This window comes from Leptidea sinapis, chromosome 5 (genome assembly GCF_905404315.1).
Source record: "Leptidea sinapis chromosome 5, ilLepSina1.1, whole genome shotgun sequence".
Lineage (NCBI taxonomy): Eukaryota > Metazoa > Arthropoda > Insecta > Lepidoptera > Pieridae > Leptidea > Leptidea sinapis.
In genome coordinates, this window is record NC_066269.1 from 11366506 (window position 1) to 11438594 (window position 72089).

The following is a 72089-nucleotide window of genomic DNA, read 5'->3' on the forward strand; positions in this document are numbered from 1 at the left end:
GACCGCCACACATCCAGATGGTGGGGATGATATCCTAACTTGTGGCGTGTCGTGCGAAGGTGGAATTCGGCGGCAGGAATCAGGTAAAACAGCTCTTCGGAACACTCCCCGTGATAAATGCGATAACAATATACCTTAGCAGTAGTATATTTTACTGCTTGACCATAAAAGCGGCGCCTCTGTGCTTCCCATCTAGCCGTCATCCTACGCAATGCCTCCCACCTGTAGAATCCCAGGAGTCTTCCAGCCAGAGAGAAGAGTCATTTACTGAAAGCACCTACTCAACATTTCCTCAGTTCTGCATAGGCTCGCTGGATCATTGCATATTGTCTTCTACCGCATTTACGACCAAACTATAATGAACTTAGGAAAAATTATTGAAGTAGGCGTTACTTTGCGGAAATCCATAATTATACAAATGATTTAAGTTTTCTTTAGTGTTAGTTGTCTCTGGCGATTTTGGCGTGACAACACGTCCTGGGGTTGCCTCGTGTAGAGGCGAAACACGTGTCGAATTGTTTAAAAACAAATATTGGCGGAAATAACACTAAAGAAAACTTAAATCATTTGTATAATGAACTTATTCGGGGGTTTTTCCAGGTTAACATGATATTCGTCGACAAAAGCACTTGGAGATATATTTTTATGATCTTCTTTGACAAACATTCTTTGAAGCCCCATTTTTTGTTCGGTGCCAATAAAAAAAATTGTGTAATCCGAACTATACAAATGCAAACAATTTTTCTCAACACAACTGGAAACTGTTATATCTATATTTTGAGATATTGAATGCATTACATACATTCGTGTCGAGATATTTGGCCCGTGCAGCCAGTTATATAAACTGGACACTCGAGAGATATTTTGGATGAATCACCCTAGTTATCCAAAGCTCTACTTTTAGATATTCACCCAAACAGACTAGGTTTTAGTCTGACCATTAATTCTTATACGAATAAGAAAATATTTATTTCATGAAACTTAATCATAATAATTTTTTGAAATCTCTGTATTTTATTGAAAAATGACCATTGTGTTTCACATCTTCGACAGAGTATGTATCTGTTTATGGCAAGAGTCGGCAACAGGTAGGTCGAACCTCGGAGTGCCAAATATTGTAATGTATAAACAAGTACAAATTAATGCGTAGTAAGGTATACTATACCCATATTTATTGAAATAATAATTTAAAGCTAAATATGATAAAGAAAAATATGAAATTTACAAAAAACTATCTATTAATTTAGCCACTATGTTTGGCCCACATACGTATGTGAAACAGTTTGCTGTTCTTCTCGAGAACCAAACTAAAAAACTGACTCAAGACCGTCGGTTTAGTTACGCACATTATTCTATTCGCCCTGTGTTTTATAATTCAGAATTTTATTTGAAACCATACCATAAAAAGGTAGCACTTAATCACGGACGAGTAAAAAAAGGACTCCGCGCTGTGATATTGCAAGCGAAGCACCGTTATGCTAGTGTGTGTGCGGTTACGGGGGATCACAAATTTATATTGTATCGTTTTTACACTTTTTCACAACGCACGACGGCCTTTTTTTTATTTTTTTTTGGGACGCAAACTGATCTGTCACAGACGATGACAATTCTCATAGTGTGTGCGTGGGGCTATGTATTTACACGTTAATCGGCTTGTTTTGGTGCCACACTGTTATGTAAGGTGACACGGAGTCCTTATTTTTTTACTAGTTCGTGCACTTAATTATAATAAGTTGATTTTATCTGGACTTCGTTAAAATTTTCCCACAGTGTCCGGACCCCACCTAAGACTGCTTGCCTACCCTTGGTATATCGATAGTACGATATACGAACATACCTACGCCTGACATTTTTATTATAACGGTGTTATAACAAATAATTAATTTAAACGTGGCTTAGACGCGTGTTTTCTTAAACAGTGACCTAACTATATCAACGTCAGTAACCTAATAATTTATTAATTATTAAAGCCTATTACAATATTAAAACTATAACTGATCCATTTACAATATTTTATATATCACCCCACTGCTGGGCAAAGTACTTAGTCTAAATTGAACGTAGTGTTTAAATTCTCTTTGGTCTAAATCTTCCATGTGAATATTATCTATCCGTTACATTAGACAAGCTTCGACTCGTGTTTCAAAATAAACAATGTCTAAAGATTGTTGAACGCTAAACAACAGAAAGACACAGATTTGTAATGGTACCTACTTTCTTGTGAAGTGTTCAACACATGTTTAACTTTTTTGTAATAACCCAGTAAAACTTTACACCTTGTATTAAATCTCTGCGCTTTTATTATATACTCATATTTTGTATTAATAAAAGCGTATTATGGATATATTACAGTTTAACTAAGATAAATAAGAAGTAAGGATTAAGTAAAAAACGTTTACAAATAAGTATTTATTGACAAATTAACATTATTAATATATGTATATCTAGCAATAAAGGCAAGTTAAAGGCCCCAATGATTTTTGATTGGTCTTTTAAACTTAAAGTATAAAATATATTAAGCAATAGTTGAAATTAGACCGCTCTAGCAAACTTACATACAAATATATATCTGAAAAGGCTTAAACCGTGATTAATTGATGTAGGTACAACTTGTTGCAGCGCGAGTGTTATAAGTTCGCGGTCGCGGCCATTTTTGCACTGCGTGCTTGAACTCGCAACGCCCCGCTTGAGAACAGGTTCGCGGGGTGTGATAATACTTGGTTTTTTGTTTATTTTATTAAAATTAAATATTTCTTTTGCAGTGAGATCAAAAAGGGTAGACTCAAGACCCCGAAACTAAAGAAAGCTGTATCTCCGCGGTCTGTAATTCCTCGTCAAATCAAGATCTCAATAACAATAATAAAACATAATTATAAATAAAAATGATATATGTTTGTGTGTAATTAATGGTAATTAGTAATTTACAATAGACTTTCTTTATTACAATATCCACTTTACTATAAAATATGTCATCACTAAACAGGTCTCAACTCCTACTATATGGACGCGTTCAAAAGTACAGGTTTCCAAGTAGGCAGGTGTGAGTTAAGCCGTTTTCAAATATATTGTCGATAACATGTCATGGAATTTTTAATAGTTTAACTAACATACTTATTATATCTAATTGTATATATTAAAAATTTATTGTAATAGTACTTATACCACCTGGTATCTCTTTCCGTATAGTACAGATTTAAGAAGTGCGATAAATCATTAAGAAGCAAGTTATGTAAATACCTTTTATCTACATCCATGCTTTAAATCCTCTATTAAAGATTCTGAAACAGTTAGCTTATTACCAACATTAAAACACCCAATGTCGTAATAACCAATAATTACATCATCCAAACGAGTGTTGTAATGTTGTACTGAATTTCATAACAACACTCCTTGGTTTATTTTTCGATTCCTTCATGCACAAAGAGTTTCAACAAACAGCCACATTTTTATTGCTCGATGCGTGGTATCTGTATGAATTTCAAAAAAAGAATATTTTCGTTTACGCGCGTTCCACATTACTAGAACATGGCGCGCCGTAAAAAAAAGTAGGTTATTCGAAACCCCGCCATTTTTCTTGAAACAATGAGCGATTCAAGTTTTGACAGAACACCGCCGGATTTTTTAAACACTGCAAAATAACATAATATTCAAGTGAATTTTAATAATTGCACTATACAAAATGTATATTACTGAGATTAATTTATTTAGATTAAGGTCTAACAAAAGTTACAGTAACAACAGTTACAGTTACAATAAAACTTATAAAAAACAAAAGTGTACATAACTATTACTAATTGTATAACTATTTATAGGTAAACACCACATGCATTGAAACTACGGTATTAACCGTCCCTAGCTAAAAGTTATAGTACTTACACATTATTAAATTTTTGTACAACGCGTCGCCTAAACACAAAAAATACATGTATATAATATATTTAAAATTACTTACACAAATAAATACACCCTAGATAATAAGTGATCAAAAAACAACAATTATATAGTTAAGGATAAAAAAAAAGTATATTGAAATAATTACAAAAAGAAAATATTAAAGTTATCTTGCTTTGTTTGCCACAAAACCTGGAATTTAATTTATACTATTTATTTTAAGCAATCTCTAATGTTTTTCCTAAATCTGGACAAGGAATCATGATTAATAACAGACTTTAATGTGTTAACAGTATAAATAATTTATAATAATATTTATTGCTTTCTAATAAAGTTACTAATTATACTAAACCAACATTATAATAATATATGATATTAATTTATTTACAGATAACAAAGATCCATATTTTTCATACTGTGTGTCCCAAAATAAGTGGGACAAAGGCAAAATATGGGAATGACTTTGGTCTATGAGCTTCAGAAGAACAAAACAAAATATGCAAATGGAAAATTAAAGAATAAAGTACTATAAATTCTATAAAACATGTATTACAAAAGAATGAGTTATCAGACACCAGAGTGTTTTTTTTATGTTATTATTAACATAACATAAATGGATGTAGTTAAGCAGAATGACTTAAACCACACTAGTCAAGTATGCCATCGTACTCCTCAAGATCGAATCTGTCATGTAGAGAAAACCCTATTTTAAAATGGAAACTGTTTGTTTTTTGATATTTATATAGGATACTTATATGGAAGATTATTAAGAGCTGAAACTTAAATACCTATAACTCAAAAATGCCTTTGTGTGGTTTGAGTCCTTTCTGCTTAACTACATACAAATAAGGGACGAGACGATCAGGACGTTCATCTGATGGTAATTAATATGCCATTACAATTTATTCCCATTACAATTCAGTGCCGCTCAGGATTCTTGTAAAACCCAAATTTTCTGAGCGGCACTACAACTGCGGTCGTCACCTTGAGACATAAGATGTTAAGTCTCATTTGCCCATTAATTTCACTAGATACGCGTCCTTCAGACCGAAACACAGTAATGCTTACACATTACTTACTTACACATTTGACCGATTTTAGAGTAATAAATAGCAACCATGTATGGTTACCAGTGATACCGCGGGTCCGCTACAGCGGACTTTTTCCATATTTCAAATAAGCTCAATAATTCAAAAACCGTCAAACTTTTACCTAAATTTTTGTGCTTATCTGAAAGCTCATAGACCAAAGTCATTCCCAGATGCCCTGGTTTTCAGCCATCCCCAACTCCCTAAAGTTATAGGTTAGGTGTTATTAAAGGACTGCAGACAAGCACCATAAAATCTAGCAAAATAACTTCTTTATTAGATCTACAGACATTCATGGTATAATATTTTCAAGAGGGTTCTCCTTCAGCTGTGAGCAATTATGAGCTTAATTTACTAATTTATTCAATAATAATATATATTTACTAATTTGTACTAACGTAATAGAAGAGGATGACTAGCGAGCGTACGGGTCACCTGGTGTTAAGTGATCACCGCCGCTCACATTCTCTTGCAACACCAGAGGAATCACAAGAGCGAGGCTCTTAGAAAGGTGTACGCGCTATTAATTTTTACATTCTGGAAACACCACTAAAAGAAGCTCTTTCCACAGCATGATTTGTACGTGGAAGAAATTTCCTTGAAAACTGATCTGTGGACTCCACACATCCATATGGTGGGGATGATATCCTACTTTGTAGCGTATCGTGAGAAGGTGGAATTCGGTAGCAGGAATCAGGTGAAACAGCTCTTCGGAACACTTTCCGTGAGATATTTACGCTTTGTTTCACGTCCGTCATTCTGATCAGTACTAAACCACTATTACCCGATGGTGGTCTATGAGTCACCTGTGAGGCGACATGTTTAACGCGGCTATGTCACTTCTAGTAGATACTTTCTTCAATTACCCTCTCTTCCTTACTATATAAAGATACGAATGTTTATTTTTAATGCTAGATGGTTACATCAGCAAAGTCAGGATCGGTATAAATTACAGATAATAGCAAAGCCTGTGTCGGCGCTATAAACACTGCGGGCAGTCTGTACAAGCCCACCACTGGGCAAGTGGACATTATCCAACCTGTAATCAGAAAATCAATACTTATTTACTTTTAAATTGTATGTTTGACTTCAGAACATTGTTTTAATTGTAGACAGACAAACTTAGTAAAAGTCTTGACCCCTCTTATTCAAACCCCTGAAAGTGGGAGCCACAATTCCGTACACAATTGGATGTAGTTCCTGAAAAACGTTCCAAGCCAAGAACATCACATTTTAAGGAATTCGTGTTTAAAGTTTAATCAATATTAGTGTATTTCATGCATGTGGGTTGGGCTACTAAGTCATGATGTCATTTAAAGAGTGACAGTAGGGCTGCCAATTCTTGTCAGTCCGTTAATATGAATCACGTGACCAGTTTTGTGTTCTTAACTCAATTCCGACATGATTGTGGTTTGGAAAGTTTTTCTGGAAGTACGTCCAATTAATATATTTTGTCATCTAAACTATCGAGAGTGTCGAGATGCTGAGAATAGAAATTGATACATCACTAATAAGATTTACAGGGTGTAATAAAACCAGTGATGTGACGACGAGGAAAAAAATACTCGTTGTCAAACTCAAAAACACAACCTCAATAATAAAAGGCATAAAAGGCATTTATTTTCTCAAAATTGATTCCTTTAGAATTCTTTTTGATGTCATTTCTAATATACTCGACACTACTACCGCTTCGGAAACAAATGGCGCTCTGAGAGAGAAGAAGCGGCGCAATAAACTCTCCCAGCATAATTTTTTTGCGCTCTTTTTAATGAAATATATAATATTGTAATGTCATTGCTATTGCTATAAAATAATCGTAATCTAGTCCCAGGCTGTCAGATAACTTAGATATTCAGCTGTGGAGTAGTAGGATTTACTACAGAGCCATTTCTTAATAAAACATTTAAATTTATTTGTAGATAATGCCTGAACAGCGGCTGGAACTTTATTATAAAAGTGTATACATTTACCTTTAAAGCTAATATGTATCTTATGAAGCCTACTAGAATTAGTTACAAGCAATCCCTTATTTTTAGTGTTATAATAATGAAAATCACTATTAAGAGCAAAAAGGTGACGATTTTTTTGAACGGATATAAATTTTTTATATCATTAATAATTATTATTTTATGAAAGAGGAGAAGAAACGAGTATGACCCGTATGGGCCATACTTTATGGTATATGTATTTGATGGTATACCACCTTATGGTATACCATCACCGCGGCCCATTTTCTCCCAAAGGAATCACAAGAACTTTGCCAACCCTATAAAGCGAAGAAGAAATGTACACATAAAATTCGAAATTCAAACACATTGGTGCGTGGCGGGCGAGGATTGAATTGAAGGAACCGTGTTGAGAGTCATCGAGACGCTTTAAATATTATCAAGCCATTTTTAAACCCGATTTCCCTATTTAGGTTTCACTCACCGACTTGTGTGGACTTCGGAGTTGACACCAGGAGTAGTACCTTCGCTTCTTTGTTACTCAACACTCCGCAGCGTACGTATAAGTAGCTGGATACTGCTACCGTGATGAGCCATATTGATACTGAAAGTTAAGCAAAACAGCTTAGGCCCGATTTCACCACTCACACTTTAAACTGAGTTTTAGCGATTTCACCAATATATTACATTTTGGATTTTGATAGGGTTTTGCTTTGCATATGTTTTTACTTTTTGTTATGGAGTAGGAGGACAAACGAGCGTACGGGTCACCTGTTGTTAAGTGATCACCGCCGCCCACAATCTCTTGCAACACCAGAGGAATCACAGAAGCGTTGCCGGCCTTTAAGGAAGGTGTACGCGCTTTTTTTGAAGGTACCCATGTCGTATCGTCCCGGAAACACCGCACAAGGAAGCATTCCACGGCTTTGTAGTACGTGGAAGAAAGCTCCTTTAAAACCGCACTGTGGAGGACCGCCACACATCCAGATGGTGAGGATGATATCCTAATTTGTGGCGTGTCGTGCGGAGGTGGAATTCGGCGGTAGGAATCAGGTTAAACAGCTCCTCCGAACACTCCTCGTGATAAATGCGGTAGAATACACACAATGAAGCGACCTCTCTACGCAACGCCAAGTGATCCAGCCGTTTACTAGCTACTGCCCGCCACGTCGTCTGCGTGAACAATACTATACCTTCATTTCGTGTAATAATATAATATATTATGCGAATTACATCAGTAGTTTAGCGTTTTGCCTGGATGTACATACAGAAAATATTTTGTTCTATAAACTGCTTCTTTGTCTTTGGTATTATTTGTAAAACACTCACCAAGTATTCATTTAAAAATGAAAAATGCAATAAAGTTTTTACTTAATTATGTACCTATGCTTTTATTATACATATAACTGAAATAACACTATTACATTGTTGTCAACGTGAATTACACATTGAGGAATTTTCTAGAAACTGTGTCATTCATAATGTTAACACGAGGAACAAACAAACTTGTTATGCCTACTACTCGGTTGGGTCGAGTTAGTAAGTCTTTTGTTGGGCGATGTATATGCTTCTACAATATGATCCCAGAAAATGTACAAAACAAATGTGTTACGAAATTTAAAAGAATTGTTAAAAAACGTTTGTGTGGGAAAGGTTACTAGAGCATAAGCGATTTTCTTAATGACACGCGAACACCCTCAGGCTCTTTAATTATAAATGTTTATTGTACGATATCACATTGTAATCCATATTTTATATTAAAAAAAAGCCCGCTGAGTTTCTTGCACCCATTCTTCTCAGGTCTGAGGCAGTCTCTTTTGAATGGGAGGTAGTTTTTTAACAATAAGTGATTTTAAATCCTATTTGGAATAAAAATTTAATTCCTAACTACAGTGGAATTGGCAGGCACAAGGCAAAACCGAGGGTCTTTCTTATTAGAAACTTAATTTGATTTGTTATAAAGACTATAATAAATTAATATCTATTTTTAAATTATTTTTTTTCTTGATTTGTTTATTTTTATGGAAGAGAGGATAAACGAGCATACGCGTCACCTGATCTTAAGTGATTGCCGCCGCCCACATTCGCGCGTTTTTTTTGAAGGTACCCAATTCGTATCGTCCCGGAAACACCGCAGAAGGAACCTCATTTCATAGCTTTGTAGTACGTGGAAAAAAGTTCTTTGAAAACCACAATGTGGAAGACCGCCACACATCCAGATTGTGGGGATGATATCCTTTTTTTGTGGCGTGTCACGCGAAGTTGGAATTCGGCGGCAGGTATCAGGTCAAACAGCTCTTCGGAACACTCCCCGTGATATGCGGTAGGAGACACACAATCAAGCGACGTCTCTACGCAACATCAAGTGATCCAGCCGTTCACAGAGCACTGGGTCCCCGAGAATTCATGCAGCTCAGCGTTGTACGCGGCCAAATGAATCGAGCTGATAGTGGGGTGCGCCAAACCAGAGATGACAGCAATACTCCATATGTGGCCGGTACAACTCGCTCGCTATGATCGCCAATCATCAGATCCTCGAGTATTGTAAATGGCTAGTATCGTTTTCCTTCATAATACAAAATAAAATACAAATAAGAAATAGATCTAGGGCAATGTAACGAAAACCCTCACCTAGAACGAGAGTGGAACACACATCAGCAACGTACAAGATGCCCTCAGCTTCTGTAAACAGCGTGCAGCATTCGTTGTAAAGCAGCACTAAAGATGATACCTTGCTTGACAGCGGCACTGAAATTATATTGATGAAATTGTGGTATGATATACTTATATAATGATAATATATCAGCCAGCTTAGTGAAGTCAGTTAAAAAGGATGTAAATATTACGAAATAAGAGGCGAGACTGCCTAAGTAAAATTTAAAATTCAGTTTACTACGAAACGTGCAGTGATTCGACATAAGTTTTAAGGCGACACTAAATGCCAGCGACCTCGAGCGATATGAGTTCACGGCTGCCGGCCCGCCATCTATGTAACAAAGCCAATATTATCAAAATTCTTGGGTCGAAAACAGTTTATATGCTTACAATCCTCGTTATTCACTACTAATCTGAATAAATGAACCTGCACAAAAAAGTACAAGCTTTAAGAATAACTTTTCTGAGAGAAGTACCAAAAAAATGAGTCACGCCAAGCCAAAAAATTTGTTTAACTTCAAAGAAAAGTGGTAGTTCAAAAAGGCTCGGCAGTGTTAACTATAACCAACAGCAAGCATTAGCAACCTACAAATAAGACTTAAGGATATGTGTAACAGGATTAAGTAGTGTTCATAGCTCAAAATGCTATACTTTCACCACAAAACTTGTCTAAAAACACCATGTTTGCGTGTTTTCTGCTTACTCTTCGCCTTAAATAGTAGTAATTACAGTATGGCGATTGGCGACGAAGTATAATCCGGCTATGTTTGAAAGCTAACAATTGCTTAAAACTTAGTGGATTTCGGTTATCTCCGCTTTCTAGCCGTCATCTGTCAATCCATCAATGACTGCACATTTCATACAATCGAGTGAATCGTTTTTTTTAGAGTGTTTCGCTAGGCTGAAGTCAGTAAAATGACGGACGACTGCCACCTGACGCCACGCAAATGTTAGATAATATAACAAAGTTTCACGTTCTAACGCGTGAGGTGATCACTTACCATCGGATCATCAAACTTATACCCATAGACGCCTGACAAAGAGCAAACCTTTCAGATTCCACATTATTTAAATCCACGATAACCAGAAGCGATTGCTTCCGATATATTATGATTATAATCTGACCTGAGCTTATTGCATTTTTTGAACTGAGAATATGTACGTATTATGTGTCTCGACTCTAGCTGTGTTATTAATTAACTAGTGTTTATTATTAATAATAATAATATTAATAAACGCGAAGTAAAGTTATTACCAGTTTAAAACTTTTTGTCTTTATCTTACCTTTGCCACTACAGAATTACATGACAGGAAGTAATTTTAAACTTGAATTAACTTTTCACTGCGTTTATTTATAAGACAATAGAGGGTTATAAAGTCGATGCATCAGTTGAAACATGCGCTCGTGTGGTGTGTACTTAATGCCCCATACCTGTTTCTTCTTTACATGACAGACTCCCCATCAGGTACGGAAGAAAGGCGGTCATAGCAACAGCTTTCAACTCCTCGTAGTTAGGCAGTGGAATCTTACCACACTGTTTCAAACAAATGTTAATATTATTGCTTTGCAGTACCTCAAAATAATCTTTAATTTTATGTGTGTATTTTATTTATGTTAATAATTAAATTATTAATTAGCCTGGATATAGCGAAGGCCTTTGATCGTGTATGGCACAAGGCACTTCTCCCAAAATTCCATATTTTGGGCTTCCCGAGAGGGCAGGCAGGCCTTTCTCGAAGGCCGGCAACGCTCCTATGATTCCTCAGGTGTTGCAAAAGGATGTGAGCGGCGGTGATCACTTGACACCAGGTGACCCATACGCCAGTTTGTCCTTCTTTTTCATTAAAAAAATATCGTATTAACAAATAACAAAAGTTATCTCACAATAGATTATTATTAAAACTATTGGTTTTTAAAATAAAATATACAGCGATTCTTATTCGCTATGAGCATATGCTCGCGTCCCTACTCTCACCAATCAACAACAAAATGCGAGATGCGATGCGAGAGTAAGGTGGATTTCTCGCCTCGCCACCTCGCGTCCTTTGACTCGCGCCCGAAATGCCGACACAAAGCGGAGCGACAGCGAGGTGAGGCGAGTGAAGACGAAGGTCATGAGTGTACCGACCACACTCTCGCACTCACGTTCCCTCACGTAGCCTCGTCGAGAGTATGGAGTGTACGGTACTTGCTGATTTTATTAGAAATCATGAGGGTAGTTGTATGTGCTCCGCTATCCGATGACACAAGTCGCGCTTGGGTTGACAAGCGGACAGAGACAATTGAGCTTTGCTCGGCGTGGTCGCTAGTACTACTTCTGTAAAGCGTGTTTACCCTGAGTGATAACCTGTGGTCATCAAGTCTACCACAAGCTTCGTGACTCTCCACCAGTGTTGACGGTCAATGCTGGTGTCTACATATAAACTTTGCAAGCTTGCGATCGCCAGTGACGTTCTCCTGGAATACCAGAATCAGGACCGTTGGAGCTGCAGCCCCGCCGCCACCTGAGTGACGTGGGAGTGTTCGAAGGTTAGTGGAATGCATTTTACTTCTTTCCTCACGATTCTTGGTTGACTGCAAGTGCCTACATGAATTCATTTATTAAACGAGCCAGAACCATCGACTATAGGAAACTTTAATACAGTCCCAGATATTATTCCTGAGCCCGAACATGGAGCGAGTGTCAGAAATTACCGAGGCTTGTGAAACGACAACTTCAGCTAGTTAGTTACGTCAGTTGGTGCTCGGGCTGCTGCTTCGACTGCTGAAGTCGGACTCAGTGAGTCATACATCTTTGTGACGTTTGGTGTCGAGACACTTGGCCCGTGGGGCCCAGGGGCGCGGAGAATGTTCAAAATACTATCTTCGCGCCTCAATAAGTCTACTGGAAGCCCAAGCGCTGGCAGCTATTTCGGTCAACGGATCAGCCTTGCTATCGCGGTAATGCTGCCAGTATTCTTGGTACGCTTCCACGTAATGATACTTTTAATTTTATGTAGTCATAGTATTGTAAATATTGTTATAAGATTTGTTTTGTAAAAATTAACTTACTTCAGCTTCATAATATTAATTACTTACCAGTAGTAGATGCGTTACTGGCACGAACAGCAGCGAAACCAAGTAGTTAGTAGCAGACACGGTAGCCAATAAACTACTGGACTGTAAAGTATACGGTAGCCAGAAACAAGGGCTACTTACACTCGTCAGAATCGCCCTGAAAAATTCCAATATTTTTAACAAACTATACTTTCTTTTAGGTTAATATTCTAGAGTCATGACGTCATTTGATGAAGAATTATTTACTACCATCTCTTAAAAGGGTCGTATTCCAATTGACTCGCCGAATTCTGGCACGAGGCTCGTGATAACTAACATTTGGATAATTATGAATTTCCACAGTATAACGCTTGATTCAATAAATTTTGTTGGGTCGTATTCCACCGGCCGCCCACGTGTTCATATAAAAACTAAAAACGTTTTTCTATCCCTAAATGATACCTACTTTAGATTTTTTTAGAAACCAACGCTTTTACTAGTGCCAAATTTCATAATATGAAATTACAATTTACGCGTTAAAACAGCTTGGATCGCATTTTTGTTTTTCTACAGAAATTTCGCAGAAAAAAACAAAATGTATAAAATCATATTCTTATCAAGAGGTTGACATCAAGATTAAACTGTTTAATATGATTAGGTGGGTGAAAAGAGTTTCCTTCTAAACTGCAAATTCACCGGAACTGTACTGAAATCGCTAAAGGGGTCATTTCTCCTGTTCGCACGTTTCGGGAACGCCTAGACAACTCTAGCTCTCAGCTTCCTTAAAGGCCAGGCAACGCTCCTGTGATTTCTCTTGTGTTGCAAGAGAATGTGGCCCGCGATGATCACTTAAAAAACTACCACTAAATACCTATAACGCGACAAATTGTTCGATATATACTCTCAGATAAAAGAGAAGGATACATTTCGTGTCTCTTTTTTTTTCTGAGTTCTCCTAGTCACCGCTGCTTCCGTTCACTTCGTTACCATATCCTACATCAGGAGTATGCTGTATTACATCTTAAGCCCGAAGAGTCAATTAAACGACGAATTAAAGTATTCAAACTAGCGTGATTACTTTGTAAACTGAAAAGGTCATGCAGTCAAAAAATCCTTCCTAATTCCAAATAGCAGAAGAGTCATGACTTCAGTAAGAACCCACACATTCTTTATGAGAGTATCCTAATGAAGGTAAGTAGTGGTGGTGACCTCTGATGCTCTCTCACATCACCGTAGGCTTGAGAACAAGCACGGAAGCATTGGGGCATTTTAGGCTGTATGTTATCGTCCTGAAAATGCCACACAAGAACCCTTATTTCACAGTTTAAAACCTTTCTTCTCCCAGTAGCTGTTTATGATATTAAAGTTCGTGGCACGTTATGCGATGAGGGAATACGATGACAAAGATGAGGTCAAACTCTTCGGAATACTCCCCGTGATAAATGCTGTAGAAATCTCAATAAAGCGATGTCGCCACGTCAAGCGGCTAAGTCGTTCAGAATACTAGATCGTCATGGTCAAATTGTGGTGGATGTATTAGTAGTATTTGACATCAAAGGTCACTATGCAAAACATGGGGGAGATTACCCGCTACTTCATACCAGTTTTCCGTAGGAGAGTGTTACAGTTAGGGGAGGTAAGTTCATTCGTGAGAAATCCTTTAAAATATTATCTTTAGAATGGGACCGTTCCCTTAACCACTCACCCTTCCATAACACGTCTGTCAATCGCGCTAGACATAGCGTTGACTGCAACAGCACACAGCACCACGCTGGCGATGTTGCTGTGAAATGACGTCATAAGATGTAATCTCGGCCGCCCTAGCTTGACTTCTGTACGCCCAGCGTTGTAGTAGATGCAGCTCAGCGGTATGTATGATAGATACTCCATATGCAGATGACCTGGGAAACAATTTAAAGTTAAGTTAGCTCTTTACGGGTACTTGATTTCTTTACATTTCAACATACTAAGTTCGCAGAGTTCTGAAGGGTGCGCGATATGCCTAGCCAAATTTTATGTGGAAAAACTGCGTGCAAAAGAAGTAGGTTTCATGAAATAAATAATAATGATCATTTTAATGAGCTGCGTTCGCAAAATTCCGAAAAATCTCGAACCAAATACCACAGTGTCTGAGATCGAAGGTTTTCAACCAGTGTGTGTTGCCAGTTGATAACTTATGGCACGCAGACGTGATCGTAATGGGCCCGATGAGAAAGCTCATGGTCGCTCAGATAGCAATGGAGAGAGCTATGCTCGGAGTTTCCCTGCGAGATCGTATCAGAAATGAGGAGATCTGTGGCAGTGGGCAGGGCACATAGTTCAACGGACAGATGGACGAAGGGGCAGTAAAGTCCTCGAATGGCCACCATGTACCGGAAGGATGCAGTGTTGGTAGACCCCCCCTCAAGATAGTGAAAAAGGTTCAATAAGGGCAGCACAGGACCGATCGTCGTGGAGATCTTTGGGAGAGGCCTTCCAGCAGTAGACGTCGTCTTCCGGCTGATATGATGATCATTTTAATGAGATTTTATCTTAAGAAAAGACCCTGCTGGGTATCTTGAGCCTGTTATTCTCAGGCTTGAAAATATCTTTACCGTTGGGGTTGCAGATTCAACCTACAACCATAGGTACTATTTAAAGGACCGCATTACCTCAAAAGTACCTACATAATATAACGTCTATTACATATAAATTAATTTATATAAAAACTTTTGCTAATGTCTTGATACTAAGCTTACATCTAAAATAATGATTTTGAAAATTACATGGCTAATGTGCAATGCTAGAGCCTAGAACTAATTGATCATGCAGTATTGCCTCCGTTTGCACCGAACTTTGGCGCCAAAACCGCCATTGCTGTTGAAAAAAGCACCCCAAGTGTCATCCAACGTTTTTTAAATTCACACCACATATCCACATGATAGACACTTTTAAGCTTATTTTTTTGTTTATAAACAGTTAATGTCGACGTCGCAATTCGCATTTTTACCTAATATTCAATGTAATGGAATATTTTGGTGCAGTAAGAAACTTTCACAAGCAAGTAATCAATGTTTGTGTTTGTATAATGCCGCGCTGCGCATCTGCATTGCTACATATGATTACATTACGTAATGTCGCCAACTTGACATTTGACGCAACTGTCAGACATCAAATAAGTAGTTCATTCGGTTGTCAAAATATTATGTCAAGATCACTGACAAAGTGACAGAGCTTTATGGTGTAACTAAGTATTATCCATTTCCATGCGACATTGGCGAAATAATTTGCGCCCGTCTGGTGCAGCCACACGCCATATCACAAAAATTGAATTGAAGTATTATCCATGAAATTTAAATATAATAAAAAACTTAAAAGAGGTATAATTAGGTATTAGTTATTACGTAGGAGGCAACTTTCTTTTACCCCTTTGAAAGCTCTTAGGCTCTAGATTTACACCAGAACGAGAAACAAATCCAAAATAGGTTCTTTTTAAACACTCATTACTATATCACATTCTTACATTAAATGCACAGACCACAGAGCCTACCATGAAATTTTAATAAGCGATGCGATTCCGATGCAGTTTAGTGAATGGCTAAAATTCGTACCATGAAGTGCCTTTTACTTTTTTAATGGTGTTTGGATCGCTTATGAAGAATGAACTAAATAAATTTGTCTGTGGTTCGCAGTTTAGAAAGATATGACGCTCTACAGTCTTTGCATAAGTTTGTCTCTCTTACTCGAACCATATGGTTTCGGAACCCTTAAATGATGTGATTTTAGCGGTTTATTTGCGTAGAAAATACTAAAAATACATTTTAAAATTGCGCTTTATAGCGTCAAATTATAAACCATTAAGCCCATGTTGGGCTTATTAAATAATAGTAATATAAATAAATATAGTTCTTTGAATTACAAATTAAATATTTGCTTAGGTGTTTTCGTAAAAATAACGAGTTATGAACGCACCTCTATTGATGTTTGATTTGACAGGAGCACAGAGTAATTTTTTTTAATTTGTTCTTGCGAACAGGCTATAAGCCTGGACCCCCTTACTACCTCGTCTTTAGTGTTTACGCCCAGTATATCTAGTGAACAAATTTTTGGTGTTTATTTTCAGTATTTTGTTTAACAAAAAAGTCTAATAAAGTATTCTCGTCGCATCTTTCATCAATAAAAGTTTCCTTTTTTGTGTGTTTTCACTATTTTTAAAAGTTATTAACAACACGATTCTCTTTCCTCTAAGAAAGTGGCAACTTTTTTCGAATCGCTCACTTTGACACATAAGCTATGCAGTTTGGGTTGAAATATTACCTCATGGTACGAATGAATGAACGAACTAAATCAGTTTGCGATTCAATTGACATCATTGCGATTTAATCAGTTGATTTGACGTCAACCTAAATTAGATAGCTCTAATCACGTCGTGGTACGAAATAGCAAAGCAGTTCATTTTAGGTTGTCAATTGAACCGCAATAACAGTTCATGGTAGGCCCGCAGATCCTTCTGTGTTCTGTGATTGAATCACTGTCCACAAACAATAATCATAATCTTTGATTCAGTACGGGCCTAAAATAGAACCTCCGACGCCTGTAAGGATAGGAAATGATCGGGATAAATTATTTTTTATATATACTTTTCAGATAGGAATGTTTGAATCTTTTTTGTTAGTGAAAGTGGTAGTCCGAAAGAAAGGAGTAGAGAATATCTTTATATCAGACTGTGTCAAATGCCTTCTCAATATCTAAGAGAAACATGCCCGTGGATTGTTTTAGATTGAAATTTTTTGACACTGTTTCTGCAACTCGTGCAAGCTGCTGTACGGTGTAGTGGGCTTGTTCTAAACCCAAATTACTCGTATCATCTTGACCTCTGGCATTCTTGTCCTGCACAGCCATTGTGTGGAACCAATTATCGGTATTCTCAATCCGATACGAATACTTTGAAGTTGTAAGCACCATCATACCAGCCGGAAGACGTTCGATGCTGGACAAAGGGCTCCCTCAAAGATCGGTTCTGCGCTTCCCTCATCCAATCTATTCCGGACCTTGACCAGATCACGGTCCATCTTGTGGGGTTCTGCCAACACTGCGTGTTCCAATACGTGGTCGCCATATGAGGACTTTGCTGCCCCAACGGCCATCTGTCCTTCGACCTATGTGCCTTGCCCACTACCACTTCAGTTTTGCAATCCGGGCTATGTCTGTGACTTTGGTTCTCCTACGGATCACCTCATTTCTGATTCAATCTCGCATTAAAGCTGAAAGCATACTCCTACTTTAAATTTCAGCAACACATCTCTCGCTCTTTGATATTGCAAATCATGGAAAAACTTGCCTATTTCTGCAATTAGAACGGTGATACAAATACGACAAGGATAATGAAGTAAAGACAAGAAAAAACAATAATTTCAACAAAATATTTATTATAACAGACTATTTAAACAATACTCAAATAATTTACATTCTCTCTTTAACTATTACTCCCTTAATCTTTTACTAAGTGGGTAACATTTATTGTTACCAGTCAACAGAAAACCTCCAAATTTTCAGACAACTTTGTACACAAGGATAAACGAATGTTGATCCAATTTTTTTTTCATTTATGAAGTGGATTAGTCAACACGTCTTTTTTTTTGATGTGGTTGTGGAGCTAAGGAAGGTATCGCGTGGATGTTATGGTGTTATGTCAGGATTTTTCTTGCGTTCACCTTGTACCTGAAATAAAATATAAAGATTTAAGTAATAATCTTACTTTGTCGATAAATTATAGTTGGTGGTTATAAGGCCCCATTTAATCTCCTATCGGCTTGACGGGTTTTGTAACATCCTGTATACCTACCCCCTTATTCATAATAGTCTGCTAACTTAAAGCATTGCTAATTCACACTCTGTCTTCATCTATTGACCTAAGTCAGAATGAGAAAAAACACTCGTTAGCGGCTGTTTTAAGTTAGCGGACCATTATTAACAAGGGGGTTATTGTTTACTGAAATTTTAAAAACTTTAAAATTTTTCATTTCTTTGACTTTTTCAAACTAAACAATTTTATTCACTTCTGGGATTAATTAAACAAATTAAATTTGAAACCAAAACATCCATAAATTTTCATTACATATTTAATTTGTACATGAAATAACCACTGCCATTTCAATATAAGCTTGTACAATCTAAAATAATCTATTCCAAAATGTGTTTAGAACTCTATTCAGTCCTATCAATAAAGCTCCATACCAGTGGGAGGCTCCTTTGCACAGGATGCCAGCTAGCTCATGGGTACTACAACGGCGCCTATTTCTGCCGTGTAGCAGTAATGTGTAAACATTACTGTGTTTCGGTCTAAAGGGCGCCGTAGCTAGTGAAATTACTGGGCAAATAAGACTTAACATCTTATGTCTCAAGGTGACGAGCGCAATTGTAGTGTCATTAAAAAAGCTGTTTATTTCATGAACTTACTACAAGAAGTGCGCTCCGACTCCGAACTGCAGGCCGGGCGCTACCTCGTCCCCTGACTTGGTCCTCACGGGCACGCAGTAGTTCACTTCAACCCGCGCCACACGCCCGAGCCGCAGCGCGATGCCGCCGCCTGCCGACACACGCACGGCTGACAGCGCGTCCAAAACCGCTTCGCCGCTCTCTTCTACACCGACAAACAAAGAACATGGCTGCAATTCACATGTGCTAGAAGTGAAACCTTCAAAAATTTGGACTTCAAGATTATTTTTATTATTTGAGATATTTTATTATTTGGAGAGGGTGGCTTTATGCCTAGTCCTGATTGGGTCCTAGTAACACCGCGTCCAGAATTGAACTATTGTGTTGTGCAAACAGCATCTGGGTGTAGGATATAATCGCTAAGGATGGTGTTACGCTTATGCATTAGTGGGCCGCAATTGCAGAGGAGATGAAGAGGGCTTCAATATGGTCAGCACTTCTAGTGCATGCACCTCTAAACTGCCTATGAAGTCCTGGTACATGTTGCTAGGATGACACATGATTTCTACCGCTTTGAAAGACGTTACTATCACCGCTGCGATATTTATGTTCTCCTGGTGTCTATGTAGTAAAACGTCGTGCACATGACGACAAAATATTTGAAATTGGACCATGATTTCTATATATTCATCATATTGGCAATGAAAATTTGAAAATTAAAAATATGTTATACTGACATACTGACCATCTTATTTTTTTTTCTATAATAGTGCAATACATACCGTTTTTTTAATTACTATCCAATTATCATTTAAATAGTCCCTAAAACTATAAAAAAAAACAAAAAGCAGAAATATATTTCGCCTCTAGGCTGACAGCGTTAAACACATTGCACAAATGAACAATGATTGACCCTCATTACGTAGGTACTGTACACTGCATTATAATGCTGGCTAAAAAAGTCAACAAAATGCTTTAGAAAAATCTGTAACTACAGAACTCTTATGCTAAAATGCTAATGGCCATAGTTCAGTTATAGGGAGATGTAAACAACATTTATGCATTCCGAGGTTGTCTATACTCTCTATGTAAACATCCATTATTCGAAAAAACATTCATAAACATCATACAAACATTTGCAACTACAGGAATTCGAAACCCAGGACCTCAACTTAGAGGTAAGGGTTACAAACCGCTCGTCTATAACTTGTTTAACTGTTTATCGCACCATACCTGGATGAGCAAGACAGCCGGCGTTCACGAAGAGATGCGAGCGGAACAGCTCCCCTAATCCCCCCTTGCCAGGGTGGAACGGGAGGGGGGTGTACAAATGTAGGCCCGACGCCCAGTATATCTATTGAACAATTTTATTAATTATTTCCCCTAATAAAATTTTATTAGGTTACATTATCTATGGAGCTGACGTCAATCGCACACATCGTCGCTTTGTTACGGTCTGCAAAACAAGCATCGCTAGGATATTATTATTAATAAACTACGATTTATTTATTCAGTTTTATAGATTGATGTAAAGGTGTTGTGTTGTGATGCTGATTATTATTATAATGATGAGAAATCAATGAAAGAACCTGGGTTAAGTAAAAAAAGGATTCAAAAATAATTTCTGGCAGTACTATTATAGCAAGCCAATAATTCTGTTCGGCGCCACAATAATTGCTCTCGTCTCCTTGAGACATAAGATGTTAAGTCTCGTTCACTCACTACTGCTTCACGGCAGAAATAGGCACCGTTGTGGTACCCATAATCTAGCCGGCATCTTGTGCAAATGAGCCTCTCACTGTTTGTTTTTCTATACACGAATAAATAAATAAAATAAGGAACTTTGATATAGATTTTGCAAACCGTAGTGACGCAACAGGACCGAGCGAGGGGGTGAAAGGGGTACGGGAGGGGAACTCCCGTTTCAGCGAGGTCCAGATAGATAATGTGGCTGTGTAATATGGCATAAAAGGCATTTATTTTCTCAAATTGATTCCTTTAGAATTCTTTTTGATGTCATTTCTAATAACTTCTAGATACTACTACAGCTTCGGAAACAAATGGCGCTCTGAGAGAGACGAAGCGGCGCGAAGAAACTCTATGTGCGTACCGTTCCGCCGGTGGCCAGCCGGTCAACGTGGGGCCCCACGCCTCGCTGGGTGAAGCCCCGAACGGTGGAGGCGCCGCCCAGGTACAGCCGCGACGACACGTCACTACCGAACACGTCGTGCAACACTCCGCCACTACCGCTTGCTTGCAGAACCTGTAACATAGAGTCACTATACAGGGTGTAATCGAATACCAAATGCATTTTTTTTAATATCAACCAGCACACAACGAACGACAACAACAACGGGTCGGCACTTCAGGAAGGAAGGACTCCGCGACGTGATATTAGCAAGTGGAGAACCGTTATGCTAGTGTGTGTGCGGTTACGGGAGATACTAGTTACACAATTTTTACTCCCTTAAATAATCATATATGGCCACAAATACTTATATAGTATCGTTTTTACACTTTTTAACAACGCACGACGTCATTTTTAAAATATTTTATTGAGACGCAAACTGATGTCACAGACGATGACAATTCTCGAAAGCTGTGTGGAATGATACTGGTTACGGTGACTTGAATAATTAGACAAATCTTGCTAAAAACACAATCAATCTGACAGAACGGCAGAAGAATGTTGGTAAGTGAACTTATATTTATCCTTATAACAGGAACTAAATTTTTAAATATTAAACGCAAATACGACTAGTAAGACTTCCAGTGCCACCCGCTTGAATACCAATGCACGTCCCTGGTGCGTGGGGCTATGTATTTACACGTTAATCGGCTTGTTTTGGTGCTACACTGTTATGTAAGGTGACACGTAGTCCTTATTTTTTTATTAGTCCGTGCAGCACTTGTATAATAATTTTAAGATGAGCATTGTCCTTTAACCTCTAAACTGCATATGAAGTCCTGGTACATGTTAGAAGGATACAAGGTTTCAACCGCTATGAAAGACATTACTATCACCGCTACCACATTTATATTCTCCTGGTGTCTATGTAGTAAATACGTCGTGCGCATGTTGTCAGAATATATTAGGTATACTCGCATCATACACAAGACAATCGCTTCTTCAACACTGCATAATGCTTCGTATCTCATTTTCTCACACGTAAAATCTTATGAATTTATTGTGTTTGTCTCTTTTTACTGGCGCTTTTTCGTTTCACATTACAACGATGCTAAATAAGTTTTCACTTCAAAAACGCATAAAAATCTGTTGCGTAGTTTTAAAGATCTAAGCATAGATAGGGACAGACAGCGGGAAGCGACTGTGTTTTCGAATAATATGTAGTGAAGCATAACTCACGACTCCAGGCAGTATCTCCTTGTTGGCTTCAGCCTGCAGCTCCGTCTTGATGTTCGCGACTCCTCCCCCCAGCCCAGACAGTTCCGACGTAAACTGGACCCACGTGCCCTGGCTCGGGAATATCGTGTCGTCCCGGTGGTCGACCGTCACTATGTGGCGGATTATCGACTTGAGAATGGGACCTGGAGAAAATTCACGTTTTTACAATAGAACATTCACCATAGCTGCGCTTAACAATATGCCCGCATTTATAATAAGATACCAATTTGCCTGCAAGAATTACCCTTTAATAGATTTAAATCGGTATTCAAGAACATTTTAATTAAAAATACTTATTACACTGTGTGAGTGTTCCGAAGAGCTGTTTAACCTGATTACTGCCGCCGAATTCCATCTTCGCACGACACGCAACAAATTAGGATATCATCCCCACCATCTATCATGTGCGCTGTGGAGGAACGCCACACATCCGAAGTTAGTTTTCAAGGAGCTTTCTTTCTCGTACTACAAAGCTGTGAATGAGCTTCCTTGTGCGGTGTTTTCGGGACGATACGACATGGGTACCTTCAAAAAAAGCGCGTACATCTGCCTTAAAGGCCGGCAACGCTCTTGTGATTCCTCTGGTGTTGCAACAGAATGTGGGCGGCGGTGATCATTTAACACCAGGTGACCCGTACGCTCGTTTGTCCTCCTATTCCATAAAAAAAAAGAAGTTCTCAAAGTAGGCGATAATGCCCCCTTCTAGGGATTAGAGACCTAGAGGGGGGCGTTAAAGGGCCCTGAAAAAAATGGGGGGCATTGGCAAAGTTTAGGGGAGCGATCGTTGATATGTAACGTCATTTAGATACTTTATTATAATTAAAATTTCGAATAAGGGTGCTTGTGCACTCATTCGTGACTTTACGGATTCATGAAAAAAATACGATTTGAATGTACGTTTTTGTATGACGGCCACTTTGAAAAATCACGAAAACGAATTTAAAACGTATGAGTGTACAGACGCTCTAATTATTATATTTCTGTCATGTATGATGGTATAAAACTAGGAATACTTGTACTAGGAGAGTATAAAAAATTGGGGGCGCTGAAAAATATTTGATTTTCAAAGGGGGCGGCAAAAGAAATAAGTTTGATAATATCTGCTGTAAATGGTTACCTGAATGAAAAAAGCACGTGGTTGCTTAGCGAAACACAAAGAGAAATACAATACTGTCACAATAACATAACGTCGCTTCATTGTGTGTCTTCTACCGCATTTATCACGGGGAGTGTTCCGAAGAGCTGTTTAACCTGATTCCTGCCGCCGAATTTCACCTTCGCACGACACGCCACAAATTAGGATATCATCCCCACCATCTGGATGTGTGGCGGTCCTCCACAGTGCGGTTAAAAAAAAATAAGATTTAAATTTGTTTACAATTTTTGACAAGTACAAGTGTATGTTACTACAATACGCAAGTGTTAAATATATATCAGTGTTTGATTGTTTTTGTCGCCTCACTATTGTTTTAAATATCACTAACGATTAAGCAGAGACGAAGCCCCATGCCTAAATATGTTGTATTTCAGTATAACAGCGGAAACTATTCCACAAACTGCGCATTCATTAATCAAAATATTACATTTAATCGTAAATTAATATTTTGACTAAATTGCTGTATATTTGAAGTGAAAACTTTTTTGGCCGCGCTGGGCACTTTTTGGTAGAGGAAAATCTTATGGGCTCGCATCACCGACGTACGCATGACTAGCGTACTAGCGTATACTAGCTGACCCGGCAAACGTTGTTTTGCCATATAAATTACTTTTAGAGTCAGGCCGTTTCTTGGACATTGCAACATTACTTTATTTTTCTAAAATAAACTAAAATAAAACTAAGTTACTCCTTACATCAGCTACCGGCCAATAAAAGTCCCGTCAAAATAGGTCCAGCTATTTCAGAGATTACCCGGAACAAACAGATAGACAGAAAGACAGACAAAAATAGTAAAAACTGTTATTTTGGTGTATGTACCGCATATATATTCATTATATACATGTAGTAAAAAACGGTTATTTCAATATTCCAAACAGACACTCCAATTTTATTTGTATGTAGATAATTCACACAATATTTTTATAAATTATAACTTATATTTTATTCTGGTGAGTAAGCTATATTATTGTAAAGTTTCATCAAAATCCATTCAGTACTGTTTGCGTTAAAGAAGTTCAAACATACTATTATTAAACATATATTCAGACACTTTATGGATGGGTGAAATCTCAATCTTAAATTTTTGACATGACAAAACAATTTTTTATTGTAATTTTATTTTTATTAAAATAAGGGACGAGCAGGGCGTTCAGCTGATTGTAATTAATACGCCCGCCCATTACAAAGCAGCGCCGCTCAAGATTTTTGAATAACCACAAAAATTCTGAGCGGCACTACAATTGCGCTCGTCACCTTGAGACCAAAAATGTCAAGTCTCATTTGCCCAGTAATTTCACTAGCTACGGCGCCCATCAGACTGAAACATAGTAATGCTTACAGAAATAGGCGCCGTTGTGGTACCCATAATCTAGCCGGTATTCGGTGCAAATGAGCCTCCCACTAGTAATTTAATTCAATTTTATTTTTTTATTTGTATGTTTATGTTAATAAGTAATTTAATTAGTGTGATTGGGCTATATCCGTTCTAAGTAAATGAAAATAAATAAATAAAATAAAAATTATAATAGTGAGGAAAACCGCTTGAACCAGTTCATCAGTTTCCTGGTCCTTACATACAGTCCACTTTCGCAAGAAGTCCTCATAACCACGGCTGTATTGCTCAGCCGAGAGTGGCCTTCACAAGCGGTTGCAGGAAATTCATGGACAAAGATAGAAATGGACAGAGAGTCCTGGAACAAGCTGAGGAGGCCAATACCGTCTATATATACACACTATAAATAATAGTTATTTCTTCAACAAGTGAGCAAAGTATTTTTTTGGGAGTGCCGACTTTAAATCACGAATTGGCGAAGTAGTCTAGAATTAAAACGAGCGTAGCGAGTCTAGACTACTGAGGTTGTGAGTGATTTAAAGGCCCGAGACAAAAAAAAAATTGCTCTCGTGTGAAACATACAACTTTTCACCTCGACTAGCGAGAAGTGTTATAGTAAGAGAAACAATTCAGATAATATTACTAGTATTTATTTTAAATATTTACCCCCTTGTTCATAATAGTCTGCTAACTTGAAGCATTGCTAATTCTCACTCTGTCTTCATCTATTGACCTTAGTTAGAATGAGAAAAAATACTCCTAAGCGTCTGTTTCAAGTTAGCGGACCATTATGAATAAGGAAAAGTCTTTAAAAAGGCAATAGTACAATTTATAAATGTAAACTTCGATAAGTAAAATATAAATTTTTGTGAAAATGAGATAATAAGGCTAAAATGAGTTTCGGAACGCATCGGATCGCATTGTTTATTTTTTAACGCGGAGTAATTCCCGGATGTATGGTCACGTGGGGTTCGAAATTTAAATCACGCAAAGCGTTTTTCCTGCGAGTTTTCACGTAGCATTAGCGCCCTTTTCGTGCTGGAGAGGTGAAAATAAATTTACCTAATAACAACATCGTTTACCAACATTAAGTATAATCACATACCGCTGTTTTCTCTGATCTTGAAGCTGGTATTCTTGCTCATCACCGACGTATCACGCACCATGCCTTCCCATTGCAAGTTATGTTTAGTCTGTAAATATAAATGGCTGAAATTAAAATACGGTTCGAAGGGCGCCGTGACTAGTGAAATTACTGGGCTAATGAGATTTAATTTTTTTACTAAATAGGAAGCCGACATTGTATTAATATTTATTCTAGAGTAGGCACACTTACACTCTTAAATCTCTAAGATAGCAATTGTTTACCTCACTTGCAGGCTAACTCATAATCCCTACTAATGTTATACATGTGAGTGTAACTTTGTTTGTTACGCTTTCACGCCTAAGCCACTGAACCAAATTTGATAAAAATTCAGTACAGAGACAGACTTAAGCTTGAGAAAGGACATAGGCCACCTTTGATTGCGAAAAAAAGACTTGACGGGATTGAAATAGGGGGTGGAAGTTTGTATGGAAGTGATTATAAAAGATTTTTAAAGACTTTGTATTGAAGTCTGTATTATGTGGCGTGCTCACGAATATCAAACCCGCAAAATCTTCGTATTAGCAAAGGATCGAAAAATAAAATAAAATAGTTTATAAAAATGTATTAAAATAAGCAATTTATAGACAACCGCAGCAGTTTGTATGTGTATTATTTGAAAAGTATTCTAAAAACTAAAAATACTCTCCAAGTATCTATTCCACTCGGACAAAGTCGCAGATAAGAGCTAGTGAATGCATAAAGAACTGAAGAACAATACAATCTTTGCAAATAGTATTTTAAAAACTGATTAAACACAAAAATAAAAACAACTAAAAAGTAATAAACAATTAAAATACAATATGGACTATAAAATGTAGAAAACCAAATATATAAAATAAATCATGGAATACAATAATAAAATTCAGTGGTGATTTTTTTTTAAATTGTCATTTAAAAGAAAGTGCCGTTCAGGATTCTTGAAAAACCCAAAAATTGTGAACGGCACTACAAATGCGCTCGTCACCTTGCGACATAAGATGTTAAATCTCATTTGACCAGTTATTTCATTAGCTATGGCGCCCTTCAGACCCAAACACAATAATGCTTACACATTACTGCTTCACGGCAGGAAAAGGGGCCGTTGTGGTACCCATAATCTTGTTCTAGATATTGGATTCAGCTTGCATAAATCTGTGGGGGTCCACTGTTCTTCTACCCATATATACATAGCTTAGCACGCCTCCGCTGTTAGCTAGGAGTAAATTTCCTTGCCGAGGGCTTAGTAGCCACCTACTGATAAATCAAATCTTAAAATTTTTTTATTTTAAAGTGATATTTTTTTTTAGAATAGGAGGACAAACGAGCGTACGGGTCACCTGATGTTAAGTGATCACCGCCGCCCACAATCTCTTGCAACACCAGAGGAATAGGAGCGTTGCCGGCCTTTAAGGAAGGTGTACGCGCTTTTTTTGAAGGTACCCATGTCGCAACGTCCCGGAAACACCGCACAAGGAAGTTCATTCCACAGCTTTGTAGAACGTGGAAGAAAGCTCCTTGAATACCGCACTGTGGAGGACCGCCACATCCAGATGGTGAGGATGATAACCTAACTTGTGGCGTGTCGTGCGAAGGTGGAATTCGGCGGCAGGAATCAGGTTATACAGCTCTTCGGAACACTCCCAGTGATAAATGCGATTGAAGACACACAATGAAGCGACGTCTCTACGCGACGCCAAGTGATCTAGCCGTTCACAGAGCACTAGGTCCTGATATTGCTCACTTCTGGAATTAAGTAAACAAATGAAATTTGTAACCAAAATTTATGAACTATGCGGCACTCAAAACCGCGTGTCTCAGGTTCTGTCCGAGCGCTATTACCAATTGTGCCAACCATTCGGGTGACGCATGGATCGTAAATCTTGGTATTTTTCGTCCAACACTCTGGTTGTGGCTCTATATACAGAATCTACTTAACAATTGATAGCCTGCTGAAGCCCAATAATTGTATATTAGGAAATTGACTTGAGATGTCGCTCATTTAGATTTACAATCCATGCGTCACTCAAACGGTTGGCTCAATTGGTAAGAGCGCTCGGATGGAACCCGAGAAGCGCTTGTTCGAGTCTCGCATCATTCATAAATTTTGGTTACAAATTTAATTTGTATAACTGATAAAGCGATTCATAGTTACTTAAGGTACTTACTGCTGGTGAGGTCTTGAAGGCCACGTCCAGCAGAACTCCACGATCCAGCAGTTTGTACCCGGACCATGGGTACTCATGGTTCTGTTGGTAAACCGACGATGTGACACTGCAACAGTCATCACAGAATCCATAAGGGAAAACGTAGAAATAGACAATTTATTTAATTTATTTATTTATTTAAGATGTACCAACAATAACTCAACTTAATATTAACAATTGATTTGCACTTACATACTAATTCTAGGTTGGTTATTCTAATTAGGTTCATTCAGCATTTTAATTATGAAAAAATTAAGTAACTTAGTAATAAATCTTAATTCTAGAAACTATACAATGTAAATAATTATAAAGTGGTAAGTGTGGAATTACAAAAAATAAAAGTAAGAATTAATAAATCATTAACAATCTAATACAAACTATTATCTACTGTGGTCGTTATTTTTTCTAAAACTTTATTTCTAAATGACTTAAACGTGTCGTGAAAAATGTCAACTTCATGATCGTTGATATCATTGAAAGTTGTAGATATTCTATTATAAGGACCGTATTGTTTCACATTCGTTCTGGAGTAATTATTAACTAACTAAATAACATGAATAGAAATATATTTATTTACCATAGGGCCATTGACGTAACTATAAACTAGATGTTTGACTCACAAACGCCTTATAAAGTTTCGTCAAAAATGTCTGAGCGGCGTTTGTATATACGTATAAATTAACTTATACAGATAACATTAAACATTCAATCAAATTAACACCTTATTGCGTGGCAGTAATGTTCAAAGTCTATTGTATACACTTATAAGTAGCTCATTGATTACGGTGCGAAATGAGTTAATTTTAGTAATTTGTTTCTAAAATATGTAATTATTTAGCAAAATGATTAAAAAGTCATGTTAGTGACTTAATTTTTTTATATTGTAGTTTAGTATCATATAAATCGCAAGTGTAAAACACAGCTTGTCACTAAACTAATATTCCTGCCCTGTTTTTATCGGTTGTCTAACAGCAAGAGACTCTATCTAGACCATAAGGTTCTCAACGTGGGCGATAACGCCCCCTTGTGGGCGTTTGAGACTTTCGGGGGGGCAGTAGAAGACCCAGAGAAAATTAGGGGGCATTGAGATGGCGCAGATGGGGCGTGGGTAGATTTAAAAATATACTCTAGACGCCGAGACACAGACTTCGAGAAATAAATATTTATTAATTAAAATAGATATCTAATCCCCCAAGTCTACTGTTACCATATTTTTTTATGAAAATAAGGGACGAGACGAGTGGGACGTTCAGCTGATGGTAATTGATACACCCTGCCCATTACAATGCAGTGCCGCTCAGGATTCATGAAAAACCCCAAAAATTCTGAGCGGCACTACAATTATTGCGCTCGTCACCTTGAGACATAAGATGTTAAGTCTCATTTGCCCAGTAATTTAGTTAAATTACAACATTGAAGGCACGGCAGAAATAGGCGCCGTTGTGATACCCATAATCTAGCTGGCATCCTGTGCAAAGGAGACTTCCACTAGTGAAGTCTACTGCTACCATATAGGTAGTATTGCTGTTCAATAAAGGTGTACTCACACTGGATGCAATGGGGTCTTCATGAGCGGCTTGGTGGCCGATACGCTGAAGTTAGACGTGCTTCGGTGACCCACGCTGTATTCGGCTGACACACGCTCGCCTCGTCCCGCTACGTTCGGCAATCGAACGCCTGGAAGTAACCACAATATCTCAAGCTCCATTCACACATGGGTCTTACTCAAAACCTAAATCGCGGGTAACTGGCACACACATTTTTTTATATGTAGTTGGTTAGGTTGATCCGTCACACACAGTCAGCTGCTCTTCGCTGTTGTGTCGCTGTGTTTATTTTATTCAATTAATAGATAATGGTTGTCATTATTAATTTTATAGTTATTATAATTAGTACGCACATACATTGCCCTTGCATTGACAGCACTGGTGATACGGTATACACGGGCCATGCAGGTCTCTCTCGGGAAATCATCGACCAGTGCCGGGTGAAACTTGTGTCTTCTATCGAGTCCTCTCTTAGAAGTTCGCGGAATGGGGTAAATTAAGCCTTGTCCAATTTAACCCCCAGAAGACTCACGTTTGCGCACTTACCACAAAAAAAAACCTCATTTGTCGTATCAACAATCAACAACACTTCCCTTAAAGCCTCACCTAGTATCGGAATACTGGATCTCGAAATTTGGAGCGATTGCCAATTCCGTAGCCATCTGGACAGCAAAGCCAAATTGGCTTCGAAGAAGCTGGGCGTAATTAATAGAGAACGGCAATACTTCAAGTCGGCCCACATTTTAGCGCTCTACAAAGCACAGGTCCGTCCACATATGGAGTATTGGTGTCATCTCTGGTCTGGCGCACCCCAGTATCAGCTTAATTAATTTGACCGCGTGTCAGTGTCTGGGACCCAGTGCTCTGTGAACAGCTGGATCACTTGGCGTTGCGTAGAGACGTCGCTTCATTGTGTTTCTTCTACCGTATTTATCGCAGGGAGTGTTCCGAAAGCTGTTTCAACTAATTCCTGCCGCCGAATTCCACCTTCGCACGACACGCCAGAAGTTAGGTTATCATCCCCACCATCTGGATGTGTGGCGGTCCTCCACAGTGCGGTTACTTTCTTCCACGTGCGACATAGGTACCTTCAAAAAAAGCTTTTTATTTTATTTTTTATTTATTACTTTAATTGGCAATACAACGTTTGCTGGGTCAGCTAGCATTATATTATATAAATTGATTGCAATTGCCAACGAAGTTCAGTCGCACCTACCCACCTGTGATTATTTCTTTGCTGTGCTAAACTGCCTTCCGCTGGCTCGAACTGTTAATAATTGGCGATAACGCATCCCATGCACGGACGAGTAAGAAAAGAAGGACTCCACGCCGTGTAGCACCGTTATGCTAATGTGTGTGCGGTTACGGGGGATACTAGTTACACAATTTTTTCTCCCTTAAATAATCATATATGGACACAAATACTTATATAGTATCGTTTTTACACTTTTTCACAACGCACGACGGCATTTTTAAAATATTTTATTGAAGTGCAAACTGATCTGTCCCAGACGATGACAATTCTCATAATGGCCGCCAATCGGCCTGTAGTAGTGCGAATGTGTGTGTGGGGCTATGTATTTACACGTTAATCGGCTTGTTTTGGTGCTACACTGTTATGTAAGGTGACACGGAGTTCTTATTTATTTACTAGTCCGTTATCCCATGAAGGAAGCGGTAGGTGAAGCACAATATTATTATTCAGTAGACTCACCCAACACAATATTCCCCTCATTCTCTGAATTGACCGTCGTGTTAATACCGCCGACGATTCTCGACATTTCGCGGACTTGAAATGTAACCTACAAACAAATTATATTAACGGGTACGTACATTTCAAATATAAGGAAAATAATTTTAATTTAGTTAGCAAAAACAAATTCAAGTTCAAATATTGAAGTTATACTTCTTCAGGCGCGTTTTGGAAAAATGATGAGAATGAAATTTTAAGATGCGCGCGCATCACTGTAACACAAAAGTAACAGGGTGAAGTTGGTTCCTTAAATTTTTTGACGTTTGCGACAATTGTTATTTATTTATTTAAGGAAAACCAACAGCTAATACAATTTCTGTAGAAACTTAAATAGTAACAGATAGCCAATTACAGGTTTTCACTATTAGAAGTAATATAAAACATGTACGTGAACACTATTTTTCGGCTTAAATTCATGACAATGAAGATACTTTTAAACAGATAACAAAAAACAATACTTAATTAAAAAGTTGAGGGTCATACACTGCTTTGCCTTGGAAATGCTTGTAGCAAATATGTCAATATCTAATAATCTACTAACATCATTCACTGTTCTACACGCTCGCACCATATATGAGTTTTGCCTATAGTTGCTACTAACAGCAGGAACACAAAGTGGAGGGCTATATCTAAGAGGTTTTTGAGGTACATTAAAATTAACTTTATGCAGCAGATCTGGGCAATCGGCATGATTGCTTATAATTTTTAACATTAATAAAAAGTCAGTTATATTTCGCCGTTCTTTCAGTGGTAAGAAGTGAAACTTTTTACACAAATCAACATAGCTGTTAGAATCGTAAGGTACCTTAAATCTAAAACAAAGATATCTTAAAAATCGCCTCTGAACACTTTCTAGACGGTCAACATACGTACTATATGTAGGATTCCAAAATTGTGAAGCATATTCCAGATTACTTCTAACAAAAGTACAATATAGTATCTTAATAGTCATATAATTAAAATTCTTTGAAATTCGCTTAATAAAACCTAATGCCTTTGAAGCCTTGTTAACTATCTTGTCAATGTGATCATTGAATAGCAACTTAGAGTCATGGTAGACGCCGAGATCCCTCGTACCATTGCATCTAGAGAGCACCTGACCTCTTAATGTGTAATTTGTTTGTAGGATGTTAATCTTACGGGTATATGTGACTACTGAACATTTTGATATTTGACAATACTCCTCTAGGCGGTTGAGATCCTCCTGAAGGGCAATCGTGTCGAGGATTGATGTTATTGAAGAGAATATTTTCATATCATCGGCGAAGGAAAGTAAATTGGAAGACTTAAAACAGGAATCTATATCACCTACATAGATAATGAAAAGAAGTGGACCAAGTAGTGATCCCTGGGGAACACCACTAGGAACTGGAACCCAGCTAGAAATGTAGTTATTTAGTACAACAGCTTGTGAACGATTATCTATGTATGACGAGAACCACCGTAACAAGTCACCTCGTATTCCCGACTGAGATAGCTTACATATTAATGTATTGTGGTCGATTTTATCAAACGTTACGTACTATAGTCGGTGTAGATTACATCGACTTGCATACCATTATCCATAGCGTCTGTAATAAAATTTTTGAGAAGTAAAAGATTAGAAACAGTAGATCTACCTTTCAGAAATCCATGTTGGAAGGGACTAAAGGTGTTTTTTAAGTTAGCATACAATTGCTTATATATGACCCTCTCAAAGACTTTAGCAATGATGCAAAGTTTTGAAATTGGTCTATAATTCGTAATTTCAGATCGAGACCCTTTCTTATGTACTGGTGTAATAAATGCCGATTTCCAAAACTTAGGTACAGAGCCAGTAGAAAGTGATTTACTGAAAAGCATAGAATTAGGAAGAACAATAGTGGAAGAACATTTTCTAAGACAAAATGACGAAATGTTATCAGGGCCTGGAGATTTAGTTATATCTAGCCTGTGAAGTAATAATTTTATTTCATGCACATTAATATCAATATTTTGAATATCAGAATTAATATTTGAATCAGAACTAAGAGTTAAGTTACCGTTATCTGAAGAATAAGAGGATATGCTTCTATTGTTATGTGTCGTGGGTGTAAGTAATGTTGTTTGAAAGTATGTTGAGAACGCATTACATATAGTTTCTCCACTTGTTAAGCTATTATTATTGCATGTCATTAGACTAGGCATACAATGAGATTGTGACCTACTTTTCACAAACCTCCAAAAATGTTTTGGATTTTTTATAATTGAATCCTCAGTTAATTTCATATACTGTTCATAGCAAATAGATTCTAATTGGTTTACTTTATTACGTAATAAATTATATGTAAAATAATCCGATGTTGTTCGTTTGACCGTAGTTCTTAAATTTTTTATGGTATTTACTTTTCCCCTTTTTTATCAGAGCTGAGTTATACCAAACTGGATACGAATAGTTCCGTGCACGTTTTATTGGTATATACTGATTTTGAAGGGCATATACCGTTTCATTTAAGAAGCTAACACACTCGTCAATAGGGCGAGATAAAAACTCGCCTTCCCAGTCAATACCTCTGATTCTATTGTTAATATTTTGAAAATCACCTTTATCTTATGATATAACCGCTATATTTATATATAGCGGAGCCGCGGCGCGTGATCTAATAACGTGGTTTCAAATGATTTTGCATCTATCAACAAAGCAGGGTGGTAAGTATCAATGTGTGTAAAAGGATCGGTGCACTCAGATACATAGATTAATTGGTTCGAAAAAACTAGATCTAATAGTCTGTTCTGTTTGTTGAGTATGCCATTAAACTGATGCAGGCATAGTGCGCTCATTTCGTCCGTTAGCGAATACTCATGCAAGTACTATAAAAACTACTAGTATCTGTAGGTTGCCAAACAATACCGCTTAAATTAAAATCACCAATAACCAAAAAAGCATCGGAAGGGTTGACTGATGAAGCATAATTTAATTTTGTGAGGAAGTTATTTTTGAAGTTATACTTCTTTAGGCGCGTTATGAAAAAATTATGAGAGTAACAGGGTGAAGTTAGTTCCTATAATTTTCTGTTTGCAACATTCGTTGTTTCTATTTGGTTTCTTCGTCCATTATTTATTTTGGTTTATTCGTTATTTAATAAAATTGTTATTGTTATTCTTTTCTTCTTTCTACAAACGTAGAGTAGCACGAGGAATAAATAATTTTAAGGATTTTGCTTTGTTAGGCTAAAGAGGTATAACTTCTTTCGTGCATACATAAGTACATACACACTTTTTATATTTAATATACAATATTTTTATTCAAAATAGAATATAATATCACTTATTGTATGTCAAAAACTACCACCCATACGAAAAATTATGCCTCAGACCTGAGAAGAACAGGCGCATGAAACTCAGTGGGCTTCTTTGTTTTCATAAAAATGTGGTTAAAGCGTAATATCGTACAGTAAAATTTATTATTTAATAGCTTGAATGCGGTCGCTCCATTCCCAATGTGTGGTTTCATTAAGTAAATCAAACAAAAGATCGAAAAGAAGTCAGACAGATTTATAAAAGCTCCAACTGAAACTCAGTTATTTATTCATGTAGGTCAAAAATTACACTTGTTATACGCTTTATATCAGCTTCACCTGTATGTTTGTATGTTTGTAACCGACTTCTTTGGGGGCGATTTTGACCCACTTTAAACGGCTAGATTTCGTTCAAACTTTGTAGATTTATCGAGGACCCATGACTTTACACTAATTTGACTAAAAAATGAAAAATAAATAATAGTTAAAAAAAACTAAAAAGCACGCTTTATTCAACTAAAAATTGAAAATAAATTTAAATTGAAAATAGTGTAAAAAAATACATTTTATTTTTTTATATATTTTTTTATATTTTTTATATATTTATTTACACTATTTTCAATTTAAATTCATTTCCTTTTTTTTAGTTGCTTTTTATATAAAGCGTGCTTTTTAGGTGTTTTTAACTATTATTTATTTTAATAAAAAGAAGCGTCAAGAAACTCACCACTCTTCTTTAAATACAATCTATGCAAGTTGATGCAGTAAAACACTCAAACCTACTTAGCTAGGTTAAAAAATAAAAATGTGTTTGAAAAAAGGGAACGACTCGACCCACGACACCGTCACAAGAAATCATAAGCTTAACTTGTATATTTAAATATAATATTATAAATACTCTTAATCATAAAAACAAAATTGACGAAGATTTAAGCAACTGGCATTCCATAAAAATGCTAACAGAAGGCAGTACTTTTTGAGTTTACCTCCAATCCTTCAGGAGTAGCCCCAGGTCCACTGGACACGTCAATAAAAACGCCAATATCTTTAAAACATCCCAATGAATCCAGGGTCCGACGAACCTGAAATAAAATTTATTATTGAACATAAATATTTAATTTGTAACGTAATATTATATGGGTTAATAATAATTGTAAGTAGCGCTAGTAACGACTCTTCTTTGGGTATGTTCCGATATGCCCTGCGACTACTGTACAGTATGACGTCAATTTGGTATACTGTGAAGCCGTTCCTTTATAGCCAGTTATACTGGTTACTATTTAAAACGGAACGCAATCCCGTATACTGTCAGCCGTATTTTTTGACGCAGCATTCAAATGAGCGTATTAAAGTTTTCTAGTTCATTAAAAAAACTGTTGTTGGAGTACTGTCAAATTAATAATATTTGGGATTAGACTGTAGGTATTGTTTATAAAACGTGGGGCACTCTAGTTGTTTTTACTGAAAACTCCAGTGCTCACAGTAGAATATGGCGGCGATTTATGACGTCATATATTTCCTTAGGGTACTGCGGCAGTATACTGGCAGTCCATAACGGAACGAGTTTTTCTACAGTTATAGCACTGTGCAGTGCTCGCAGTGCATATCGGAACATACCCTTTGTAGCGGTTAATGGTATATATCTCGTTTCTATCCCAATTCAGTCATTACAAACAAAAAACTTCAAATGGGTAAACCTTACAACATGCGGTGCTTCCCCGGGGCGTAAAAAGAATAGGGAAGTCCCAGGCCCAAGGGTGTCGTAAGAGGCAACTAAGGACATTTACCAGTGGGAGGCTTCTTTGCACAGGATGCCGGCTAGATTATAGGTATCAGAACGGCGCCTTTTTCTGCCGTGAAGCATTAATGTGTAAGCATTACTGTGTTTCGTCGTAGTTAGTGAAATTAATGCGCAAATGAGACTTAACATCTTATGTCTCAAGGTGACAAGCGCAATTGTAGTTTATTAATAACATAGTAGGAGAATTTTGAACAACGTGGGTTTTCGAACTAGATCAATAGATGGCGCCAATAGAGCCTAGCGCCTGCTCTGATCATATCTATATTAGGTATTAACCAATGTTAATACCTAATATAGGATATGAGCAGATTCATTTGTATTTATTGAGCTTTAACAATACATGGAAGAAGTTACAAGAGTGAAGAGCAAAAAAGTAGGATTGCATATGAACACCCACAAAACTAAAATTATTAGTAAGAATACACATGAAAGTATAGAAATAGACAGCAAAGCCTACTAAAGATCATAATATGAATAAGGAAATTGAACAAAGAATAGCAAGTACTTGGCGAAGTTACTACACTCAAACAAATAATGAAAAGCGGGCACATATCCCAATCGACAAAAGTTTTTAATACGTGTATACGTCCTTGCATGACTTATGGGTGCCAAACTTGGCCTCTCAAAAATAAAAATTTAAACAAATTAAAAGTGAAAAAAAACATGGGATCAAGCGCAGCATGTTGAAAATAAGAAAGCAAGATAAAATAAGAATAACAAACAGAAGAAAGAAAACAAAATGGAAAGTGTTGGAAAAAACAATTAAGCAGCTAAAATGGCGTTAGACCAGGACATGTGATAAGAAGCAAGCAAGATAAATGGACAAAAGACATTATAGAGTGGTATCCAAAATATGGAAAAAGAAATAGAGGGAGACAAACGATACGATGGGAAGATGATTTCAAAAAGATTGCTGGAGCAACACGGAGAAGAACAAAATCACAACAAGGACAAGCGAGCAATGATTAACATAAGATATAACATATATTAGGTGAAATAAAATTATAACCATTTAGTATATTAAGTTGTAGCATAAGTTAGAATGTACCCTTTTAGTTTGCTTGCAATAAAGGCTTCATTCATTCACAATACATGGAGCGATAGTAATAAGTTTAATACTAGGAATAAAGGCATGCTCTCTGTTACCACTACCAGGCTCCATAAAGTTGAATTGAATTGAAATTTAAAGGGCAATGTATACGCTTAGATAGTAGTAGATAGACAATAGACTCCCAAGTGATATGCTTAACCTACCAGTAACCAAATTTAAAATTCAATTAAACGAAAACTTTATAAGAAAGCTTAGTATTAAATAACGGATTATTTAGATGATAAAAATGCTTGGGAATGAACTCTCATTTAATAAAACAAAACATCATATATTTCTAGAGTAATATATTATTTTTACAAAATACATTATGTAGCTCTTATTATTATAAGATCAAATATGATTTCAATGAATAAAGATATTTTGACTTTGACGTTGCGATATATGTTTACTTTTATATACAGTTTTAGTAAAGTGGTTCGTAATACTAAATACAGTACAAGTGAATGTTTTTATTGTGCTTGATCCGGAAGTGAAGAAATTGTAGAATCTATCGAGTTAGGCATACCTTATGTGCCTTCACTATGACATCCTCGAAGTCTGTTGCGTGGAATAATTCATCGACTGCAGTCCGGACAATGTCATCTTTGGTACGGCTTAGTCCGTCCACGTGCACTCGGTCAACTCGAGCCTAAAATGTTACTTCATCATCATCATCAGCTGGAAGACGTCCACTGCTGGACAAAGGCCTCCCCCAAAGATTTGTACTGCCCTCATCCAATTCCGGCGATCTTGACCGTCGTAGATCGTCGGTTCATCTTGTGAGGGCCTACCAACACTGCGACTTCTGGTTCGTGGTCGCCATTCGAGGACTTTACTGCCCCTACGGCCATCTGTCCGTCGAACTATATGCCCTGCGCACTGTCACTTCAGTTTCGCAACCATTTAAGCTATGTCGGTGACCTTAAGATAGACCGATTATCAGGTCAAGATCGGCGGAATACATTGCGTGAGGGTAGCGCAGGACCGATCGTCGTGTAGATCTTTTGGGGAGGCTTTTGTCCAACAGTGGACGTCTTCCGGCTAATATGAATGAATGAAAGAATCTATGTGTATGTATTCCCGTATGCTCTCCTTTTCAGTAAAATAATACAAACCCTGACTCCATTTAACTTAAGTGTTGGCTTAGAAATGCTGTCCTCAAGTTCCATTGGTTCATCCATCTCGAACATGCCACCCACAGTTGTAACGTCTTGCTGTGCCTGATAACAAAATAGAACAAAAATAAAGACACATCAATATACATAATTATCCATATAAAATTTGTAATCCCCAAGAAAGATGGAGCAAATTTTTTTACTGAATAATACCCGGAAAATGACCACAAGGAGTCTCTCTCGAGTGTTTCTGACCAGCAAGTGGCAATAAGTACCTCATAATTAATACAAGGGATGATACCATTACAATCTGAAAAAAGGGTATCAATACATGGAGTATTTTTCTGAGAACAAGAAATAACGTAAACATATCAAATGCGTGCGGTGTCGAGTTTTAAGTGCCCGCCGCCCAAGTGCGTCCCCACGCCGCGGAGTGCCTTTGGTGAAACGTGTACGCGCTTTTTTTTAAAGTACCCATCTCGCATCATCCTGGAAACACAAGGAATCTCATTCCACAACTTTGTTGTACGTGAAAGAAAGTCGGCGTTCTTTTTCCGTCGTACTCAAAAGTGCAGTGGCGGCAGACGCGGCTCAGGAGGGTCGGTTGTATTTCCTCTTTAGAAGATTGCAGATCAGATGTGCCCAGCGCCGCAACTCAGATTCGATATGCCTATTCTTTGCAGTCAGCAGCTGCTTTAATTGACACATGAACCAGGGCTGTAATCTGCCACCGATTGGTACTAGAGAGCTTGGAATGAAAATAGCCATGCCATGTTGTATCACATTTGCAATTGGGATCATCCGAAAAGAAACAAGCCGTGCCCCAAGATTAAATTATAGAAAAATATTATGATCAATACTAGGTTACAGAAATATTAATCTAATAAATTACAACTAGACATTAAACCATCAAAGAGACCTGTTTCAGCCAATGTTAACTCAAAGATAAGAATTAGATTCACAGTGCATTTTTTATAATATTAATAATGGGTGGAAGTTATGATGTATGAAGAAATGGGCCACATGCTAGAGTTTCTCAATGACTAACAAAAAATACATCTGTCTCAATTTAGAGGGTTCTTTGCCTTTAAAAATTTATCCATTTATTAAGCATATATTTTAGTTGGATTCACACACAAAGGATTTCATACCAAGTACCAACTTATTTGGTTTCATTTAACATACTGAATCCACCAGATTATGTTCAGGAAAAGTAGCTTGTGTGAGGACATACAAGAAACTCACTGGAAAATCTTAGTTGTAAAATGTACATAACAATAATAGTATGTACTTTAGCAGAGACATTTCAAGCCAGCTGTCACATTATGTTATTTATTAAAAATAGACCCTTATTCAAGAGCTGTAGTGTTATTTTTTTTATTTTTTTATTTATTGGTTCCCATATAACATACATGTATTAATAATAACAAAATAATGCTAGTTAAAGTAAACCATGATTAACATATACATCAATTAAATGGAAACACTTATGATGGTGTGATATTTAACTTAAATAAATGTAGAGTAATACTATACAATGTAATAATACAGTAAACATTAAATAATTTTATATTACTATCACGACTTAGGCAAATACATGTAAACTTGTTAACTAATAAAAAAATAAACATAAATTTGAAAACACACAAACTAAAATTATATCCTAAATATTTTAAGTATAACATACAATAAGGCAAAACTGATACAAATTTCAAAAAACAAAAAATATATGAAGCACGTAAAGGTAAGCTAATAATAATAAGTCTCTAACAGGCGCAGATTCTCTAAAACTAGGCGTCGAAAACTACAAAGACTATTAGAAAAAATATCTATACAATTATTGATATTTGCTAAGTCATTATATGAACGAGATAATCTATTAACTGAATTATACTAAAATGGATAGTAAAAGATATTAAAGTAATATATATGATATTAAGCTGAAAATACAAATTAAATCAAAATAAAAATTAGGGGATAAATTTTAATCACTCATATCATATCAACTTACGGCCGTTTTCAATAACCCTTTCTATCCTTAGTTACTTACTAGAGGTAGACAAATCTATCCTTTTACGCTTACTTGCATTTCAATATCCTATCGACATAAATCATTGGACTAAAACTATATTGGACATAACTATGGATAGATAAGATCTTGTCATTAAACAGTGACAGCAATGCATCCGTAACTAGAGATACGTTATGAAAACGGCTGTTAGTGTGTTTTGATTATTTTGATAGTTCACAGTGGCACAGTCTAAGCCTCTGAAAGCGGAAATATGTTCTAAATAATATAAAATGTAATGCCTATCACAACTCTATGCCATTAAATATTAATATATTTATTTATACTTAAATATAAATTAATTTTATATAAAAATACACACAATAAAAGACCCAGGTAGTGTTGAGTATTTACTTTATTTATTTTTGCAAAAATAAAAAATTTAAATTTCGTTAATATTTACCTTAATCAATTTAAAATATATAAAATAAAAAATTAATAGACATTTTTCTTACTGACAAAAAAGTCTTAGTATGCGAGTTATGTTTTATTAGTTATTACTATCAAATGGGATGCATTACCTTAGCATGGACTGTGCCCATTTTGATTCTTGTTTTTAACTATTATCACAAATTTTGTTTATTTATTTATTAACACAGTACTAGAGAAAACAAGGAATTTTTAATAAAATAATGTGGTTAATGTATTATTCGAATTATATAAACTGTAAACACAGTAACACACTCACACATGTTGACACTTGACTGTTTAGTTTTGACAGCTGTTAGTTATTTACAAAGAGTATAATAATATATAGGGAATATATAATGATTATTTATAAAATAAAAATACATGCGTCAGCCGTCATGCCTTAATGAGGCCTCATGCGAGACAATTGACACCAGCACACAAAACACTATTACGATTTTTTTATTTTGTATCCGCTAAAGTTCAATGTGTATGTGATAATTTTTTAACATATTTTCTTCTTATTGTTTTTATAAATTAATACTCATTTTAAAATAAAACTTTAAACATTTAGTTCCCCGAGACTTCTATTGTGAGAAGGAATCTAAAACATCTTCTCATATTTTAGAGATAAGTGCAATATAATTCAATAACAATTACTATAATTTAGGGATTTATATAAATTTTTTACTTTGCTTCTAAGCTATAACGCCTATAAGTAAGACATCTATATCTAATGAGAATACGTACCTACCTATCAGTCTAAAGTGTGGTAATTTAATTGTGATAAAGATTGAAAATTGAATTAGTAATTTTTAAGATTTCATATTAGTATTAAATATTATTACTTTCTGTTAAAAATCCATTAGAGTTATTCTAAGAGTGTCACAGAGTACCTTTATACGTACGGCACGCTATGATGGCCGTTTTACGTTTGTCCACTCATGAAGTTTCGTATTAATTAATAATTACATTGAAGGAGCAAATTACTGTTCTTTATTGTCAATAGTGACGTGTAGTTCAGTCATAAAAATTTATCGAATGTTTATTTTAGGACACATAATTTATTTATTACATTGATTTCTAAACTATATTAGTTCGTGGGTTCCGCGAACATTTTATTTTTTATTTTTATAAGATTCCAATTATTGTTTTTCGAAATTCAAAATTTAAAAAAATGAAATCTAATACGATCGTTACATAGGATCGCTGGCCATCACAACTACAACTTCCGGCAAACTCGCGTCAATGCTCAATGCAAAACAAAGCAGTTTCGACTTGACGTTGCTTCGAAAAGTACAAATTGTGAGTGCACTGCGATTGTGATATAGTTTTAACCTGGCTTTGGATTTCGGATATTGATACTGCATTACTGTTGACCCTTGCTCGTTAATTTGGACTCTGTTTACGCCTTTTGTTGTGGATTTCGTCGATATGGCCAAACGTACGCCGAGAAATGTTCTATATAGTCAGACGCGTGAGTTCGTTCTACGCCTTTGTAACAATTTAATAGGGCCAATTTTACCTATAACGTCAGTGGTTGAACGCGTGGCTGATGCGCTTAATATTGGACAACTAACTGTTAGACGAATAACTAAAGAAAAATATAGTGAAACTGGCACAGAAGAAAATAAACTTCACACACCAAAAAAGAGAAAACGAGCAAAACCAGTCGTAGGCATCGATATCTTTTATGCCGATGCCATCCGAAGCCATATGTTCAGCTGCTATTTATTGAAGGAGTATCCAACAAGAAAAATGTTAGTGCAATCACTGAAGGAAGCTGGATTATTCGGTGGGGAAAGTTCTTTAACGAAGATTTTGAAGACCGTTGGATTTCAATACAAACAATGTAACAAACGCAAAATATTGATGGAAAGATTTGATATCGTGATGGCAAGATCTAGTTTTTACGGCAAGTGAAAGAAATTGAAAAAATTGGCAAAATGTTGTGTTTTTGGATGAAACATGGCTTAATGCCAACCATACTGTAAACCATTCTTGGACCGATGACACTGCAGCATCGACGTCTAAAGTTCCTGTTGGAAAAGGATCGTGACTTATAATTTGTCACGCCAGAACCATCAAGGGGTTTTTTCGAAGGTTCTCTCGTGGCTTTTGCGTCAAAAACCAGTGGAGACTATCATGAAGACATGAATGGAGAAAAGGTAACTGAATGGTTTACCTCAATGTTGTGTAGACTTTCTTAACCATCTATTATAAAAAACAATGGCGTAGTTGCAAACATAAATATGTTAAAGGCGGAATTAGTGCGTCTTTTAAAATAAAACAAACCAACCAAGGTCCGATACGTCATTGACGAAATAGCGTTAGAACATGGGAACAGAGTTAAACGGTTACCGCCTTACCATTGTGAATATAATGCAATTGAATTGATGTGGGCTCGAATTAAGGGATATGGAATACAGAACCCGCATTTACCACAACAAAAATGTTAAAAATATTAGAAGAAGCATGTGAACACGTGACTAAAGCAGATTGGGAAAAGGTTGTGAATAGAACTGTTAAATTAATAAGGGAAGATTATGAAAGAGATGTGAAAATAGATAATATTTTAGGAAACGAACTTATAATTAATGTAGGTGATGATAGTAGTGACGACAGCGAAAATAGCAGTATGGACCAATCTGATTAAATCTGGCCATTTGTGACACCTTTTTTTGGTCTCTTTTTGTATTCATATGTTTCTTATGTGCATATAAAGTAAGTATATTCATTTTCATTCCAATATTCAGTTCGTTCAAATATATTAAGTAAACATTTATATTTTTGTTTTATTAAACCTTTTTAATCAGATACTACTTGCAACAAAAACTGATAGATTTGATTATATATTTTTCGAGAATAAATTGACATTTCACATCACTAGACTAATAGTAATACTTGAACATGTTTAAATTCTCTTTGTACTTGAACTTGATAGTGTTCTGTGCTGTGGGTTTACCAGTTTACAAAGAGTATAATAATATATAGGGAAAAGAGATCTCAAGAAAGTTAGATTTTTTAATTTTTATTTTATTACATCGTTAGGTCGCCATTTGTTCTTGATTGTTCTCTATAAACATTTGTTTGTTCTCGATTTTTTTTTAAATTTGCAATTCATTAAAATTGGTTAGGTTAGGTTATGTTAGAACAGTTAAAACAACGCATGAGCCGAGCGTAGCGTGCCGCGGCAGCGGCCGGCGAGTGCCAGAATCAAATAGTAGGCGTTTCCCCCCATTTTTAATTAATTGTTTTTAAATAAACAACAAAAGAACAAACAATTATTTATAGCGAACAATTAAGATCAAACTACTATTCAAACATAGAAAAAAAATTTTTTTTGGGGGGCTAAGTTTGATGAGCCGGAAAAGAGAGCTATCTACGCATTATGAGCTGTCTATTTGAAAACTAGCGCCATCTGAAGATTGGCCCCGAAAATAACTATTTATAAGCTCGAAATTATAAAATTCATTTTTAATGTTATGACGCAATAAAATAACTAACTCTACTTTTTAATGTAGGTATTGCAATTTTTACCATCTTGAAATTGCGCGTAGAGGTAGTAATTTAATTTTGCCACAATATAGAACATAAAGGATAGATTTAGTAGCGTAAATATGCAAGATGGAACACGAGAGCTACATTCATGCGCTAACTCTAGAAGTAGCCGCCATTTTATGACCAGTGTGCAGTGACACAACTAAAGAAAAGTTGAAACGTTTCAAAGCGAGTGACAGCTGACAAAGCTTTCATTTACGGGCCAACTAACAGATGGCACTAGAGTCTTCTAAAAACGTCACTTTAAGGCGTCTGTCCCACCCCTGCCAGTTTACACGGAATTAATTTATTAGTTTAGTGCCTGTATTTGAGATTCGCTCTTTGTTCAGTATAATTTTTAAGGTAATTTATAATTATTATTTAAAGGTAATTAATAATAATACACTTCATTCGTTTTTACATGATAATATTATGAAATTTCAAAGTATAATTCATCAATAATTGTACTGGTTAAACTTCTATATTATAATTGCTTTGTAACTTATATATATTGTTACAGTAATTATACTCAATCATAATACTAATGCAATATAGATAAACAAATAAAATTTAGGTTCATTTTATTTTGGATTCTCATTTTGAAGAAACTTTTGTTTTTGGAAACTCAGCAACACTGGTGTTATATTCAAATTTCTGCATAAACAGATATTCACATTCAAATATTTTTATGCAAAATAGTATGTGTTATCACTTAATGAAAGTCAAAAACTACCACCCATTCAACGAATTCCTGACCTGAGAAAAATGGGCGCAACAAGAGTTTGTTTGAGTAGAGGGCTTTTTCTATCAAAAAATATGTTTACTAAGTAATAGTGTACAATTAAACTTATTGTTTAATAGCCTGAGGGTAGTCACTCCATTTCCAATCTGTGGTATCATTGAGAAAGTCATTTATGTTATAGTAACCTTAACCACACATACATTTTTTAACAATTCTTTTGAATAATATAATACTTTTGTTTTGAACATTTTCTGGGATCTTGTAAAATCATATACATCGCCCGACAAAATACTAACTTTACTTAGCAAATTAGTAGGCATTATAAGTTTAAGTCTGTTCCTAGTGTTAAAATTATGGTTATGACAGTTTCTAGCAAATTCACTTATGTGCCTAAGAACATACTTTACATTATCAAGAATATATTCAGAAGTAACAGTCAAGATGTTAATTTCTTTAAATTTTGCTCTCAATTATTCTTTAGGACCTAGGTTATAAATAGTGTGAATAGCCCTGTTCTGCAGCACAAGTATTGTATTAATATTGGCAGTGTTGCCCCATAGCAATATACCATAGGACATAATACTATGGAAATAACTAAAGTAAACTAGTTGTGCTGTATCTATTTCATTTTAACTGCATATGCTGCAGAACTAAGTTCTTTTCGCCAATCCTTAATATGGGGGCCCCATTGTAATTTCAAATCTAGAGTAATACCAAGAAATATAGCAGATTCCACCGGTTCAATCGCTTCTTCGTTTAACAAAACTTGTTATGATAGTACTGAAATACATATCTGATTTTTATAGGTTATCACGGGCTATCCGCAACTTGACGACTACAGCGCGCCTATTGTGCGTGTTGAGGCGGGAGGATAATCCTGCCAGCCCAGCTCCTCAAGGTAGTATATCAAATCTCTGATGTCACCCATGACCTCGGGGAGAGTCCTCGGTGACCCTAGGTGTTTGGCCCGGTATGTTGCCACACTCCTACACTCTAGAATGATGTGTGCGGCTGTTTCTTCTGCCTCCATGCAGGGTCTGCAGTCTGCACAGTGTCGATGACACCTATATTAAACAGGTGCTTGTTAAAAGAGCCGTGACCCGTTAGTACACAAGTTATTTTATGTAACCCAGTTCGTGGAAGTTTTACTAGCTTGCGAGAGAGCTTGGAGTCTATTTGAGGTAGAGCTTCTTTTGCTTGTCTACTTCCATCCAGTACTTATTATGTAGTTCCTTGGTGTGTTGAAGTATGACCGTTGCAGTCCAGCTAGACGGGAGAGGCATAGTTGGTTCTGGTCTTTTTGCTGTCATCGCTGAGCCCCTCCTGGCCAATTCATCAGCAGCATCGTTCCCTCGTAAGTTACTGTGACCCTTTATCCATTGAAGAGTTACTTGGTTCTTGTTATCCCTTAACTCACTCAGACACTGGTGACAGTTGTATATTAGCTGTGAGGTGATAATGTTGCTTTGTAGGGCTTGTAGTACTCATTTGCTATCTGAAAGGATGTGGATGGAGTAGTCTTTTACCTTTCGAGTCAAAGTAGCTGTGACTGCTTCTATTACACCCATGCATTCTGCTTGAAAAACAGTGTTGTGAGCTCCTAGTGATGCAGCTATTTTTCTATTTAGGTCTTCTGTGAACAATCCATATCCCATGCCCAACAGCAGAGGCTGCTTTTCAATCACCTCTGGGCGTAGGGATTTAGTGGTTTTCCAATAATTTAGTGTCTTCAACCTTACTGCGGCGCAGGCCGCTTCTTGTTTTTTAAAGAGGTGTAGAGCCGGAAGATTCACCATTGCTTCTACAGCTGTGGTAGCTGTAGTTCGCATACATCCTGTGATAGCCATACACGCTTGTCTTTGGAATCGTTGCAGTTTATTACAAGTAGTGTTCAGCTTGGTACGTGGCCACCAGACAACAGGACCGTAACATATCATAGGTCGTATCACAGCTGTGTAGAGCCATAGTACGATATTCGGGGCAAGTCTCCATGTCTTTCCTATCAGTCTACGGCATTGTCAGAAGGACATGGTGGCTGTATTTATTTTTGACTCCCAAGTGGACGGCCCAGTTTAACTTGCTGTCGAGTATTACTCCTAGGTACTTCACTTCGCTGTTCAATTGGAGATCGGTGTTAAACAGTTTCGGCAGTTTATAGTTACCCAGAACTCTTTTGTTTGTGAACATTACTAGTTCCGTTTTTGATAGGTCGTTGTGTATGTACCATCTTTCCACAATTTTCAATGCTGCGTTTGTTACTTCACATATAGTACTGGCAAACTTTCCGCATATCAATATAGTTAGGTCATCTGCGTAGCCTACCGTGAAGTAGTGATTTTCGTTGAGAGTGGTAATTAGATCATTACTACCAAGTTCCAAAAAAGAGGTGAGATTACTCCACCTTGGTGGCAGCCTTTAGCGACAATTGCCTTCTGTGTCTCACCTTCATTTATTTCCCTCCATTTCCTAGGGATGTATCTATGCGCTAGACACGCCCTGAATATGTTGATCAGCCGGATGTGGAGACCCTCTCCTCTCCACTTACCACTGACTTAAAGGGGAGTGAAAGGAATTTATAGCCCACTTTGTTTTATCGGTTGTCACCACCTTGTGTGCTTGTTGCCAGTCAGCTTCTTCAGCGGTTATGTTTTCATTTACCCACTCTGTATGCTGCATTATTTTGCATCCTGGAAAGAGTGTTTCTGTCAGGACTCTGGTGAGTTGGTAAATGTACCATCAGGTTTCTGCAGGGTTCCGAGGATTTGTCTAGGTTGGTTAGAGATTATTTTCCTTGTCCTGTTTGCCTGGTTATGGCATTGGATGCCAGTGCAGTATTTACGCCAGCTTTCTAATCTTCTGTATCTGATGCATTTCTTCTATTCAGACTTACACTCTTTGTAAATGTCCCAGTCGTATTGAGCACCTGTGTTCATTGCGCGGTTCAGATGTCTCCTCACTTTTTTCCTGAGCCTTTCCAATTCAGGTCTCCACCAGGGTTGGGGTTATGGTCTGTCTGTTTGGGGGCTGGTGAGGGGACATGTAGCGTGATAACTGGCAGTCATGAAATCGTACATTTGTGTTATGTGGTTTTCGATGTTTTCTACTCCAATTATCCTGGCTGGGAGAGTCTTCCTTTAGACGCGCTTCCATCAGAATCTTGTACTGAATAAGATTCGTTCTGCGGGGTTTACTCCTGGGTTGCGGTGTAGTAATGTTTACCTCCAGGTTAAAGAGTATCCATCAGTGGGCTGAGAAGGATGCTTCCTTCGACACATGCCAGTTGGATATAGAATCAGACATTGCCTCCGTTGCTAAGGTAATGTCAATAATTGTTTTGCTCCTCCTGTTTACAAAGGTGGGTTTTGACCCTACATTTAAAATATTGAGGTTAGTAGAAAAAAGGTATTCAGTAAGTTGCTGTCGAGCGCTTCCTCCAAGGAAGAGCTAGTGGCGCAGTTGCCGTCTGCTGGTTCATTTGGTTGAGCGTCCATGGGTCCGGCAGTGCAGCACTGTCGTCTCTGTGTCCCCCCGTAGATGCAGTGTTCGCCTCACCGTTTGTATCCTTTGAGGGGAGGGGGGTCTCGGTTTATTTACCCCCTGGCCCCTGGAACTTCAGATACACTGAGCCCAGCATGAACGTAAGCGCACGTGCTTCAAAATTTTGGGGATTTGGTCCTCCGGGATGCTTACTACAATGAAGCTGTGGTCATTGTGGTGATGTGGGGCATGTAGCAACCAGCTGTCTACCTTGGCCCAATAGTTTTGGAACCGCAGCATTCCGCCGATTGCTTTGGTCTCCTTCCATTCACCAGGTAGTAAGATGCCACACCTGACGCGGTTGGGAATTTCCCAAATGTTCTTTACTGCCAGGGTGTCACCATTCGGGAGTTGAATTTCCGGGACAGCCGTTTTCAGCCACTCCATTGTTTTTAGATTAGAGCACCACAGTTTTAGGATACCCCCATCGTAGACAGGTTTGCCGAGAAACGCAAGCCCTTCTCTGTCTTCACTCATAGCGGCCATCATGGCTGCCATGAGCTTCTCTTCAAGCTTGCTTTGAATAAGCTGTGCCATATTCGCATCAATGTGCCCTGTTGCGACGGATGTTATGGCCACGACAGGGTCAGTTTTCGCGGCGTAGGATGTTGGTTTGGGCCGATTTAATAATTTGGCCCTCTCGTGTTCTCCCCTTGGAGAGTTGGTATCGTCCAAACGTTGCCTGCTTTGTTAGAAGGAGGCCCTTGGTTGTCAGTGGCCTTTCTGGAATCATACCGGGCGTGATTACCCGCCATTTCCGAACCTCGTAAGGTGCTGGGTTGCGGTTCCGGTTCAGAGTAGGGCATTGAGGCGCTAGAATTCTGTGCATTGGCGAACTGCTATACGCCTTTGCCTCCTGTTGGGTCGATGGTGAACTGTATTCACCTGCGCCAAATGACTCTCCCCTATGCGGGGTTTGTCTTGTTTTCAGCCCTTGTAAGATATGAGGGTCCAACCTGCCTCCAGTCTGCTGACTGATTGGGCAGAAACTGCTGATGCGGCGTCTGTGCCCATACACGGTTTGTGGCTTGGCCTGTATTTTCTGGGTGCCAGCAGATGCTGAACACTCTCCAGAGGTATTGGTGGTTCCGGTGGATTTCTCCACCGGCGAATTATTTATTTTCGGGGGTTTTTGGGATGTTGTCCAAATCGTTACCGGGTATAACTTCATTCCCCTCGCTCCCCACCCTCCACGGAGCCCGCACCTGGGGATGGTTAACTTAACCATCAGGGCTACAAGGAGAGTATAGGTCCAGCTGATTGGCCTCTTGCGCGACATCGGGAGCTCGAGATGGGTGGCTGGTGGATTCGATCCTATCCATCAGTTCCTCCACCCATTCTTACCCCGTCAGCATGGTTGAGCACCATCCCCTTGCGAGGACCAACCGAACTTCGCCTGTGGCCCCGCCAAGGCGGGGACACGTGACCATTGCCCACGTAGCGGCTAGTCACGGAGCTACCGTTTAACTTGAAATCAGGACCGAAGGAAACTTATTACGTTGTAGGGGTAACTAAACCCTGACCCCTGTCCCCCTCAACTTCCCAGGACTCGGTCATCCCCGCGTACGGCGAGCAACTGCGCAGGCCAAAACGCAGGTGGATGCTATAAAAACTTCCGGTTGGCACCCACTAACCGCCGGAAGAGTTGAGCAGATATTAGCCATGGGCCAGCAAGGGACTGCCAATGCGCAGCGATTAGTGAAAATCGAGCGCAATAACTAATCAATCACTGGCTTAATGCTACCAGGGCGCACCGGGGAAGTAGGTGTCGCTCCATTCAGAACGTCCAGAAAGGTTTCTTTGTGGATCGACACCACCACCCACACGTGGAGGTTTCTGCTAAGCACCCCTATTTGATATTTAAATAATATATGACAATATCAGAGACCATTAAAAGGTTGAACAGTGTACGTATATGATCTTCAAATTGCCTGGGCTTCAATTGCTATGTCTTTTTCTCTGGAAAATTTTCTCTGCTACTATTTTCAATATATGACAAAGATACTCTTGCAAAATCGTCAGCTGAGTTTAAGTAATGTTGTTAACGGGTAAAAATTAAGAGCCACTGAAATTTGTGTTGTAATTTTAGTATAGGTACTGTTAAATCTGAAAATAGTGAAGAGTAAAACTCCATAATTCATATCCTTGGAAATTCTTAAGAATATTTTCAGTGTCTCTATTCAACTTTAATTAGTGGCATTATTATAGTATTACTCTTTACTCTGTATTGCAAATTGGTTGAAAATATTTTACAAAAAATGTCGAGCGCGTCGTCTTCTTCTTCTTCCAAATTATTTCCCGAGAGAGATTGGCCGGTTTCTTCACTTTTCTTTCTTTTTTCTTCTGGAATTATTTTCCCGATAATTGGTATCGGGAAAATAGTTCCTCAAGAAGCTGAACATAGATAATACAAAGCTGAAGCTCTAGCTCCGTTTGTATGCGCTTACACGGCACGGAGTAATTTGTACCTTGGCTCGGCCGTTCTCTCGCCTGTATCTCTTAATTCATAGAAGTAATTGTATTAATATTGTAAATCCTACAAAACGATATATAATACAATTACGTGACTTCACTAATAACAAAGTTATTCAACAAACATTACCAATTTACACTGTTTTCACTGAAATCAACCTTCAATATCTGAACAACTATGTAACTTATACAAACGAAATTGTTATTAATATGTTATAGGGAGGCAATCATTAAAACAAAAGAAACCTGAGACAATACTGATTATATTATATTCCAACTTATTAGAGGGGTCGCTAAATCATTAAACTGTAAACACTAATAAAATAATTACAAAGCACTGCAATTACGAGAGGTTGAGTGGCGTACGTCGGGGTAACACTACAACGTGTGACGTAGCGCGGGTCCTGGCTCAAACTGCCCGCGCCCGCGCCGGACCGTTGGGACTTCGGGTCGGCGCATGGCACCGCCTGGTACGCGATAACGAGGGGAGCGTCCGGGGTGAGGGGGACGAGCGGGTATCCCGGCTTGTGGCACCGCCTGGTACGCGATAACGAGGGGAGCGTCCGGGGTGAGGGGGACGAGCGGGTATCCCGGCTTGTGGCACCGCCTGGTACGCGATTACGAAGGGAGCGTCCGGGGTGAGGGGAACGAGCGGGTATCCCGGCGCGTGGCACCGCCTGGTACGCGATTATGAGGGGAGCGTCTGAGGGGAGGAGGACGAGCGGGTATGTTGCTACGCGCTATAATATTCATATTTATGCATTCTACCCGCTAACAGTTTACAATTACAAGAAAATACCAAAGAAAATGATAATTTCCCATAAAATTACAATGTGAGGGACAGGGACAGAAGAAATGCTACATATCCTGTCTCGCTCTGTTACCTTGCTCTATAAGCTTATTGGTCAGCAAGAGTGTCTCTACCCACCGTGAACCATTCTCATTACATGATAAATCTATCTTTGCTAATATTTACACAATAATATTATAAAACTTATTAATTAAATAACTTGAGAAGTGTCGCCGACAAAAATATAAATCAGTCTCTTTGAGATTTGAAATACATACTAGAAAGCCCTATTCTGAGGCTGTGAATGTGTGCTGTGCCAAACTCCTGTTTGTGACCTTGTTAGTTGCAAAGGGACCAGACAGCAGACACTAGGGTCTGGTTTGGGTTATACTTGTTAGAAGAATAGAATATGTATATCCAATCCATTGCCGTGGTTGACTTTTTAATATTAAGACTTGATCATTCTATCTCCGTAATTCCTTGCTCACAAGCTTGACAAATATCTGTGTTTCGTGAATATAAAATACTTAAAGCAAATTTATCCTACTATCTGATTGTTTGAATATTCAGTTTTATTGTGAAAATCTCAGGTTTAATTGATTTGTATGTGAATTGCTTATGCAATGTCAAGGTGTGACATTCAGTGTTTCCTAAAACAATATTTGTTTTTGCATTTGGTAACACATCACCAATTAACCACCACAAACAATGAATGAGAGTTAGTGTAAAATAAGATTATCTGACTGGCGATTACATTTCAGAATCCTGAAATATGCCAGAGCATTAAAGTGATGTGTACGAATATCTGCAAAAAGACAACATGTTACAAAACTCATACATTAAACAAGATTGTAAAGAGAAGATCGATCAGGTGGAGCATGATTTACCAGGTGATAACTATAAAATTATTTATTTATTTATTTATTCATGAACAAAACAGTCTTTTACAATAGTGAGTTACAAATATACATATGCTAGAAGACAAAACAGGTCCATAAATTAAATACTAATTATGTTTACAATGGACAATAATGCAAAATAAAAAACAACAAACAACATAGATATTTTAAACCAAAAGTAAAAACTACAAAATTACAATGTACAAAACGAAAATTTAAACAGTTATAAGAGTATAGTTAAAAACAGGACATAACAACAATGATTTTATTATTAAGAGTTATTAATTTTTTAAATTGAGTATAATAATACCTACTATTTTCTTAAATTTTTGTATATTTAATGAAAATATATCAATTTCAGTAAGATGATTTATTGTACAAACTACAAGTGCGCCTCACAAATGTATTTCCTGCATAATTGCTTTTATAAGGTGATACATAAAATGTAATCTTAGAACGAGAGGAGATTCGCGGTGTTATAAATTTAATTAGATTTAACAAGGATGCTGAGTCAAGCTTACTGTTAATAATTTTAAATAGAAAAATTTTATCGACATAATTTCTTCTGTTAATTAGTGGGGATATTCTGTGCCTTTGTAACGCAGTGGCATAATCGAAAAAAACATGCCCAGTCCGGTATTCCAATGATCTTAAGAACTTATTTTGTATACCTTCAATACGAGCGATATGAACCTCGCACTGAGGGTTCCAAATAACGCAAGCAAACTCGAGGATACTGCGGATGAAAGCGTAGTAAAGAATTTTGAGTGTATTTGGTTGCCTAAATGGTTTTGACAGACGTAATACCATTCCTAATGATATGAAGATTAAAGTTTAATTGAGAATCAAGGGTTACACCGGGGTCCTTAATACTGTTGACTCGTTGTAGTTTCTTAATAGAAAGAAAGTAATCAAATACAATTAAATTACGTTTCCGGGCAAATGTTATTGAATAATATTTACCAGGATTTATAAACAGTTGGTCATTTTCACAAAATAATTCAAATCTTTGTAAGTCTGACTGCAACTGAACGCAATCTTCTCGAGATTTGATTATTTTATATATCTTTGTATCATCTGCATAGAGCAAATGATGAGAGTTTCTAAAACACTTCTCTATATCATTAACGTACAGTATAAACATAAAAAGCCCTAAATGTGAGCCCTGTGGTATACCCGAAGAGATTTCAAGGTACCTAGATGTATAACCCTTTAGTGCAACAGCTTGGCTACGATTGGAAATATAAGAACTCAACCAACGAAGTAAGTCACCATGTATACTGAATTTCGACAATTTATTAATTAGCGTGGTATGGTTTAATTTATCGAAAGCTTTGGAGAAATCCGTATACACCGCATCAACTTGATATCCTGAATCCATAGCATTAAGGATATAATCTGTATATAATACAAGATTGGTATCAACACTTCTTCCCCGGTAGAAGCCATGTTGCTCTTGTGATATTTGTTGGGAGATCAACGCCGACAACTCGTTCGTTACAATTTTTTCCAATATTTTACCTAATATACATAATTTATAGCTTATCACCTCCTTTATTGATGGGAGTAATAAGAGCCTTTTTCCAAATTGAAGGAAAACATCCTTCTGATAATAGGTGTAGATAATTCTTTCGAAAGTTTAGATATAAAGAGAGGATGTATTCCGTCAGCACCCGCACTTTTTGTTACATCAACATGTTTTAGGTGTTTTTGAATGGATTCTAAGGTAATATAGATATCAGACACATTTACGGGAGAGTCTACGTGATAACCAACATTGGATGGGATAGTTGCACTAAAGGAGTTATTCACTGGTACGAAAACGGAGTGAAAATATTCATTAAAATAATTGCAAATGGTTTCATCGTCAGTATACATTACCATCGTATAACATGTAGTTCGGCACGTCATTCGAAGAAATTTTTGATTTTATGAAGCTCCAAAAGTATTTTGGGGCTACTTTTATATTATCTTCAGAATATTTTATATATTTGTTGTAACTTTCAGTTTGTAATCTACTGACGCGCTTACGCAATAGTTTAAACTCCTGGAAATCGCGGGGGTTGTTATATTTTTTCCATCTTGAATGAGCCCTTAATTTTTCTCTAATAACTTTCATTAAAATTCGAGAGTACCAGGGTGGAAACTTATTGTCCTTATAAACCTTTTTTTGAGGTACGTAGTCTTGAACTAGACGTTGCAAGATATTATAAAAATAACTAACTGCTTAATCCGTATTCATTCCGTGCATTATATTCCAGTCTACCTCCCTTAATTCTTTACTTATGGTGTCGAAATTCGCTGCTTGAAAAATGAACTTAGATTGAATATTTGCCTTTAAATATATTGTGCGACGAAGAGGGAATATTATTTCGATTGCCTTGTGGTGTGGATCTTCCGAAGTAAGGGGAGACGTACAGCATGATATTTCACATTCATTGTTACTCAAGGCTAGATCTAGTATTCGGCCATTTGTGTTAAAACATCCATTATATTGTTCCATATTTGATAAGCTCAAGAAATCTAATAAATAAGCAGAATTTGAATCATTATTTGTATTTAATGATAAGTACAAGTTTGAGTTTTTTATCCATACTGCATGAGATATGTTGAAATCACCTAATATTAAGAAAGTGTCATTAGAATAATTTTGCACCCGATCCGACACTGATGTAAAAAACGATTGTAAAACATTAGGGTGATTAGCTCCACGCGGGAAATACGTACAAGCTATGTGAAGAGAGGTAACTCGTGTATGTGTGAGAGATGCTCGGTCAAGCTCCACAGTAAGCCACAGCTCCTCAGCGTGAGGAGACGAGCACCATTCATCGCTTTTTATATCATCATTATTTTAGACTTATCATTTTTCCGCATAAGTAGTATTTTACAGTCCTTAATCCACAGATACTTATATTATAGATCAATTTTATTTCGCGGGCACGTTTTAATAATTGCTTATTATATGGGGTCAAATGCTCGTTTACATAAATATTTGCAGCGGGTCCAGACATACCAACGTCAGACGTTGTTAAACCTCGCCTTGCTCGAACTGCCGCAATCAGCTGATCTTTGCAATAACGTCGAGTGAAACGAACTCTTACAGATGGATGTCGAGTATCTTGTTTACCATCTCGGTTGAATGGACGTACACGATGTATTGTATCGACATCAGTATTTTCTATAGTTATTCCCACTTTGACGGAAATGTCATGTAGCAAATTATTAAGATTCTCGCTGCTTTTTAAAGGAATCCCTTGAATTTCAATATTATTTAACCTCGAAAATTGATCTTGAATACAATTTTCAAGTTCTAATTTCTCAATTATAAGTTGAGAACTCTTTAATTGGTTTTGTAAGGTGTCTACTGTTGCTACGTTTTTTTCCACGAGTGTTAAGCGTTCATCAATACCTAGTAGACGTTTTTCGAAGTCATTCCATTTTGTATTTAAATCTGTTATATTTTTTGACGTACTCTGAAGATCAATTTTTATAGTATCGATATCCTTTTTGATTACTGCAAAATCTTTTTTAAAATCTTTAAAAGCTTTGAGTAGCTCAGTAATGCCTCCATTATTAGTTTGGATCGCGGACGTAGAAGCACCACGACACGTCACACAGCGCCAGGCGATCTTTTTCTCCTGTCCCATCTTTTTATACGTTGATTCCGTTATGCCAGCACACTGATAGTGAAATTGGCCATTACACAAGCCACCGTTACAAGTAACACAATCGGAAACTGGACCATTACACTTTGCACAAGACATTTTGGTTTAAAATATCGAAACGCGTTAAAAAGCTGCGATTGCGTTGCTCGCGACTGTGATTATATTTGTGATATAGCTAATATCTTTAATACTCATGTGCATGTATGGAGCATTAAAAGATTGAATATTTTTGAAAACTAACTACTAAAACTATGTGTATAGTTTAGCCATGTGCAGGGCGTAAAAAGAATAGGAAGTCCCAGTACGAATGGGCCAGATTGGTCTGGATTACAAGTCTTATTGAAACTTCCAGCATTCTATTCTTTGCGTTTGAGAGTTTGTCACCGCCAACTTCCTAACTGGGTGCTGTTGTTGGCTGTGTGCTATCCCTTACACTGTTTCTTCTGCATATCAACAATACGTTAGACACCTCCACTATGACTTACTATGCAGATGCTCGATGATATCGTCGACCATGCCATAATAAGCTTGTGTCTTCTATCAAATCTTCTCTTGCGAGGGTCGGGGAATGTGAAAAACGTTGTCAAATTTAACACACAGAAGACTAAAGTTTACGCATTAACTATGAAAAATCCACATTTGTAGTATCACCGCTCATCGATAACACTGTTTGACATGATTAGTGCCAACGACCTACCTCTAAATTTCCATTTTATTGTGCGGTGTTTCCAAGACTTCAACTTGGTAAACTTTAAAAAAAAGGAAAAACTTTTCTAAAAGGCTGGCTGCTCCTGTGATTCCTTTGATGTCACACGAGAGGCTTAACGGCTGTGATCACCTTACCTACTGACTCTTAGGCTCCTTTTGTCCACCTCTTCTTTAATAAATGCAATATTTGGACGAACGAGCCTTGCTCGGATTTTTAAGAATGTACAAAACTTGAACAAAAAAGAACTAATAGGCCATCTGGATTCAAACCAGGGTCTTCTTCTTTCCGGATCACCCAATACCACATCTGAGCTATTATAGTTTTGTATATAGTGGCGAAATTTACCTTTGTATTCTAATGTTATTGTAGCTGTTTCTCATTAAAACACGGTTAAAAGTTCATTTTTAAAATTTGAAATCTAGCTACACCAATTTCTCGCCCCCGAAACTAAGTGTATACTAAATTTCATTAAAATCATTGGGGCCGTTTCCGAGATTCAGATTATATTTATATATATATGTAGAAAGGGTTGGTAATTTAAACGCACTTTGAATAGAAATATCTGTATTTTACAGTTTCCACTAATAATCTATCTATATATATATAAAAGAGAATGTATGTTTGTATGTTCCCTAATAACTCCTAAACTATTCGACCGATCTCAATGAAATCTTTTGTAATAGATTCGTTGAAGCTCAAGGAAGGTTTACATATGTAATTTATATGGCAAAACAACGTTTTCCAGGTCAGCTAGTAATTATTATAATAAATGATTCAATACAATTTGGGCAGTGTTACCTCTTACAATTCACGATAAGTAATGTTCTCTCGAACTGAGCGCTCTTGAGCGGCTTATATATTATTCTACCAACTGTAACTGTGTGTGTTCTGTAACTGTAGGTTAACACGAATCAAGTTTACCAAACATCAATAGGCTATTATAATTATTTCTAAAATTATAGTTATAATTATATAAAACATTACTTAACAAAGTAAGTCGTTTAATAAAATTTATTTAAACATTTAATGTTATAATTAATTGGAATGTTTAATCTACTTAATCATATATCGTGAACTAAAAATGTCAAATAATGTAAAAATCTCAAATGTCTTATGACAGTTTATGACATTGGTAGCGCTCGTAAACACTGCTGACATATATATATATATGTGTTACGGGCAACGTGATTAACTGGGCATTATTAATAAGGACCGGCCATTATTAATAACGCCCGACGGCTCGTGGTCCACGTAATAAGTCAGTGTTTGAGAAAGCTTGAATTTATCACTTGGACCGGGCAATGTGATAAAAGGTTTGCGCGTTCAAATGCAAAATTTCCTATTGCAGAAATAGGCCAAAGCGTTCGAGTAAGGATACCAGATGTAGATCGGGCCAAGATAGATAGTCGTAATATACTTGCTATTATTATATCTGTCGAAAAAGAAAAACCTTACAAACTTGTATTTTAAACCAACTCTACTCCAGAAATCAGTTTACTGTGTGTAAAGAAAAGTTCATTTCGATCGACGATGTTCCGAAAGTTGATATTATTCTTCGAGAATGTGCTCGAAGAGACTCTTATTTTGATGGACAAGGCTTCCTGTAGTGGTGACTGTGAATTTAGAACGTTGTAAATGCAAGAAATCAAACATTCTTTTCAATTCTTTCAAAGTTCTGAAGAGGAAATATAACCGTGTCTCCAGATTTTTTAAGCGGCAAATCGCCCGTGCGAAATCGAAGCACGTCGTCAAAATTGGCGAGCAGCTTTCCAGTTACCCGACCGGAACACGCAAGTTCTGGTCGTTGTCGAAAGCTGCTCTTGGTAACTTCAACCAGCCGTCCATGCCGCCGTTGCACATGAGGAATGACACCCTGGCCCATACGGCAAAAGAGAAAGCCGATCTCCTGTGCACTCTTTTTTCCTCCAACTCGACTCTTGACGACAACGGAAAAACACCGCCGACCATCCCGCGGTGTCAGAGCTCCATGCCTGAAGTACAGTTCCGACAGAAAACTGTTAGGCGAGCTCTGTTTTCGTTGGACGTCAGGAAGTCGAGCGGGCCGGATGGCATTTCTCCAATCGTGCTTAGAACGTGTGCTCCTGAGTTGACGCCGGTGCTAACGCGTTTATTCCGGCACTCTTATTCAAAAGGCGTAGTCCCTGATTCATGGAAGTCAGCCCTTGTCCATCCGATCCCAAAAAAAGGAGACAGTTCGGATCCGGCAAACTACAGGCCTATTGCTATTACCTCCCTACTCTCCAAAATTATGGAGAGCATAATTAACCGCCAGCTCTTGGTATACCTTGAGGGTCACCAGTTGATCAACGACCGGCAGTACGGCTTTCGCCATGGTCGGTCGACTGGCGATCTTCTGGTATACCTAACACACAGATGGGCGGCGGCTATTGAAAGCAAGGGGGAAGGCCTGGCAGTTGGTCTGGATATAGCGAAGGCCTTTGATCGTGTATGGCACAAGGCGCTCCTCGCAAAACTTCCATCATTTGGGCTTCCCGAGAGCTTATGCAAGTGGACCTCCAGCTTCCTCACTGGGCGCAGCATACAGGTCGTTATCGACGGTTATTGCTCGAATCCCAAGCCCGTGAACGCTGGAGTGCCCCAAGGCTGTGTGCTATCTCCCACGCTGTTTCTTCTGCATATCAATGATATGTTGGACACCGCCAACATGCATTGCTATGCAGACGACAGCACTGGTGATGCCGTATACACGGGCCATGCAGGTCTCTCTCGGGAAAACGTCGACCAGTGCCGGGTGAAACTTGTGTCTTCTATCGAGTCCTCTCTCGAGAAGGTCGCGGAATGGGGTAAGTTGAACCTTGTCCAATTTAACCCCCAGAAGACTCAAGTTTGCGCGTTTACCACAAAAAAAAACCCATTTGCCGTATCACCGCTCTTCGAGAACACTTCCCTTAAAGCCTCGTCTAGTATCGGAATATTGGGTCTCGAAATCTCGAGCAATTGCCAATTCCGTGGCCATCTGGAGGGCAAAGCCAAACTGGCTTCAAAGAAACTGGGCGTCATAAATAGAGCACGGCAATACTTCAAGCCGGCCCACATTCTAGCGCTCTACAAAGCGCAGGTCCGGCCTCACATGGAGTATTGCTGTCATCTCTGGTCTGGCGCACCCCAGTATCAGCTCGATCCATTTGACCGCGTGCAACGCAGAGCAGCTCGAATTGTCGGGGACCCAGTACTCTGTGAACGGCTGGATCACTTGGCGTTGCGTAGAGACGTCGCTTCATTGTGTGTCTTCTACCGCATTTATCACGGGGAGTGTTCCGAAGAGCTGTTCAACCTGATTCCTGCCGCCGAATTTCACCTTCGCACGACACGCCACAAGTTACGATATCATCCCCACCATCTGGATGTGTGGCGGTCCTCCACAGTGCGGTTTTCAAGGAGCTTTCTTCCTCGTACCACGAAGCTGTGGAATGAGCTTCCTTGTGCGGTGTTTCCGGGACGATACGACATGGGTACCTTCAAGAAAAGCGCGTACACCTTCCTTAAAGGCCGGCAACGCTCTTGTGATTCCTCTGGTGTTGCAGGAGAGTGTGGGCGGCGGTGATCACTTAACACCAGGTGACCCGTACGCTCGTTTGTCCTCCTATTCCATAAAAAAAAAAAAAATCCAAATGTCACGATTCCAAAGCTCATCTTGCAAGAATAAATAATTCTAAACTTAATAACTTTCTTGCACAGTCCTTAATTATTAGATATTTTTGTTGATTTTTCTCAGTTTAGAAATTTTTTAACTATTGTTCTTAAGTAATATTTTTGTCAAAATAAAAGTAGGTAAATAATGACGTTATTACATTTTTTAATGATTATTTTTTAACTACTATGTTCAATTGTTTATTTTTTGTTAATTTTTCATGATAATTTTGTGAGTTTAATTTCATTTATTAAACAAAAACACTACAGTTCACCCATTTTATAACTTTGCCCAAGATAGGGTGGGCAATATTCATAATGGCCGGGAAAAGTGAATAATCATGCTGTTTTAATCACATTGTCCAATTGAGTCAGGCATTATGAATACAGAAGGGCCATTATTAATAGTGCCCGGACTTATCAAATTACCCGTAACATAGAAAGAAATATAATATGAACGTAGTGTTTAAATACTCTTTGATAATATAGAGAAATGATAAAATCCTGTTGTTATTTTAACATCCTCCATGATTTGATCAAATCAGTTAGTGAATTTACCAAATCTCTGTTTTTATCATATCCCTGCGACATATACAAGAATTGCTCGTTTAAAGATATAAGATGACATATGATGCCCCAAGAACAATCAGACTGTGACACATCAGTAAACCATCTCTGTAGTAAACAGCTCAAAGTAAACTTAGTGATGGTAAGATGATGTTGTTATAGTCAGCACAGGAAATATTGATTCAAAGTATATCAATTCCATAGAGCCCAAATCAAAATCGGCTAAGCTGTTACATTCTTCAAAAATAATTCAAATCAAATCAAAATCAGTTTATTCACGTAGGTCACGGAAATGACACTTATGAATGTCAAAAAAAAATCTTATTGAATCTACCACTACTTCGTAAAAGGTTGAGCTTATGAGAAGAAGTAGCAAGAAACTCATTGCCACTCTTTTATATCAAGATTAAATTTGTTGTAGTATGTTTTGAAATATAGTAATTACCTATTATTTTATATTCCAGTTGAAGCATGTATCAATCACAATATAAACAGTGACAATAAAAATCTCTTAATGGAACAATACAATCAAAGTAGTGATTTGAAGTCAGATAATACTATAAATCCTGGTGAAATGTTATATTCTTGTAAAGAATGTCATAAAAGCTTCAATCGATACGATTTTTTGAAGAGACACAATAGAATACATACTGGTGAAAAGCCATATGCTTGTAACGAATGTGGTATGAGCTTCAATCAATCTAGTTCTTTGAAGAGACACATTAGAAAACATACTTGTGAAAAGCCATATTCTTGTAAAGAATGTGGTATGAGCTTCAATTACTCAAGTAGTTTGAAGACACACAATAGAATACATACTGGTGAAAAGCCATATATTTGTAAAGAATGTGGTATGAGCTTCAATAAATCTTGTAATTTGAAGACACACAATAGAATACATACTGGTGAACAGCCATATTCTTGTAAAGTATGTGGTAAGAGCTTCAGTCGATCTAATTTATTGAAGAATCACAATAGAATACATACTGGTGAAAAGCCATATGCTTGTAACGAATGTGGTATGAGCTTCAATCAATCTAGTTCTTTGAAGAGACACAATAGAATACATACTGGTGAAAAGCCATATGCTTGTAACCAATGTGGTATGAGCTTCAATCAATCTAGTTCTTTGAAGAAACACATTAGAAAACATACTTGTGAAAAGCCATATTCTTGTGAAGAATGTGGTAAGAACTTCAATCAACCTAGTCATTTGATGAAACACAATAGAATACATACTGGTGAAAAGCCATATACTTGTAAAGAATGTGGTATGAGCTTCAATTACTCAAGTAGTTTCAAGACACACAATAGAATACATACTGGTGAAAAGCCATATATTTGTAAAGAATGTGGTATGAGCTTCAATAAATCTTGTAATTTGAAGACACACAATAGAATACATACTGGTGAACAGCCATATTCTTGTAAAGAATGTGGTATGAGCTTCAATTACTCAAGTAGTTTGAAGACACACAATAGAATACATACTGGTGAAAAGCCATATTCTTGTAAAGTATGTGGTAAGAGCTTCAGTCGATCTAATTTATTGAAGAGACACAATAGAATACATACTGGTGAAAAGCCATATGCTTGTAACCAATGTGGTATGAGCTTCAATCAATCTAGTTCTTTGAAGAAACACATTAGAAAACATACTTGTGAAAAGTCATATTCTTGTGAAGAATGTGGTAAGAACTTCAATCAACCTAGTCATTTGATGAAACACAATAGAATACATACTGGTGAAAAGCCATATACTTGTAAAGAATGTGGTATGAGCTTCAATTACTCAAGTAGTTTTAAGACACACAATAGAATACATACTGGTGAAAAGCCATATATTTGTAAAGAATGTGGTATGAGCTTCAATAAATCTTGTAATTTGAAGACACACAATAGAATACATACTGGTGAACAGCCATATTCTTGTAAAGAATGTGGTATGAGCTTCAATTACTCAAGTAATTTGAAGACACACAATAGAATACATACTGGTGAAAAGCCATATTCTTGTAAAGTATGTGGTAAGAGCTTCAGTCGATCTAATATATTGAAGATACACAATAGAATACATACTGGTGAAAAGCCATATGCTTGTACCCAATGTAGTATGAGCTTCAATCAATCTAGTTCTTTGAAGAAACACATTAGAAAACATACTTGTGAAAAGCCATATTCTTGTGAAGAATGTGGTAAGAACTTCAATCAACCTAGTCATTTGATGAAACACAATAGAATACATACTGGTGAAAAGCCATATACTTGTAAAGAATGTGGTATGAGCTTCAATCAATCTGGTAATTTGAAGACACACAATAGAATACATACTGGTGAACAGCCATATTCTTGTAAAGAATGTGGTATGCGCTTCAATTACTCAAGTAATTTGAAGACACACAATAGAATACATACTGGTGAAAAGCCATATGCTTGTAACGAATGTGGTATGAGCTTCAATCAATCTAGTTCTTTGAAGAGACACAATAGAATACACACTGGTGAAAAGCCATATGCTTGTAACCAATGTGGTATGAGCTTCAATCAATCTAGTTCTTTGAAGAAACACATTAGAAAACATACTTGTGAAAAGCCATATTCTTGTGAAGAATGTGGTAAGAACTTCAATCAACCTAGTCATTTGATGAAACACAATAAAATACATACTGGTGAAAAGCCATATATTTGTAAAGAATGTGGTATGAGCTTCAATAAATCTTGTAATTTGAAGACACACAATAGAATACATACTAGTGAACAGCCATATTCTTGTAAAATATGTGGTAAAAGCTTCAGTCGATCTAATTTATTGAAGAGACACAATAGAATACATAGTGATGGAAAGCCTTATTCTTGTAAAGAATGTGGTAAGAGCTTCAGTCGATCTGATTTTTTGAAGAGACACAATAGAAAACATACTGGTGAATAGCCATATGCTTGTAACGAATGTGGTATGAGCTTCAATAAATCTAGTCATTTGAAGAGACACATTAGAAAACAAACTGGTGAATTGCCATATTCTTGTAATTAATGTGGGGAGAGCTTCAATCAATCTGATTTTTTGAAGAGACACAATAGAAGACATGCTGGTGAAAAGCCATATTCTTGTTAAGAAAGTGGTAGAAGCTTCAATCAATCTAATAATGTAAAGATGCACAATTTCGGATTCATTCATACATTATGAATGTAAAAAAATGCTAGTAAGTTGGATAAATTCACTCACTTATACAGAAACTGAAGAACTTTTAACATAATCATAATATTATTAATTTAACATTCATTCATTTGATCACAAACACACATTGACTCACACACTTCATAATACCTCTCACACCTTACTTATCACTCACAACACACCCAATGCACACACCTTATTTCTTACTATACATAGTTTTTAGATATACTTCTTAGTATTTAGAGTTTGATTGTCTGTAAATAATGTAATAAATATTAATAAGCTATGGAAGAGCGGAGTCTTCTAACACAGGCGCTATAGTACCTAAAAGGAGGCTCCAATCATGAATATTGATTAATGTACATACTTGCTAAGGAAAATAAACATTTTGTATTTTTTTTTGTATACATGATATTACATCCATATTTGTTAGTACAATTTGCAAACTTACAAAATAGTGTTAGTAATAACTTATTAAATCAAATATTAAAAAAAGTAAAAAAAATAACAGGCTGATCCGGGTGGACTTCCCGATGATGACGGTAAATTACTATACGACTGCGTGCAGCTGTATCCATCGAGCCAGCATCGGGGAGTCCCACCGGTCCGACAGCGTACGCAGTATGATGTTGCGTAACCCAGTGACCGAAATACTTCACTTGCTTAACTTTATTTAGAGCTGTACCACATAAGCTGAATGTCGGAACGAATGTGTATCGCTTTTTATCCGGCCAGAAAATCATTATTTCACTCTTTTTCGCGTTGTATTTGAGCCCGTGCGCCACCTCATAGGACTCACAAATTCTCAGTAGCCTTCGTCAAGCACCAATTGATGGGCTCAGTAGCACCATATCGTCTGCGTAGCTGATATTGTCCACGCACACTCCATCAATATGACACCCGACGCCGGAGCTGCTGAGCTCATCTATCAGTCGGTTGACATAAAGGCTGAAGAGCTTGGGAGAGGTCAGCCCCCCTGCCTCACCCCGCATTCCAGCCCGTACTCCTCCGAGGCAGAGCTTGCCCATCTTACGTAGTTCTTTTGCTTATTATACCAATGCATAAATACTAGCACGATTTCCCTAGGTATAGAAATTTATCCCTTAATTTACCCCAAAGAATATAGTACGGTACAAGATCGAAAGCTTTCGATAAATCAAGGTAGCATGCGTTTACTAGGGTCTTTCTACTAGTGTAATACCGTACAGTCTGCTTGAGGGCCAGGATAGCACTCTCGGTGGAAAGCCCGGGCCTGAAACCGAACTGCGCGTCGTTTAGCAAGACATACTTATCCAGATGGTTACCGAGCAGACTGTCCAGCACTTTAGCGACCACTGTGGCCAGAGAGATCGGTCTATAGTTGTTTACATCTAATACATCACCAGTTTTATTTTTGATTATTGGTACAATATAGTGCGCATCAGATTATCAGGCAGATGGGAGTGACCTAAGCACAGGGTAAACAACATAGAAAGCACTCTGGGTAGGTGTACACCCGCGTGCTGCAGGTGCTCGATGCTAAGGCTGTCGTGACCCGGGGATTTACCCCTCAAAATGCCTTTGATCACCGCACACACTTCTTCCGCAGTAAAATGGACACTACGCTCACTACCATCCTCAGCATTAGGCTCCTGCCGCACTAGTCCCAGAGGAGATTGCACCCTGAACTGGTGGGAGAACATAGTGGCAATATCCCTAGGCTCGTGAACTCCCGCCACGCTGAGAGCCGGCCCGGCTTATGATTGATTTTATTTGTGTTTTTCCAGAACTGACCCAACTTCTTGTGTGAGTTAAGGTCAGCTATAATATCTATTTTTATTTGTTGTTGATTATTCTGACACCACTTTAATTTTGATTTAAAAGCACGCCTTGTTTCACACATATCATTATAAAGACGGCCGGCCCCAGGCCTTCCCCCATACAACCAGGCCTGAAAACAAAGCCGAGCCCTCCCTTCAGCGCCGCGGACATGCCTATTCCACCCGGTAATGTATTTACCTCGACGCTTTTGGGTAACATTATAACTACATATAGCGGCCTCCGACAGTATACAAATAATATCGTCATACATGCTATCTAATAGGATTTTATGATATTTGTTACAACACATTATTATCTGAGCAGTTTCTTAATTCTAGAGTAAAATCAATTTCACGAAGTCTAGAGTGACATACATTTTTAAATTTCTCTGAGTCGAGTCACGTTGACCCCAAACTATTCTATTTACACAAACATTAGGTGTACAAAGCTTAGGCTTAAATAAATTAAAATTACATTATACAGATACATTGTATAGATCAGACCAATAAGTATTATATAACACAGAGGCAGCGGACACGGAAAGCCGCGCGGCACAATTAACAAGACAGTCGAGCCATCCGAGACAGCCGTGCGCATCACTGACAAATGTATGACTGTCCGGCGGCATCAATTCCAAATCTACACGAAGACCACGATTGTTCCGCACAACAATTTAAGAGCTCGTAGCAAATGACTCACCAGGGTGCGCATTGTAGTCCCCTAACATAAACACTGACTCGACATTGTGACTGTCAATTATTGCTGTTATTTCGCTGCGACACTCTGTGAACTCCACTAAGTTTTCATTGGACTCGGTAGGCATATATACAGAAAATATGAAAATAGAGCGATTTACTTACGAATATTTTGTATGATTTGTAGACCTTACCTAGCTTCATATCCATTTTTTCAATTTTAACATCAATGTTAGTCTTTTTTCGTTGTCGAGTCTCGTAGTTCGACGGTTGGATCGTCTTGCTTATTTTTACTACTACTCTTATTATTCTCCAATTTATTGTGTTCACTTTGCCTTCATTGCAGTCTATCGGCAATCCCGAGGGACCACTATCGCATTCGAAACTTGCAACATATGCACCCCTTCTGCGGTTTTCATTGCACCATCCTGAGAGACAGATGCTGCACCTCACTTCTCAACTGATTCATTTGCTGAAGTGTAGCATAATAATCCTTCATCTTGTCGAGATTTTGCCGTAGCTTAGCAATGTCTTTCAACAGCCTCGTCACGTCAACATGGTCGAACAACACTCAGGGTAAAATTTTCAAGGTCACGGGCCACAAAGACTGGGATATCCTCAGAGTCGGAATCGCGGATCAGACAGATAATGTCATCTATGTCCCTCACATTTTTCCGTTGTTGTTGGCAAGGATTCGTACAACAACTCCTTCGCCTTTAAAATTTTACTTACAGAGAAAGCACTTAAACAGATTCTGCTTATACTTTCGTCATCCATCACTGATATTTTATTATTGACGAAGGCCAACACTTCGTTAATCACTACATTGCAATTTGCACATTTAACCACAGAGGACGTTTTTTTTTTAATTCCCCGATACACACCGTTACGCACAAGTATTCAACCGTTAACAATAGAATGCATTAAATACTAATAAACAAAATCACCTGATGACCAACATGCAAATGATAAGCACAGAGAGACAAAATCACAGTATTAAATAAATTAGCAGTATAAAAAAAGGGAAGTGCCCAGACAGCATCAGCAATAAAGCTTTAAAGACAGGAGCCCACAATTTACTTTCGATTTAAACAAACACTTTTCAGCATGGTTCTTGAAACAGGGGATTGTAGTACACCAGTGGTGTAATTCAGACATACTACTCCTTTACACAAAAGGTAGCCCAATTGATATATTAGATGATGACTATGTTTATTGTCGAGAATGACGGAAAAGATTGTTAATTAGCAGCCAGTAGAGCAATCAGGCTTATGTTTAAGATATTCAAGAATCGACCATATAAACACTGACACAACATTGAGAAAATTATGGAAAAAAATAATCTAAAGCGTTTGATAGCATCCCAGCAATGTCGTGATATAGACGAAAACTACATAACTGTTCTCACGATCATATACACACACAGCTCAAGCCGAATAAGATTAGAAACAAAGGGAGAAGAAATAATAATAGAAACAGGAGTTTGATAGGATTATGTTGATGATATTCCAGAACATTAACTCGGAGAAAAATGGAATATGGGTAGGTGTTAAACATTTGAGTCATCTAAGATTTGGAGATGTCATAGTTGTCTTTGCCAGGTCAGCATCAGAACTATAACAAATAATACAAACTCAACAGTGAGAGCAAAAAAATTGGATTAAATAATAATATGTAGACTTACGTTTTTTTTTAAATCGAGATTCCATACTGTTACGATATCTCGATTAACTATTTTTTAACTTAGAGAGTTTGTTTATTAATTTATCTTAAAGTTAAAACATTGTAATCTTGTGTTAAACTTTGATGAAAGTAAATGAATTGTAATTACGTTGTAATTGTGAATCTAATTTAGCATAGTATAAAGTTTATTTATTAAATAAATTTAATAACTTTGTGTTTTGTTTAATTTCATATTCCTGGGATAGATAATCCAATTTTTTAATTTGTAACAGTGACACCCAACGTGGGGCATTTGAACCAACATCGTCATCCGGTCCGTCAGCCTCACCATCTCAATTTGGAAGAGTGTGGTGCAGTATAATAAGAACCGATGTTCCGTTACATTGCATTGTTATTTCCTATTTCAAAGTGTTCACATCATCATCGTTAGATCCTGTCGGTCTAAATTCCCAATGTGGCGCGGGCCACCAAGTTGCGAGTTTGCCACATTATTTGGTGCCGAAACCCAGGATTCCACCTATCACACCGACCAATTTGTGTATGGTATTAATTTCTGGTTAATAGAATCGTCATAACTCACATTGTTAAAGTAACAAATTGTGTGTTCTCAAGATTTAAGTTCTTGTAACCGAAATAACCTATCTACCACTGTACCTACATAGATTGTACGATAGCGAACAGGGATTTTATTCACTAAAACACAAAGTATTGAATTGCTATAAGAACAAATAAACAATCATTTCAACATAATTTCGGTGTTTATTTCCTAGTCGGCTTGTAGTGATTCAATCTTTATTCTATCCACTTATTCAGATCAATTATTCAATTGCAGCATAATCTTATCGCATATTGAATCACGTAAAATAAAAGTTTTAAATTTTAACAATACAATTAGTACCTACAACCACTTATTACTCATTTTGCATTCTTAGTCCATCAAATCAACCTAAACGTTTATACAAATAAAGCCCATTGCGCTGCAGTCATGTTGACTGTTGGGGATCGTGTAGGTACTAGAATCTCATGTGTTGTGTACGGTGTACCCCACAAGTTTATTAGTAATTAGCATACATTTTGATACAATTTGCAAAAAAAAAATTTGTGTGGAGGATTGTACCTGCTAGTGATTTTATTGCTTCCAGTATAGTACAACCCACAACTCACGTATACTTTCATAGTAATCGGTACAAAACTTGTGTGGTTTGCTGTGCATCAGTTAATATTACTTTGTTTGAGCTGGTTTACGTACCTACGTGATTTTGAATCGAATTGAGGGTCATTCTGTCATTGCGTTTTTACACATTACCTTAGTGTAATATTTTGCGAAAATGTCTCATTTGAGAAAACATTCCACTCGCAATCAGAGTAGGTATTCTTAAAAAGTCGCCATCTAAATCTCAGGATGTAGAATACACTACGAAGGACTTATCATCATTACCGTTACGTAGGCAACTTACGGTCGTTTACTAGCGAATGTGTAAGGCATTAGAGTTCGGTGTTTTAGCCGTCAATGATCAATCAAAGCGGGACATGTTCTTTTCGTATCATCAAGAAATTAAATTTTTTTTAATTCATTGTATCATCAAAAAATTAAGAAAAAGAAGTTTCACTATTTGATTACTTCTCTCAGCGGTGATGCATTAATGGTTATAAAAGCCTTTCAACTAAGCAGCGATTATTACAGCGATGCATATGCGGCACTTATTGCGCGTTATAAGTGTAAGCTATGAGAATTAGCTTTCGCGTGCTGGAGGGAGATTTTAAATATGAAGTTCAACTTCAAAGATGCTCACGAGTTTAGAAAATCACTTGACCTTTTTGAAGAAAATTTGTGTATTTTAAAATCAATAAATTTACCGGGAATCATTGGGATTTCGTGTTAGTGTATAATATTCTATCGAAAATGGATACAACAATGCGTCGTGATTTTGAGGAAAAACATTCAAACACGGAACTACCCGCATATGCACAGCTTAAAAATTCTTACAGTCAAAATGCGAAGCTCTGGTGCGCGATACACATTTTACCGAACAAGCTAGTAAACTAAATACGACATTACCAAAGTTTTCATCTCAAGCGGCTCAATCTAATCGCGTACCAAAGACACATACTCTAATAGTAGCAGGAGAAAGTCCAGCAATTGTGAATAGTTCAAACACGGCGACATCTCTTATTACCTGCGCCTTTTGTAATGAATCGCAAGCATTTCATCATGTCCAGAATTTCTAAAAAAATCTACCGATGAACGCATGAAAATTGCAAATGATAAAAACTGGTGCTTTAACTGTTTAAAGTCCTCTCACCAACTGAAGAACTGCAGTACCATTTTCTCTTGCCGCATCTGTAAGCGTAAGCACCACACATTGCTCCACCGCCATACGTCAGCCAAACCCAACGAAACTGTATCAACATTGGTCTCAAGGCGATCGTACAGGTCAGAGATGCATCAGGAAATATGCAATCATTTCGTGCGTTGTTTGATACCGGTAGCCAAAGTAATTTTATTACGGTGTCGGCCGTCGAACGCTTAAAACTTAAATGGTCACAGACGGATACTAGTATTTGTGGACTTGGTGAAGCAGCTGCTTCCATCTCAGAAGTTGTCACGTGTAGTATCAGTGTCAATGAGAGAACTCTGTTCGAATCAGACATGCATGTGTTGTCAAATGGTCACATATCATAGGATTGCCTTTAGCCGATCCTGGTTTCGATATTCCTGGACCAATCGACATTTTGTTTGCCGCAGATGTATTTGCAAAGTCGTTGCTATACGAGCACATAAAAGGAACCATATATCAACCCACTGCCTTTAAATCGATTTTCGGTTGGCTTCTTCTAGGTAAAA

General features: G+C 37.4%; 2 protein-coding genes and 1 long non-coding RNA gene across 3 annotated transcripts; 1 reads left to right on the top strand and 2 right to left on the bottom strand.

The window, feature by feature from the left end:
- Positions 1-4267: 4267 nt before the first annotated feature.
- LOC126964473 (uncharacterized) lies at positions 4268-15579 on the bottom strand. The gene is made up of 7 exons (XR_007729384.1): positions 15383-15579; positions 14323-14518; positions 12660-12795; positions 11013-11115; positions 9557-9673; positions 7410-7529; positions 4268-6018 (listed from the first exon to the last, which is right to left on the bottom strand). It is a non-coding gene; the product is annotated as an uncharacterized LOC126964473 (long non-coding RNA).
- Positions 15580-18008: 2429 nt separating this feature from the next.
- On the bottom strand, positions 18009-41589 carry LOC126964471 (sorting and assembly machinery component 50 homolog A). Its single transcript, XM_050807596.1, has 13 exons — positions 41412-41589; positions 38823-38927; positions 38234-38356; positions 35803-35898; positions 31521-31608; positions 29807-29936; positions 28221-28326; positions 26035-26122; positions 22402-22583; positions 21145-21297; positions 20268-20388; positions 19056-19239; positions 18009-18317 (listed from the first exon to the last, which is right to left on the bottom strand). Coding segments are annotated over exons 1-13 (1398 nt in total). The 5' UTR covers positions 41433-41589; the 3' UTR covers positions 18009-18316.
- Positions 41590-52183: 10594 nt separating this feature from the next.
- LOC126964468 (zinc finger protein 91-like) lies at positions 52184-69450 on the top strand. The gene is made up of 3 exons (XM_050807590.1): positions 52184-52314; positions 53141-53269; positions 62356-69450. Exons 2-3 carry the CDS (start codon positions 53200-53202, stop codon positions 64818-64820), a joined length of 2535 nt encoding a protein of 844 aa, XP_050663547.1. The 5' UTR covers positions 52184-52314; positions 53141-53199; the 3' UTR covers positions 64821-69450.
- The last annotated feature ends 2639 nt before the right edge of the window (positions 69451-72089 follow it).

Excerpts from the sequence above, each read along its gene's own strand:
- LOC126964471 (XM_050807596.1), bottom strand. The coding sequence starts at position 41,432 with ATGGGCACAGTCCATGCTAAG. Across the intron at positions 21,298-22,401 it reads AGGAGATACTGCCTGGAGTC|GTTCTGCAAGCAAGCGGTAG; the intron begins GTGAGTTATGCT and ends TCTATGTTACAG. Across the intron at positions 19,240-20,267 it reads CGGCTGTCTTGCTCATCCAG|AAGAGAGCGGCGAAGCGGTT; the intron begins GTATGGTGCGAT and ends TTGTCGGTGTAG.
- LOC126964468 (XM_050807590.1), top strand. The coding sequence starts at position 53,200 with ATGTTACAAAACTCATACATTAAACAAGATTGTAAAGAGAAGATCGAT. Across the intron at positions 53,270-62,355 it reads GGTGGAGCATGATTTACCAG|TTGAAGCATGTATCAATCAC; the intron begins GTGATAACTATA and ends TTTATATTCCAG.